At 42.3% G+C, this 72,089-nt stretch overlaps 3 protein-coding genes across 5 annotated transcripts in view; 1 reads left to right on the top strand and 2 right to left on the bottom strand.

Annotated features, from left to right (window-relative positions):
• Positions 1–33,935: 33,935 nt before the first annotated feature.
• igf2b (insulin-like growth factor 2b) lies at positions 33,936–39,964 on the bottom strand. 2 transcript variants are annotated; one of them, XM_070971534.1, is made up of 4 exons: positions 39,767–39,964; positions 38,686–38,836; positions 36,976–37,157; positions 33,936–35,459 (listed from the first exon to the last, which is right to left on the bottom strand). In XM_070971534.1, the coding sequence occupies exons 1-4, from the start codon at positions 39,839–39,841 to the stop codon at positions 35,220–35,222; spliced, it is 648 nt and encodes a 215-aa protein (XP_070827635.1). In that variant the 5' UTR covers positions 39,842–39,964; the 3' UTR covers positions 33,936–35,219. The 2 variants fall into 2 exon arrangements, with proteins under 2 accessions (XP_070827635.1, XP_070827636.1); XM_070971535.1 differs by having other exon boundaries at positions 33,942–35,459; positions 36,976–37,153; positions 38,682–38,836; positions 39,767–39,953.
• A 1,633-nt stretch (positions 39,965–41,597) lies between these two features.
• th (tyrosine hydroxylase) lies at positions 41,598–53,524 on the bottom strand. The gene is made up of 13 exons (XM_070971533.1): positions 53,332–53,524; positions 52,793–52,996; positions 51,753–51,927; positions 51,551–51,639; positions 51,352–51,419; positions 51,204–51,254; positions 45,163–45,308; positions 44,902–45,037; positions 44,140–44,209; positions 43,986–44,042; positions 43,343–43,438; positions 43,080–43,213; positions 41,598–42,421 (listed from the first exon to the last, which is right to left on the bottom strand). The coding sequence occupies exons 1-13, from the start codon at positions 53,413–53,415 to the stop codon at positions 42,262–42,264; spliced, it is 1,470 nt and encodes a 489-aa protein (XP_070827634.1). The 5' UTR covers positions 53,416–53,524; the 3' UTR covers positions 41,598–42,261.
• Positions 53,525–65,708: 12,184 nt separating this feature from the next.
• Positions 65,709–72,089, top strand: part of nap1l4a (nucleosome assembly protein 1-like 4a) — a 12,557-nt gene continuing 6,176 nt past the window's right edge. Inside the window, exons 1-9 of one of the 2 annotated variants that reach the window (XM_070972436.1) lie at positions 65,709–65,782; positions 66,788–66,825; positions 68,474–68,546; positions 69,415–69,559; positions 70,167–70,253; positions 70,709–70,843; positions 70,942–71,013; positions 71,118–71,257; positions 71,500–71,645. In XM_070972436.1, coding sequence (XP_070828537.1) covers positions 66,810–66,825; positions 68,474–68,546; positions 69,415–69,559; positions 70,167–70,253; positions 70,709–70,843; positions 70,942–71,013; positions 71,118–71,257; positions 71,500–71,645 — 814 coding nt within the window. In that variant the 5' untranslated portion in view covers positions 65,709–65,782; positions 66,788–66,809. The remainder of the gene's footprint in view (positions 65,783–66,787; positions 66,826–68,473; positions 68,547–69,414; positions 69,560–70,166; positions 70,254–70,708; positions 70,844–70,941; positions 71,014–71,117; positions 71,258–71,499; positions 71,646–72,089) is intronic. The other variant, XM_070972437.1, reaches the window with a different exon arrangement.

Genomic DNA, 72,089 nt, shown 5'->3' on the forward strand with positions numbered 1-72,089 from the left:
TACAAAAATTGTCGGACACACTGACAGAAAGAGGCTTTCAGATGTTGTTAGGTACTTTGTTTTAAGCTTACTGAGGCCTTAACTATTATGTGACAATGTAAAAATGATTTAATGGTTTCAGTAAAATGAGGATTGCAGTTTGAAAATAGAGAGAGCTTGTTTTCCCTTTGCCTCTGGGAGTGGCATTCTGGGAAATTGAAATTGGCAGTGCAACTGCCATACCAAAATCGAATCTTCAGCTTATTACGACCCATAGGATTGCACAATGCAAAATCTTAGATTTATCTCCAATTACCAAAGAGAAAATTACGAGGAAATTGTTTTTTTCTGCCTAAATGCCTGCTCTCGTCATTGATATGAGTGCAATGACTCGGCTTCCTCTGAGTGCTGTTTGCATGTCTGTCTCTTCTTAAATTAACTGAGGTTCATAACAAAGACCCTGGAGATCAGCCACTGGTACATTGGCACACTGGTAAGGTCAGAAAAATTATTCTTTCCAGAAATCCATCCATCCATTTTCTATGCCTCTTATCCCTTTCGGGGTCGCGGGGGGGCCGGAGCCTATCTCGGCTGTCAACGGGCGGGAGGTGGGGTACACCCTGGACTGGTCGCCAGCCGATCGCAGGGCAATCTTTCCAGAAATCACACCAGTAAAAAATGTTTCTGTTATGATGTGTGTTATTTGTAGTGGGGATGGCTGCTTCCTGTGTCTTGGTTCCATCCTGTTGTCTCTGGTTTATTTCTGGAGGTGTGGTCAGATCCGGTCAGGTCCGGTCAGTTCCGGGTGGGTCACTTGTGTGGTGTTAATCAGACCTCTCAGAGACTGCAGAGGTAGACAGCAGATGCTGGTAGGAGTGAATCACTCTGCACTGAATGTACCACATGTCTGGAATACAATGACCACTCAGTCCAGACACAATACCCACACATAAACACGGCAAATACGCCAACTCACTGGCGACACTGGCATAATATACACTCCTCTGTGTGATCGAACACACACACACACACACACACACACACACACACACACACACACACACACACACACACACACACACACACACACACACACATACATACGCGCAAACAAACAACAGAAGGAAAAACAGAGGGGTTGCCCCATCATCTCATCATGATTATGACATTCACAGATGCCAGACATGTATTGGTTTCTCTGAATCATCTTCCACAATGCCAACTATGTCATTCTTTCTCTCTGTCTTTTTCTATCCCTCCTTCTCTTGTGTTCCTGGAAGCTAATTTGGAATCACAGCCAGACAGCAGTGAATCAGTGAGACACTGAGCCATAAGATAAATTCCAGACCATAGTGGTGTTTTCGTTGGTCAAATGTTGCTTTTGCGTTAGGTGTGGGGGTGTTGGGTGGTTGGTGGTGGTGGTGGGGGCTTCACTCTAATGTCTGACAACACGGAAAAGACCCTTTTACTGTCACCTTGGGGCCTCTAAGTCATTTCCAACCCCACCAGGAACATTTCACACATTAGTTAAAAAGGGCATTTAGTCACTCGCACACTAATGGAGACACACAAACACAATTGCTAACATCTTGCATCTTCTCTCCCTCTCCCTCTCTCGCTCCTATGACACACACAGACTTGCAGGCACACACACAACGACAGCCTAATTATACACAGAAGTTGCTAAGGCCATTTCCAAGAGGCTATTTACACTTGTATTTATTTGTCTTTTTTCAAATGTTCGATTTATGTCTCAGACTTACTGGAAGCGCATGCTGGCAAGTGCCAGCGAAAGCATTTGGGTCCACTTTAAAAATGATATGAGGCCAGACAGACTGAGAGATGAAAGGAGTCACGGGGAAACAAACAAAACACAATGAAATGCCATAATACAGATCAGAATGGGAAGGGAATACAGGGGAAGAGGAGATGAAGAAAAAAGGAGAGGAAGGAACAATTTGCTGTAAACTTCTTTGGTAGTAAATCGCAACCAAATGGCCCAGTGAATGAGTGGTGCAATGGTGAAAGTGCTGAGATATCCTTTGCTGTGATGGCTGCATGGATGGATGAGAGGGAGCTGCGTGAGATAATAAACTGTAAAAAGCTTGCCCATTGCTTTCCAGGAATTACAACATCCAAGAGTCGGCACTGTTAACATGATCCCTGCCAGGGGTGGCTGGCTAAGAAAGGACTGTAATATGATAGGCTTGAATTTAGTTGAATATGTTGAAAGTGAATGAGTGTATGTGTGTGTGTTTGTTTAATCCTGCGTCCAATCCTCTGCTAACTGTGAGTACGGTATGCTGGTGCGCTGTGCACCCGGTATCTACAGCAGAGAGTCAGTTGAGTCCCGTGGTGAAGTCTCTCCCCCTGAGCTTGGCAAGCGTACACACACACACACACACACACACACACACACACACACACACACACACACACACACACACACACACACACACACACACACACACACACACACACACACACACACACACACACACACACACACACACACACACACACACACACACACACACACACACACACACACACACACACACACACACACACACACACACACATTCACAGGGGAGGTTTCAACAGTGGCTAGAGGAGGGCAAAATCCAGCAGCATTTTCTTATTTATGGCCTATAAAATCCCATGTAATTTGGTGGTTAACTTTAATGGGTAATGGGTGAAATCCCTCTTTGTCTTCCTCTTTAATCGTTTCCACATTAAATGGGGCAACTGTCAAAATAAGATGATGTCATCATGTTAGATCACCACTTGTTGCCACAGTCCAACACTTGACTTTAAGTACTTATACAGTGTGTGGCTTCTTGAAAAAAGAAAGTCAGATTTCGCCGTTTCTAATAGCTTTCGATTACAAGTGAGGAGGAAATTGCGAGGAATGTTTGAGTCATTCTGTGAGGGATATTTTTACAGTGCAGGTAGTTTTCAAAGTGTGAGCTGTGAGCTTTAATGATCACGAGCCACGGCTGGATTGAGTGATAGAAAGCGCTCTGGTCGTGCTACTGTAAAATGAAGACTGACATACGCAGCCTACAGTAGCCTGTCTGCTGTGGCATTGTGGCTAACGGTTCATGTTATTTTTCTCCATCAAACGAGGATGAGAGAGATCCTCAGCTCTATAATGGTAACTTTATGTGGCCAGAATTCCACTGCTTGCAAGTCTACAGCAATGGTAATGTGGTGGACGATTTTATTCATAGAGACATTCAGGAAATACTTGTGCACAGCTGAATTTAGTTGTTCCATCTGCAAATGGGCTTTAGTATGCTAATGCTGCAAGCCCCATAAAAACATCTGAGTGCTCTCTCTGCAGTTCACCATCAGCCCATTACGTGGATCAAATGGCACATGCTTAGACACGTCTTCTCTGATGTTTGTGTGGACTGAGCTATGATGTTAAATTTGTCAGATTCTGTCCTTCAGCGTGTGAATGATGCAGCATTGTGGGTTGCATGAAAACATCATTGCAGCTAACAGGTTGGCATCGATATTCTGGATTTGATTTTCAAGTGTAAATTCAAGGAGTTGCTCATAGTGAGTAGCATCTTATTTATTTTTAGACTTAAACATTTTTTTTACAACCTTTGTCTAATTATTGTTATTGCTAATATTATTTTTATTTTTTTTTATTTATTGTTAGCTGTTAAAGCTAAGAGACCATTACAAAAAAGGACAATCAAACAAGTTTAACTAACGTATGTTGACTTTTTATTCGTAAGATCGAATTTTTTCACAAGGCTATTAGATCTTAAAAAACTCATTTATTTATAGTTGATTAGAATCTCTGGTTTGTTCACCTTTGTTTTTGATCTCAGTCTGTGTCGTGGCTAATTTGGTTGAACAGGACTTGTTTAAACCTGCCAGATTGTCCATGTATACGGTGTCCTGTGAACTTGGTCGTACTCAACAGTTTTCAGTTGGGCAAACCCGTATCTCAGCAGTTTTTCTGGTGGCTAAAATCTTATCATCATCATCAACAGAAATGATGGCTCAGACTTCTTGAAGTGAGATGTGAAGGCAATTTCCAGCATTTTCTCACTGAATGAATGCAGCTTAACATTTTGTGGGCTATGGCCTCTGCTCTGACCTAATAAATCTGTCGGACGTATAAGGGCAGAGTAGCTGTGGTAACATATTCACTGAGGTCAGCCAGCTCCATGTAACCTACACTTGACCTTCGTGGCAGCCATGAGGAGGCATGCGTGACCACTCCTGGGTGTGTTTGTGCCTATTGTTCCAGGGCATGTTGGCGTAGCAGGTTTTTTTTTCTTTTTCTTTTTTTTTTTACTGTGTGGGCTCTCTCAAGTCTGCGACCGAGGAGGAGGAAGACTTTTGCCCTCAAAATACTTTAGGAAAACTGGTTCTTATAAGGACTGAATTCATTTCATCTGTTCATCAGAAAGGCAGAGCTTGCTGTGAATCATTATATTGACCTATTACACAGGCATTTCAAACTACAGACGCTTGATGTGGCCTGTGGACCGGAAAACGTCTCCCTACTCACTATTCACTATTGACCACTGACCATTCACCAGTGACAAGACACTATATGGAAATAAATGGCAGTTGATAATGTGGTCACAGTTAGTGTTTGCTTGTCTTTAGGTCAAAGTTCACAGCCTGTGTAAAACAGCTCTTGGTATTTTGCAGGAGAGTTGCGACGGTCAGGGCGATTTCAGCAAGACAATAATTTTGCAAGTGGCAGTGAGTCAGGTCTTTGGCTTAGTTTTCACAAAGTTGAATCAAAAATCTTTTGTAAGCTCTTGAGATTTTTGCTGTAGTGGCTTTTAAGACTAAGTTGCTGTGAGCTGAGCCCGTTTTATCACTCATGACAAGACTTCATAAACCAGTTGCAAACCAAATTCAGCGGTCGGATGTTGCTGTAGTACTGTACTGTAAGAACAACTCGCAGATACTAGTACTCCACATTAGGATTTTCATTTTATGCTACTTAATACTTCTACTTCAACACGAGCTAGTTTTCAAAAAAGTTGAGAGGCTCAGTGAAAACATAGATAAAACAGAATGTGATCATTTGCAAATGCTTTTTGACTCAAATGAAATGAATATATTTAATTTTTCAACTTCATTGATTTGTGTAAATATAAGTTTATTCTGAATTTGATGTCAGCAACATGCTACAAACACGTTGAGTTGGGACAGGAGCAGCTAAAGACTGGGAAAGCTGTGGAATGCTCCAAAAACACCTGTTTGGATCATTCCACAGGTAAACAGGTTGACTGGTAACAGGGCGCCCTTGAAAGGTTCACGGTTGTAGATTTCAGAGAGAAACATTGTACCTTTTCCTTCATTACAATAGTTTGAGAGGTTTCATGAATTACAAGTCAGATTCAGAATATTTTACATATCAAAAATATCAGGGACTTAATGCAGTTCTTCTGCATAACACTACACTGCAACAAATTACCACATTAAGTAACAATAAGCAAATAATAAGCTGTCAAAATATAGTATATTAGTTAGCAATATAACACTCTGGAAGGAGTGTTTCTTTCCAATGAATACTTTATTTTTCATATACTAAGTACATTTTGTGGACAATATTTTTGTGCTTTTACTTAAGTTACATTTAAGTATTTTTAAACTATGGTGTATCTACTTTTATCCTGGTAAAATATCTGAAAACAACTTCCAAATGTGACAAAATGTCATTAAAAACCACACTGTCACACACAATATAAATTTTTTTTCATCTCAGCTTTGGCTTTAGCTGCAGTCGTATAGAATATCTATAAAAGGAAATGTCTTTTTTCCTGGCCTGTCCTTACGTATTATTTGGCTAATTTCATGAGGGGTCTCTTGTGGGAGAGAGGTGTAGCAAAAAAATATTTTGGACAAAATTCAAAACCGTGGACAAAAAATACGCTTGGCATTTGGAAAACTTTGGCAAAGCATTCTGTCATGACCAGCTGAATCATTTATTTGACCTTGACTAGACATAAACTGTACCAAGAGTACAGTTTGTTTTAAGTGTCAGGATTTTTTTTTTTTTTTTTCAATGTAACTGTCGCGCTGAACAGCACGGTCTTGGTTCAGCTCAATGGAATGGCATGGCATTGTGAGTGCAGCGAGACACAATCGCACACTTGTATGTGTAGTTTTACAAATGCACATTAACTCACACTGCAGAGAGAGCAAAAGAGAGAGAGAGAGAGAGAGAGAGAGAGAGAGAGAGAGAGAGAGAGCTCTGTCCCATGGAGGAAACTGCAGATGGCAGCATACCAATGTGGTCTTTGAAATCATGAGGCATTTCTCCAAAAGTCTGCACGCATGTATCAACAGGAATGCCATTAATACATTTCTAATGCTCCACCCTGACACATAAAATGTAGCGTTACAGTTAAAACAGTTATATATGTATATATATGCACTGTACACCCTCAACGTCTACTCCTTTTACTGCTTCTGCTTGTACTCGGGTCACTATGACCCAGACAAAATCCCCACAGGCAGCCAACGAAGACACAGACTGCATGGAAATCCTTTGGCAGTATCGCTGAAACATCAGCTTTGGTGGTAGGAAATTCTGTCGCATTTGATAGTAAGATGGAATCCACTCGTGTGCTTGCAACAATTTCTTAGCGTGTGTCATTAGTGTGTGTTTTTGTTGTCGTGATGGCAAGGGTGATTATCATTGTCTCAACGCCAACCAGCCTCAGGAATGTCCGGGCATCATGCAGGTGATAGCAATTATGTCATCTGAGCCGTTTGAGGTCATATCCTGCGTGACATCATGATATCATGATCCATTTGCTGAACAAATATCCTCTAGTATTATTGGGGGAAAGGATGACTTCATCTTTAAATATTGTTGTAATACACTCTGTAAAAGAATGAGGGCATCGATGGCCTGTGAATACCACAAAACCACAAGTGACCCTTTGGCTTTTTTTTTCTCTTCTTCCCGCTGAGATCTGTTGACAGCTCTTTTTATTTTAGAGAAATTTAACTTAATTTAACTCACAGAAACACAGTCACTGTGATCTGGTTTAAAATTTTACATCTCACTTGCCCTTACACAGTTGTGAAATCACCATGAAATTCAACTGATTTGCTGTTGGAATCAAGAACTCGAATCAACAGAAATGAAAACAGCTTGTTTAATACCTTTTTTATTAAAAGCACAGTGGCAGTCATGTGACATCATGATTAAATTAATCTGTTGATCCACGTGATTTCAGAACATTTCTTTCCCAGGCCATCTCTTAACCTGAAGTCCAAAATCTAGCAAATCAAACAGAGTTATCTGCTCAAGGGCAGCCTGTACTAAGCAAAGTTTTTTGCTCCCTGCCTGGAAGTAGCATTCACTTGAAAGTGGCTGTTTGCAGTGGAAATGTGTTCATGAGCGTGCGCTTGTGCATGTACTGTATGCGAGTGTGTTTTATTATTTCAGGTGTTTTTGCCCGAGAGCGTGAATGTGTGCATTAAAGTGTCTGAAAGTATGTCGGACATAAACGGAGAGAAAGACGCAGGTGAAAGTAAAAGCAGGGGAGGAGAGGAGGGTTGAAGCATTTTGAAGAATGAGCAGCGAAAAAAAAACACAAACTTTTTCTCAAATGTTTTTCAGATTTACCAAACGAAGGTCTTAAGCATCAATACAAGTGATTGACATTGTTTGAGGTTTTTGTGTCACAGTCTTGGTTTTTGATCCAGTCCAACTCTATGGGCCTTTTCACACCTGACAGTCTGAACCAAGGTTTCAATTTTACCTAGTTTTGCTTTCACCTTGGTAAAAAAAAAACCCAACACACACACACACACACACACACACACACACACACATATATATATATATATATATATATATATATATATATATACACATGACATACCTATGCGCTGTCGCCATCATCTACATGAGCTGCATCTCGCCATACTTGCATTTAATTGGTTAATGACATGTTCATAGTCACGTTGTAAGTCATGCAGTTCAATTCCTCTCGTCCTCTCTGAAAAGTGAAAGTGGTCAGATTTTTTTGTTGGGTCTTTTCCAACTGCTCTCCCCATGTTCTACCATGACTCTTCTTTTTTGTTGTTGTTTTTCCTTTTGTCAGTTCCAAATACAGTCTGCCAGAACTTCCGGTAATTGGTCCAAAAGTCCAAAGCATCTGAAAAATGCTGTCACATTAGAAACAAATCAAATCATGGTTCACTTTGATCTGGACCAAGGCCGTTTGGTCTGGGCCACGGTCGGGGGGGAGGTTTCTCACTTGCATTTTTGGTTTGGATCAAACTGAAAAGTCTAAAAGTCCGGATGAAAAAAGGCCAATGTGAAAGGGCCCTGAGACTTTACTGGTGTGCAAGAACTTTGTTACTTGTAAAGAATGAGGAGAAATGTGAACAGTAAGAAAAAAAAATGTTCCTCCATTTAGAAACTATCCATTTTATTCATTCATTCCAACGTACGTCTCATAGTAACCTCTACATGGAACTTGAGCTTGCTGTTGAATCAGTGCTATATGTTAATCTTGCAGAGAATGTAACTGTGTAACAGGTAGTCTAAACCAAGAGCTTTATGCTTTTGTTTGGGACGTATTTGTGGACAAATTTTGACAAATCTTGTAATAGAAAGTCTGGGTTTTTTTGGGAAAAAAAAAAGATGTTCAAAGTATTGATAACTAACTGACCTTACTTACAAGGTTTTGTATTTATTTATTTATTTATTTTTCATCAATGAACTTCTTTTGAATTTATGAATGAAGGCTTTTGAAGATCTAATCAGAGTTCATAGTTCATGCCCACCGGGAGGGAAAGTTGGATGGTGGAGTGTGAGCAGTTGGGGAGGTTTAGCACTGGGATTGAACGCTGGCTGAATGGGTTCATGGGGTTTATGACCACGTCGTCTGCTCTCTCCACCAATCGTTGTCAAGGTGGCGTTTGGCTTCTCCCTCTTGTGGTTGGCTCTTTGTTAATCATCAGCCCCACAGGCAGCATCTCAGTGTTTGAGCTTCCTGTGTGGGACCGTCCTGCCACACGTCCTGTTCCCAGGAACAACAGCCAGGCTTCTGGAGTCAGCAGCAGAGGTTTGGATACAGGTCTGCTCCTGTGTGCCATGAGCTGCAGGGGCAGATCTACTCAGTGTTTTAGCACAGAGCTAAGGAAAGCTGCTGAGCCACAGATGAAAATGAGGATGAAATGGTGCAGCATTTATTGAGTCTAAACTAGTAAGACGTGCTTTGGATGTTTTAATAAATTCCAAATGAGTTTCACAAAGGTGTGGGCTGGTTTAATTATTTATTTGCCCCCAGAGAATCAGAATTATTCAGTGGTAACATGGCTATTTATAGTTCAGTGAGATCAAGACAGGAAAAATTTGCAGCAAAGAAATGACTCTTTCAGCTTTTAAATGGGCATGTGGGCATTATTTTAAGACAGACTTGAAAGATGGAAACCTATCTCTACCAATTCCTACTTTGGTTAAAAGCCAGATGTTCTGTCCACCATCTATGCTTTCAGCCTACACTCCATCAGGCTCAGTATTTTACTGAGTGAAAGTGAAACGTTTAAACTTCATCCGTTAACAGAGCTCTCTCTTATTTTCTTCGTCAACATGCTTCTTCTGAATTTGCAGAATTTTCACACTACCAGGTACCAGTCACATTCTGATAAAGGTTAGGGGGTTAGAGGGCGACAGCAATGTTCCGCTAGCACACCTCGCACACACAGGAAGAACAGAATGAATCAATCAACCTTCCACTTCTGCGAAAAGTCAAGTTGCTGCTGAAGCATTGGTGTTTCATAATGCTGCACGAGTGTCAATGATCTCCCCTTGTGTTTGACACAAGAGGCCTTATCAGCTCAGCCAACAGATCTTATCAAGACTCTGGTTAATCAGTGACCAGCCGCAGCAAGTTGCACCTTAATGGAAGGGTCAACGGCAGGCTCTTCTGTCCCCTTATAACATTGTTCTTGAAGGACCATGAAAATCAGCTGAATTCGGAGAGGGCTGTGAATGGCTCAGGTTTAGAGGAAGTGTTTGTTCCTGAGAAAATCATGTGAGTGTGTGTACAGTATGTGCCTCCATGTGAGCTGAGAACATACTGAGCCAAGTGAGCCTTAACACAAACTGAGCCTCTGATGATGAGAGAAGTGTACTCCATGCTCCAAAGATGTGTGGCTGTGCATGTGCATAAATGAGTTTATGGGCATTAATCGTATTTACAGTAATTTAAAGAAATAGGACACTGAAGGTTGTGCACATAACCATAGGCTTACATGTCAAGCATTTTTTTTGTTTCATTGACAGAACAATTCACAAATTGGGTTATTGCCTAAGGCTGCACGGTGGCGCAGCAGGTAGTGCGCGTGCCTCACAGCAAGAAGGTTGCCAGTTCAATCCCCGGGTCAGGCGGGGCCTTTCTGTGTGAAGTTTGCATGTTCTTCCCATGCATGCGTGGGTTCTCTCCTGGTACTCCAGCTTCCTCCCACAGACCAAAAACAGACCATTGCCTTGCAATCGGCTGGCGACCGGTTCAGGGTGTACCCCGCCTCTCGCCCATTGTAGCTGGGATAGGCTCCCCCGCAACCCCGAAAGGGATAGGCTGTATAGATAATGGATGGATGGTTATTGACTAATTTTTGAATTAGTCTCCTATCTGCTACGATTGTCGAGACTTTCCGTTTTCTCTTGCCGCAAGAACAGTTTACAATGATGACGATGGAAGATTCAGCATTTGAAATTCATAGAAATTATTGAAATAATGGGTCTGCAAATTCACACAAAAGTAAGCACAAGCCAGCTCCTCATTTCTAGGCACTGACCATGGATTTTGTCAGTTGACGTTAGCTAGCATTAGCTGAGCCTTAAAGCTAAAACTCCACGAGTACGATGAAAACTCCTTTAAGATTTCCAGCTGATTTGTTTTAAAAGGTGAAGCCTGTCTTAAATATGCACATTATAGCTACATAGATGGATATATTCTACTATACTAGCACCTTTGCCACTCTAATAAGCTAATTAGCCAGGCATGCTAACATTTGCAGCTTATGTTAGAGCAGATCCATTCCTGACTCTGCTTTTAGGCTTTTGTCTTTGGTTTTGGAAGAGTAATTAAAAAAAAAAAAAAAAAAGACACCACCGTCCAAACTCTTTAGATACAGAGTGCCACTCTTATTACACCCCCATGCAACTTTGGCATGCAGTGAAATCCAAGGCATGATGGGTCTGCTGTACATAGTTAAGGACCATCACCATTTCCAGACTGATCTTGGTGAACAGCCAACTGATGTTTGACTGCTGTTGGTTTGTTTTCTGTTGCTGTCAGCTGCCATTTTCGTGTCTCTCTGATCTGACCCACTTCCACCCCATTCATCCCCAGTTGTTGAGGCCATGGGTCCTTCTAGCAAGCTCATTAAGAATCTTTCTCCACGTCACATCCATCCAGATACCTCATCTAGGTTTGTTTTCACTCCATCGTCACCACCTGCGTCTAGACTCCATCACGGGTGGCCCGTGATGTGAGAGTACTAGTCTACATTCTCTAGAGCAACATATAGAAGCGCCATCACTATTTCAAAAATAGATTATGGTGTGGTTAGGTTTAGGTACAAACACAGCTTGGTTAGGGTTAGGAAAAGGTCACGGTTGGAGTTGAAATCACTACTTTGTTAAGGTCAGGGCATTGTGGTTGTCATGGTTATAACAATAACCACATGGTTACGGTTGGAGTATGGCTGTGGTTGTGGCTCAAAGAAAAACAATGCTGACTGTCGGCCCCAAAGTTGAAATGACAGCAGTGTCCCATGGTAAAGTCCAACAGTTTACTGACCTGTCCACCCCGACCTCCTCCCTCTGTGGACTTTGTGACTCTATAACACCGGAACTCAACTTCCTGCGATGCTCCCAACCGACGAGCATCATAATTCCTCCTGCCTTTACAGGGCTTTGTCACTTCAACGTAAATGTGTCATTTTTGGTCATCCGCTGACACTCCCGTTTGCGTGGGAGGACAGTCTGGTCCCCAAAGACTCCCACGTAGAATATCTCTTCAACTTTTTGCACAATACATCAAATAAATGCACTTAGTCTCTCCTGACTGAAATATTTTATTCACCAGATTGGCCAACATTAGTTATTAAGGTTGTATAATACTAAACAATGATGACTGAGTGTGTACGAGTGTGTGCTGGACATGTGGAGTGAGTTTATTATTAGCAGATTATTAGGGTGGAAGGTCAGGAGCTCACAGCGGGATCTCTCTGGGTTTATGGTCTGTGGCTTGAGATGAGTAAGACACATACGCACATCCGCAGCGAGTCACAGGCACCCTGTTAACATGGCACTCTGTAAAAACTGTGAAAAATTTGTCTAATTAACAGATTCAGTTTTAACATCTTGGTTTTGAGCTGTGTGCAGCATAGTCTGTACCCTGGCAGCTCACATTTGTATTAGTCACATATACACACACACACACAGACACACAGCAAGCTAACCAGCAAGACAACTTATTTACAACACGTCATTTAAATTTCAGATAGCAGGATGTTTCGTAGCTTCAAACACATCCTGTTTTGGTGTTTACTGAGGACGTCTCCTCATGCATTATGTGAGTGGACGCCATTTGAGGCGAGTGCTCTGTTCTTCCCGGCACACTTACTTCTTTGACATCTCAGGAGAGAGCAAGAGAAGGTGAAAACAAAGGAGGAAGGCATGCTCAGGCAATGGAAAAGGACAGAAGACAGCGGGGAAGTTGCCTAGCGGATAGCTTGCTCTGTTTACATTACACTTTTAACTTTTAAAGTTTTAATAGCTTTTAAATTTTTCATGAGATTTGAAGTGAATCGGCACATCTTTGTACCGAAGGCTGCTATGTAGGTATGGCAGCCATGTCTCAGCAAGTCTTTCCTCCTCACTTTGTTGGATGTAAATAAGTGATACATTCTGATGCAGGTGTATTATCTGGTAATTCTGTGTTTCAGACATTTTTTCACAACATCTCAAAGACTTTAAAAAAGGGCCATTTTGTGAACTTTTTTGGGCGTACACAAACACTGTTTTTTCTGATTGCTGCCTGTTTCTTTCTTGAACTTAACCTCTGTTTGGGCAGCCTGTTGATAAAATGTCTGCTCAGGCTGTTCTACTTGCTCTAGGTCTATGGGGTGTAGATGAGTGGTTCAGGACCATGGACAGAGGCTCAAACAAGTGCACAGTCTGTTATTGGATGTTCTGCTGCTGGAGCCTCCCTCCTCCTCTTATCACCATTACTAATGTCACAATAGGTGATTAAATTGCATTAACAGATACCCTGAATCTGATGAAAAATTAAGCTGCACACACAAGACAAACTCTGAAGTTCAAGTTTAAAATCTTAAAGAAATCTTATACTTCCAAATATATGTGGTTATAAAGGATCCTCCGTAAGCTGAGGCCAGTGTTGTGTGTTGACCTTCACAGTTGGTGTGTGTTATGTCGCCAGGAAGAGTAATGTTCACATTTTCGCGGACAGTCAGTCAGAGAGTTTCAAAGTGGAACAGATAAGATATTTGTTCTGACCCCCAGTCTGTCCCTGTCTTTTGTTTGATAAGAACTTCACTTGGTCAAGGTCTGTGCCCCAAATTGTTTTCATTTGCCTTCATTCAGACACTCCAGCTTCCTGATTTTTAGAGAATCACTTCACAGACTCAGATTCTATAAAAACATCTTCATACAAAAGCAGCAATTATGACAGGATTTGATTTGAAGGGACTGCTAAATTTCATTCTCTCACATGATGAATCACTGGATAACGGCTGCTATCTTTAGCTTCATCACTTGCACCAATGCGGCACTGAGTTTACAGCATTTAGGGAAGCGAAAACACTTTCAAATAGCCACTCCATAGTTACTCAATAGTTTCCCTCTCCTGAGGAAATTCTGCAAGAACCTGACTTTGCTGATCTTCACAGTTAAAAAGTGCAGCTGCAAAGTAAAAAAGAGGATATCGTCACTTCGCAAAAAAAAAAAGTCATGCCTCGTGTGTCCAGGAAACTATGATGATTTTCAGCGCTTCCTCAAAAAGGTAATGCTAACTTTTCAAGTATGCTTTACTTAAATGTATGCACATTTCATACACATGCTGATGTACATGAGGAAGGTTCCCTGGTAAGTGATCTGTAAACCTTACAACTTGATATCAGTAGATTGGGCAAGACCTGGAAGGGCTCCAACAGGAGTCGACCAATGTTCACTACATCCACTGTGGTGTGGACTACATCAGTGCAGAGGAAACAGGAACATTGTCACAATAAGCTCAAAGACTTCATTTCTTTTTTTGCGTTTGCTTTTTTGTTTTGCCCTCTCTGTCTTTCTTGACTCTTTTTTTCTCATCTTTCTCTCTCATTTATCCATTTTTTTTATGTCACTGACAGCAATGATATGTATGTATAGATATATAAAATATCCATCTATCTATCAAGATATGCACACACACACACACACACATACACATACACATACACACACACATATATATGGAATGCTTCAGAGTTTCATTTGCCTGCCTGGTATCAGTAAGAGACCTGCAAATCCACTAGAGTGTGTCAGTTTGCCTCACCTAGACGAGAAAAGTACATGTATGTATGAAGGTGCCGTACCAGCAGGGGGCAATAATGATGGGTGCAAAGGATGAACATAGTATAAAGAGCGAAAGTCCACGTAGAGAGGAGGTTGGGGTGGATGGGTGTATCAAACACAAGACCTTCACATGGGAGACTTTGTGTATGAAACTAATAGTTAGCGTTGGTTGTCCAAAGGAAGTAATTATTTTAACCCAAACCACAATCTTTTCCAAGATGTCAAGGTGAGGCAAAACGTGACACTGACACAGTGGACCTGTGGGTCTATGACACGCTTTGGCGTGATACGAACTTGCATTCCCATATTATCCAAGCCACAGAACCTTTATTAAATATTTTTTTACACGGCCGAAAGTGGAGAGATGAGGAAATGAGGGGGTAGAGAGATGGCATAGGTTGCAGTTAATGGTCAATGCTCCCCTGGGCTCCCGGTCAACACGTATAAGAGCAGAAGATGCTGTTACACGGCTCCACTGAGAACTCAAAGGTGACTGTGAACAACATGCTCTGCACCTGTGAAAAAACACAGACACCCCCCATCTCCATCAACTGAAGACTCATCTCATTCCCCTCATCCATCTCTTTCTCTCTATTCTTCCATGTCTGGGCACAGCACAGCTCTCTGTTCATCACTGGGTAGTCAGTGCCAGGCCCACTGCTCATTACAGCCCCACATCTGCACTCAATAACAGGCCACACTCTGCATGAATAACGGCAGTGTTGCAGACATGAGCGAAATGTCAGTGGAAGGCTTCATTACTGGTGGGCAGAGAGGTGTGTGTGTGTGTGTGTGTGTGTGTGTGTGTGTGTGTGTGTGTGTGTGTGTGTGTGTGTGTGTGTGTGTGTGTGTGTGTGTGTGTGTGTGTGTGTGTTTGTGTCTGGTAGGCCTCTCTTCAGGTCCTCGGCGCTCTAGTGCAAAGGCTGGGGGTAACCTAGCTTAACCTCTGACCCTTCTCTTCCCCCTGTGTGACCCTGCCCCTTGGCCCTGCCTGAACCCCCTTTTACCCCCTCTGCCCCCTCGGCTTCTGGCAGAGATGGATGAGAAGGAGGCCGACAAGAGATCACACGCATTCTGCACCCCTCCTCAATGAAAACAAAGCGTGCAGCATTTAAGGAAGGCTGGGAGACCGAAGCTTTAATCTGACAGGCTGACAGGCCACAGTGGCCTCAGACAGACCTGGGGAACAGCTGAAGAGCACAGCGGTACCACACACAGAGGGGAAAGAGGAAGGTGGGGGGTGAGTAACCTCAGATAGAGACGTTCTCCTGCATTCCTCCCGTTGTCCAAGTGAGCTGTAAATATTTGTCAACGACCCGCAACATGCCTTTACCTTTCCCTACTGTTTCCGTCAGAATGAGCCGCATATCAGAGATGCCTGTCTAAGCATTATTACCTGCGGTGTCTCAGGTGGCAGTCCGAGTCCCTTTATTGCAGTGTTTGGTTTCCCAAAAAGCACCTCCGGCTGCTTGTTTGCCCTTCAAGTAAAGAAGTAAAACATGGCCTTTCACTTTTACAACATGAAATTGTGGGAATAATGGAACAGAGGCGGAGGAGGATGTGGAGTGGTGACCCGCCTGTCAGGACGTCTAAACAAAGAGGGAGTGGAGGGTCAATCAGACAGACGCGACCTGATAAGCCTGGTCCAGGCCTCCGTTAGCCACTGTTTACTCTGCAGACATACCACTGACCCACAGTCACTTCCTTCCAAGTTGGTCTCAGAGATGGAGAGGGATGAAAGGGAGAAGGGACATAAAAGGAGAGGATGAAGTTGGACACAGGTTGCAATGAGATAAAACTTAGAATATAAAAAAGCATAAAGAGTCCCAGATTTCACCCAAGACTACTTTGAACATTGCTGTGGATTTCATGTATTGAACTTAAGAAATCTAGAAAGAAAAAAAGGAGATGGAGAGAGAAGTACAAAAAAGGAAACAAAAGGAGAGCGAATCCAGCAGCAGGGGAGTGTTGGTTTCACTGGTGGGATCTGGAAAGGTGATGTAATTTAGAGAGAATGGTTGCGGTTGCCTGTACAGAGAGAGGTTTACTGGCCCCAGGCTGGCCGTCTAGAGGGCACACACATCTCTTTGCAGACACTGGGAAACACAGGGCCATAAAACCGAACAAGCTCATGTGTGGAGCACCTCATAAATTAGGACAAATAGCTATGAAATAATACCCTAAAACATCTATATTAGAGAGAAAACTGTAAACATCTTTTATGTCACTTCGAGTAAGAACCTGGCAGCCGCTTGACTTCATCAGCTCTCTTGATGAATATTTTAGAATTGGAGAGGGGGTGGGGGGTGGGGGGGTCCGGTCCCTCTTCTCCTCTGCACTCCCATGTTTTAGATCATGACTCCACCAATTGAGTCTCCTCAGTCTGTTTTAATTATTACCACAGCGCACATACAGCAGCAAACATTTATCACAAACGAAGACGTCTCACTTAAAAGGTATTTCCTCGTATATATTTTCTTCTCTCATCGTGGGGTGGGGGTCGGGGAGAGGGGGCTTGAGGCTCCTCTCATCCCTGATAACATATTATCTATTGGCTTAAGACGTTGACAGGAAACAAATTCCCAGGGATGACAAAAGCCTGGAATGCGCTACAAGGAGGTTGTCTCCCACACTCCCTCAGAAAACCCCCCTCCACCACACTCCCCCATCCCTTCCCCTCTGAAGGATGTTTTTGTTGGGTAATTGATGCGAAGGTGCTATTGATAAGAAAGAATGAAACATCAAACCACTTCACAGTGAAGTAGACAGGTTGGGAGGGGTGGGGGTGTGCGGTTGAATCAAACGTCTTGAGAACACCACCAAAGGGAGGATTAATCAGTCTTTCTTCCCCATTTCTGCTCTCGGGTTTTCTGTTTTCCTTCCCTCTAACCCCTCCTCCATCAGTGTCTTTTTCATCCCTGCATGTGTGTGCGCATCCACAATTGTGTGCATGCATGCTTGTGTGTGTACACCATCGAGACTTCGGAAAATGAGCAAAATGAGTCTGACATGCAAAATACGTGTTGCAGGCGGTGTATTTCTCTACCGCAAATTAGATTATGTGACAACGGCCCAGATTTGACATCTTGTGTTCATCACATTAATGGTTACCTAATGGTTAAGGTTGATGTGAGGTTGAGGGAGGCAAAGGTTTGGCTAAGGTTAAGAAACTGAAACTATTTGGTGTATGGTTTAGGTTTAGTGTTGTGGTTAGTGTTTAAAAGCCTTTGGTCATGGTCGAATAAGAAAAACTTACCACAGCATTTTTGCATCTACCTTGTGTCTGTTTCTAGTAATGCCTCTGTTACGTCATGTTTTCATGCGTTCTCTCACTTTTGTGCTCATTTAATACAATTTCAGGAGATTTTTTTAATCTGTGTGGTTTGGTGATGTGTGTGAGGCGAAGAAAGGGGGTCAATGACTTGTATAGAAGGTGCAGAACGGCCAAAACCTTCAAACCGGTTCACCTGGACTTTTTAAGGCCCATGCCGGATAGACTTTGGCCTCTTTGTAGCAGACTGATGTCATAGGTCGAATTCCTCTGCAGAAGTAGGCCAGGGCCCTGTATGATAGCAGATTGCTGACTAATCATGGAGAACAAGCCAGGGAGGAGACAATGCTCAAGCTCAAAGGAGCTTTGTATTGGCAGCAACTCACCGAGTGCCTCGATGCCACTGGGGCCTCAGCGACGGACGAGCCCCGTCCTGAGAGGCCGATGCTGTTTGAAGCGGCCTACGAATGGCTTTATCAACAACTGTTTTGCATACAGGGAGTGTTTGTGTGTGTCTTTGCTACTGCTGGAGTGTGCACGCCTGTTTCTTATCACTCCATCATTGTATCTAAGGATCAGTTGGCCGACTAAAGTCCAAGGTAGAGCAAAGCCAGTATAGATTCTGTTTATTGTTCTGCTACTGAGCAGATCTCTCATTGTGGCCTCTTAGAGACTGGAGATGCCTTTCCATTGTGAGAGGGGGAGAAGAGAAAAACAACAACAACAAAAGGGGGTAGGGAGCTGTCTGCTTATTGTGTGTGTGTGTGTGTGTGTGTGTGTGTGTGTGTGTGTGTGTGTGTGTGTGTGTGTGTGTGTGTGTGTGTGTGTGTGTGTGTGTGTGTGTGTGTGTGTGCGTGTGTGTTGCAGACGTGTTGTGTAAGGCTGAAGTTGCCCAGAGGGGGATTTGGGCTCGACTGCTGCTAGGGCTGGGCATGTTCCTCGAATGCCGACCCTGGAATTCCACGGCCCGGGGTCAGGACTTTTATTTGCAATCCCACCTTACACTATTCACCAAAACACACACACACATCATGATCTTCTGCTGACCAGGGGAGGGAAATGGCCTCCGCAGCTGAAGTATTTTAAGTATTTACTCATATGCTAAGGCTGGTTAAAAAAGAATTTGCTGCTAGCAACAACTTCTCCACCAATCATACACACTGATAAAGCTCTATCAGATAAAGACACACAAGTTCTTTCATGCAAATAACAGTGCCAAGGGTCAGTTCGCACCAAAAAAATGTGACAAATGAGGATTTTTCAGAATCTATAGTGCTGCCTAAAGGCTGAAAAGCCTTGGTGATGTCTGCTGCAGACTTCAGACTGAGGCTGGCACTTAACTCAAAAAGCTGTAAATTCTGCTGTGTTTGCGCAGGCAAAATGTTGGGGTTATGACCTGAAAGAAGGTGCATTTGTAGCTTTGGCTGCAGGCTGGACCACTGAACTTGTCCAGTTTCTCACAGCATCATTTATCTTTCCCTCATACACACTCACCTGCAGCTGGTCAACAGTTTGATGTGAATGGGTTCCATGTGAAGTCCACGCTCCTCCTTACAGATATACTGTTAATATGATATTATATCATATTTATTTACTCAGATTTACTCTCTCTAGCTCTCTATATATATCACCTTCAATAAATCTAAAAACTATAATCTTTACTTACAGTATCATTACATCTTGTTGGCATGAAATTTGATTTATTTTCCGTTTACTGTCAGTTCTAAATGAAGAGCAAAGCACCAAAATCAAACATTCTCCCGCAGTCCCTCAGGCTGTTTGACCTGGTGCCCTGCTCAGTGGGACATATTTCATCATTAATGTCTTCAATGATGTTGTTGTACAGTTCCACTGCTACATCTGGTGCTATATATACAGCAAAGGAAACAAGTTTTCAACACATCAACATTTTTTTCGTTGAACATATTTCCAATGCAATTCAGTTCACATGAAATTGAGACCAGACATTGGAATTGACTCAATAAAACAATGCAGATAACGAAATCATAACTTTCCAATCCATCAAAAAAGTTGTGCAATAAAGTGGAATGACAGAGGAAAAAAGTATCAGACACACAAAGAAAAAGCACTGAAACAGATGATTCCACAAATTCATTCTCTTACCTGTAGTAATTAGAATCAGCTGGGTTACTACACGTCGAGGCATTCGTGTTGCTCAAAAGAACTTTCCCAAGACCTACCAACCACACTGTTACCCAACACAGCAAATCTCACTGGTTCCCAACGGATGTTCCTTTAAGCACCATTGGGGCCATTTATCCACAAGTGGAAGGAACATCACTCCATCATCAAATGTCCATGCACGGGAGCTCCTCCCTAGATTTCCAAGCAGGCAGTCAGAGGAGTAGCCCAAGAGCCAAGGACCGCTCAAAAAGAGCTCCAAATGGACCTGGAAGCAGCAGGTACAGTTCCACCGCCAGTAGAAAAGGCTCTGCATGTGAACCTAAAATGCCGTACCAACAGCAAAGTTTGGAGGTGGAAGCATCATGGTGGGGGGCTGTTTCTCTTCTCACCATACGGGCAGAATGCAGATCATTGAAGGAAAGATGGAAGGAGCCATGTGCTGGGAAATTCTTGAGAAGAATGTGTTGCCAACCACCAGGACAACGCAGATGAGACGTCCAAAACACACTGCAAAAGAGACAGTTGGTTCCAGAGAAAGAAAATAAAGGTGTTAGAAAGGCCCAGTCGATCACCTGATTTAAATCCAATATACAGTTTTATATTGTACATGTGCTGTGAATCACTGTCAGATGAGAGGTTGTTGTAAATGTCAGCTGTAAGGTGGCAGCTGTATCGCTGTCTGTGTCGGAATGCTTTTTGGGAACCACTGCAGAAGTGAAACTCACAGTTAAGTGTGCTGGGGGTCAGCAAGCTCACTGCAGCCATATGAGGACAGCTGAGGGTACATTGGGAAATGTACAGCCTCAGATGGAAAACAACTCCAACAACGTCAACATAATGGCTTCTCTAACAACGACCACACATTTAATGATGCTGGGACGACCAGGCTTTGAGGCTGTAAAAAGCGAGTTTACTATATGATCTGGCACAAAGGATCAGTGGTTTTTGAGTGTGTCTCAGCATGTTCTATGGAAATATATGTGTTGTATATGTAACAGGGCTTGCCAAATGTGTCACAGCAGATTAGGATCTTATGTATATGCGCTTAATCCTGTGGGAAAAATCTCGCTCTGTTATGAATTATATTTTATACATAGTTCTGCTCTACATTAGCTGCTCTCCTGAACTGTGTATTGCATACGGACAATGTATTTCAATTACCTCAGTAACCCAGAGAAAAACAGTCACTTAAGGATTACATGAGAAAGCACAGCTAACAGGATGGAAGTGAATGCAAAGCTTTCTGGATCCAAACAGCTGCAGGGTACCTTCTAGAGTTACTTAGGCAGACATGGGTAGCAGCTAATATATATGCATATTGCTTGAATACTGGGAAAAAGGGCCCACACGCAGTATATATAGTATATGGTGTTCTAGCACGCCACTGTACCACAGTGAGAACATTTTGACAGGACATGCTGGCTCTCACTCCTCCTCTGAATAACATATTTTCACCACAAAACATGTGAGGCCCAAAATTGATGTCACTCTCCACAGAGGCAGCAGAGAAATGAGAAATATGATCTATCGGTCGATGGAGCCAAACAAATGTAGGGTAATCCGCTACAGTGTCAGCATCTGTCTCATGTGTTACTGTCAGTGATGTTATACTGACAATGTTGACAACCAAACCTCAAAAGCTGTGCAGGCAACACTTTCCATACCTCCTACTGTTTCCCAGGAATTTGTGTTTAAGCAAAGCAAACACACTCCGGCACGCGCGCACACACACACACACACACACACACACACACACACACACACACACACACTCACATGCGCTGTGGCCTAATGAACATAGCAGAGCAGCAAGCCATTACACATACCTCATTCATTTCCCTGTACTGTTTTTGCTCATCGTGCACGTACAGCTGCAGACACTGACAAAGGCAAACACATGCGCGCCCACATGTGCATCCTCTCCAGCACACTATCTATCAAACACACATAACATCACACATAGTCACAAAATCACACAGGCCCGCTCAAACCTACGCACCGTCCCATTTTTTGTTTGTGACACCGTGTTAGCGGGAAGCCCGGCTGTGAGCTAACCCCACCATGTTTTTCTCGTCTCCTCTGTTATGTTTGGCACCTGTTGTGTGCTCAACATGCGCACACACACACATTGCTCACACACAGTCCCTCACACTACCTCTTTGCCATGTGCTATTAATAAATTGAAGAAATCAAAATTCTTTCCATTCCTGTCTTAAAGACCAACGCCAGGCATAAGTCCTTTATCATTTCTGTCCATTCCGCAGCCCATATGTCATCACACTTGTTCATTATTGGAATTGTTACTATTTATAAGCTCCCTGAGCATCTATAAAGTACCTAAAACATTGAGAAAACATGTTACAATTCTTGACCATGCCATGCTGAAATGGAATTATCACTTTTTCTTGATATTGCTCAAGTAAACTGCATGTAAAGACAAGGGAATGACCAAAATTACAAAAACAAAGTGACCTCTGGGTGTTATGTTCCTCCAAAGTGTTGTTTTCATGGGTGTTTGGGTCTTGTGAGGCTCAGTTTCACACGTCGACTGGTCATAGTAAATGATAAAAAAGTGTTATTGTGCTCTTTAATCTCCCTGTTTTTCTGCTGTTGTCCCCCTCACCCTTCCCCCACTTGACAAAACCCTGCACTGATGACACATGGGAGCCAAGCTGAGCTGGCAGACACATCATCCCTTATTATCAGACTGCTGGAAAGCCCAGGACCCCCAGACCCGAAGCTCATACTGCTGGAACGAGAGCCGGGACAGGTGGAGGGGAACATTTAGGTTAAAAAGGCCGCGTGGCGTCATCCCCGTCCCCTCTGCTGCACAGTTTCCTTCAAGAGTGTCTGCTGGCAAACCTCCGACAACAACTTTGGATCCTGCGCCATATTTTGTTTGGCCGCGGTGATTGTTTTCACAGAAAGAACATCTTTATTGATAAAACTTTGTCTGTTGTCCGGGGCTGTTTTGCTCGCTGTTTTGTTTGGTTTGCCAGTCCGTGGCGAGAACTCTGTCTCCCCCATGACTTGTGAAAGATACATAATAGTGAGAATGATATCTTTGTTTTTGAAGAAAATGTTGTTTGTTTTTATTATTGGACGGAAAAAAATGAAAGCTAGAAAATGCCACAGGATGTTCCCAGTTTCAGTTTTGAAATGATGACTTTTGATGCATTTTAAGGATCTTCCTTTTCCCCTTTTTTTTTTCCATTTTAGCCTTGTCAGGAAATAGAATGTGAAATATGTCATGTTTTCTGCTCCAGCCACCTGAAGAGGTCTGATAAAAGAAATTTTAAATATGTGAGTATGTCAAGACTTAATAATTCAACACGATTGTAAACTCTGTAGTAAATGACTCCATGCTTAATTGTGTCTTTTATTAGCTTACTTTTAGCCTTATATTTGTATTATAATGTATTATCAGTTCTACATCAGTTATGCGATACAATACAACCTCATTGCTTCATGCCTTTTCCAATAAAAATTAAGCAAGAAAATACATTAAATGAAGGCACCTCTCAGGAAATAACCCACCTGCACCCTACTCTCCCTCTCTCTGTCTGTCAGTACAGCCATACCACAGCTGAGCAGCTGTCAGAGCAGTTACAGGTGTTAAAAGAGTCCAGAGCTGATGCACAGGTACAGTTTGTCACACACAGAAACTCACAGGTGGCTCTCAGCGCTGGGACCTGAGCAGCTCTGATTGTTTATCAGACTGAGGGACTGCAGGTGGCCTAACCTACAGGGTGACAACTGACATTATTAATCAGCACACTGCACACTGCTGCAGGAGAGAGATGCCCGAAACTATCAGCAAAACCTTTTATTTTCCCATTTTTAAAAATTAGTTTCAGCATGGAGGTCAAATAAAGACAAACTGTTATTTGCAGTGATGGCCTGGCAGTAATTGCTACTAGGCAGCAGTTGATTCACTGAGCGCACGTGGGACTAACAGAAGGCTTGTAAGCATCAGTTTGTCTGGAAGAACATCTACCCGTTTGACCTGGCCTCAGACAGCGAGCTAACTCTCGCTTTAATGATAATAATAAGGCCAACATGGTATAGCCTCTCTCCCTCCGAGCCCACAATTACTAGCCTGGCACACTGCGTACGCACACAGTCTGTCTGGGGACCAAGCCACTGGATAATTCCTGGTTACCTGTTGCAGCCACTTCTCACAAACACACTTAACATACAAATACTAGAAAGAAAAAAAACTTTGATGGTTAGGAACACACAGGCGCAGACATGGGTTCGGGAACATGCACACACTGCACATATGAATTAGCCAAACATGTGCAGGGAGCCAAATGTGGATTTGCAGCTAATTTTCCTGCCCAAAAATGTCTAGTTAAGGTGAAACCACTGCTGTTACCTCATCTCACTCAAAACCCCAGAGGGTATATGCATTCAGTGAGTAACAGGAAATTACTGATGATGTTCTGTGTTAATTGACAATAAAACAAAGGCAATTTTGGGGTGTTTTTGTAGCTTTGTGTTTCTAGCATTATTGCTCCCTTGTAATACATAATAGAGACCGCTGACTGTGACTGCTAAGGCCCTGGCTCTCCCACATCCAGTGCTGACTGAGCTAGTAGTTTATTCTTGCCATCAGGAATGACTGAATATCAGGCTATCTTTATTTAGTTTGATGATTCTTCTACCCCGTAAGCTCATAAAACCTCTAAAAAGCCAGTTAAAATACCTAGAAAGTGCATCATTGCCTTGATGAAAAGTTGACATTTTGCAGATAACATGGTTTTCAGGGGACACTCAAGACTCAATGGTTTGTTTTGGTATTTGCTTTACATCTGACATGTGTTTCCCTGGGTTGTCTGAACACAAGTATGGACATGCACATCACTGTGAGGAGTCCTTGTCAGTGTCATAACAGCAACTTATCTAATAATCTCATGAGCTTGAGTACTCAGTACGACCAAAGGGCTGTAAATCCACATCATATCTCATTCTCTGTTGCTTTTATGGCTCAGTAATATGGCTGCATCCTCTAATTTAGCATTATCTGACTGAACCTTAATCAGGTCCATCCTCATTGCACACTTGCTCCTATTTATCTCAAACTGTCTCTTTACATGGCTGGTGGTAGTGCATTTTGTACTATTGGACAGAGCAGGTGTAAATATTGAACCATGGACTGGTGTCCAGTGAGGCTTCTGGCCGCGTGCCATTAACCCTCAGGGCAGACTGCATACAGAGGAATGAGCCATAATGCACTCAAGAACCAATATCAGCTGTGCAAAAAGTCCAAATTGTTCCAAAACAGAGCAAGCAAAATAGCAAAATAACGAGAAGCTAATATCACAGCACTAAAGTATCAAAATCATCTATTGATTTCATAATTGTCAAAAGGGCTTGATAAGGCATGTAGATCTACAGAGCTTTATGCAAATGTTCACTATAAAATGTCCTTCCTGGCCTTCGTATCTATACTGCTTATCAACTTTGTTTAGGTGGTGCAATAAAACAGCAGATAAAAGCCTTTCAACGGAAGTTGTTTACGTTTAAATAGTGCAGTTTTATCAGCTCACAGTCATGGACAACCTTGTTTTCTTCCCTCTTTGCCATTTTTACTCACTTTATTTGAAAACCTGGTGTTGCACCATTAAGACAAAAGAAAAATCGCTCTTTTCCGATTAATTCAGCATCAAAATCCTACCTCCCACCACACACACCCACACACACACGCACACACACACACACACACAGACACACACACACACACACACACACACACACACACACCGAGAGAGAGCAAGAGCGAGCTTTCTCATCTTTGTACGTGCTTGGAGGCTTTCAACTTGGTAACACTGGCCAGGATGGTCAAAAGTGCGTCTAGCCCTTTTGGATGATCAGCTAGCCTCTGAACGTGGTCTTTCTTTTGATCCATCCTGTAAAAAGATCAAAACAATGAATGCTGTCCAGTCATAATATCATCTATTCTTTTCCATCATGTCTTGCATCATTGTGCATATGTTCTCCACTGTGGCACAGTTTACTGGTCTCCCATAGGCAGACCATTAATTGCTTGGCGCCTCTCAAGAAAAAAAAACAAAAAACAAAAAAAAAACAGGAAAAAAGCAAACAAAGAAACAGTTTTGTTAATAGCCTGCTGCTGCTGGCTGCTGATTTGGCCCAAGTTGTAATGCCAATTCTTTTGGAGCGCGCACAAACATCATACTGCCATCCATCATTAGCAGGGGCTCCGTGAACACAAATGTGTGTGCATGTGTGGGTGCGTACGTGTGTGCACGGTTTCACATTTGAATGCGTGTACACATATATGCACGCGTGCTTTGATGTATGTTTGTGTATGCATGACTGTTTGTTTATGTTTGTGTACATGTGAGTATATGTGTGGGTTTTCACAGAGAACACTTTGTCATCACTTGTGTGCCAGACTGGTGGCACTGCCATTATATTTAAGTGCGTATACACACACACACACACACACACACACACACACATATACATAGTCTTTCAGTTGTGGCATTTCTGGACAATTTCCCATCCACATTGCTGAAGCATGAGAATGAAATTGACAGTCTTGGGCTGAAGGATGGCACAGCAGACACAAACAACTGCTGCCAGCTTCCATGGCAAGTCTCAACGGACAATGGTTTGGGGCAGCCAAATGGCACAGTTGCAATGTCCTTCTCGAGCAATTTCCTCACAAATATTTGCACTCCTCTGTCGTGTTTTTGTCTGAGTGTGTGTGTGTATGTGTGTGTGTGTCTGCGTGTGTTGGTGCGTGGGCTATGACAATATCTGAAATGTCTGTCATTCCTAGAAAAAGTAGTAGAAGTGAGAAAATCTTTCGCAGTGAAATGACAGGGGAACTGCGTAAATTCATTACCAGATGATCATTTTATTATGAGCCAGGAGGTTTCGCACACTATGCCAGTTTCTGAGTCCTGCAGAAATCGTTACAACACAGGAAACAGAAGTTGCAGAAAAACAAGGAGCAAAAAGATCAAGGAGAGGAAGAGAAAGAGAGCAATAGGAGGAAAGAACTCTGTAACCCTTGGGCCCTGGCGAGGGCCAGAGAAATGAGCTTATCTTGTTTATGTGGGGAAGATAACTAGAATGCTCATCTGGCTGGGGAGAGAGGAACCTCCACCATAGCTGTATGCTGACACTGTTCACTGGAGACGAGAGACTGAAGCCTGCTTATGTGTGTGTGAGCATGACAGCTGGACACACACGCTGGCACTCGCTCAACTGTTGCACAAAAGTCCAACTCAACACTTGTCATTCAAAAGCACATAATAACATCCACAGGGATCTGTGTATGGTTTATAAAACTGGAAAAACATGCAGAACAGAAGTTAGTCGAGGCGGTTTTCTCCCACAGGGTTGTTTTTTCTTCAAACAAAGCGAGCATTATAATTCTTAATCGTTTGAGATTTAACAACTTTAGAAAAATAAAAATTTTATGAATAGACTTTTGCCAGCTGAGTTTACTGTTGTCAGTCTGCAGATCTTGTTTTAGCTGACAGCCTTTCCAGCGCTGCTTGTGTTGTTTATCTGTACCTGAACAGAAATAATATTGCCAGCCACTCCAACAGAGAGTCATCCAACAGAGTTATTTGAAGTGACGGATAGGTATGGATCATGGCCTGCCTTGTAATTAAGAGAGATTGCTATTTTCCCCTCAGAATGGGCTCTCCTATCCTGATCTGTAATTATATGTTGTTCAAACATAGAGGGGAGTGTCCCTGGTTATTGTGCAGCCTGCTTTGCCACCACAACAAGTGCCAGCATCACTGATTGTCTGGCTTTTTGTTTTAAAGTTTCAGTTCTTTTTAGTTCTCCATTAACAACACAGTGAGCGTGTATCCAGCAGATTGGTTTACCTGCCACAGTTCTACACCCTTCACTGTCTTGCCTCTAATGTGTCCAATGGATCATGGCAGGAAAGCAGTCCCTGTGTGTGTGTGTGTGTGTGTGTGTGTGTGTGTGTGTGTGTGTGTGTGTGTGTGTGTGTGTGTGTGTGTGTGTGTGTGTGTGTGTGTGTGTGTAGTCCCAGGTAGTGCCCCGGTGACCTCCACATAGTGACATTGACGTGCAACAATGATGAATGCCCTGATGGAGTGAAGTAAGGACACACCTGGATAATGTTAAAGTAAAAACTCAGAAACTTTAAGCGTTACAAGATGCTGACCTCCTTGTTTAATTAAGTGCAGCATTCTGCTTTTTCAACGTTTACTGCCACCCACTTCACTCTTCCTGCAACACCTTCAATTACATTTAGCCTTTAACAAATCCATGAATATTTCAGAAATGCCATATGCAATAAAGGTCACCTCTGCTGAAAAACGTATAGTGGTAGTGTAGTGTTGGGATTGTTCGATTTTTTTCTTCTGGAAGAATATGTGGATAGGTTTAAATCTCACAACTGAGTGGCCACAGAGTGTAACATTTGACCCCTGTGAATAAGTATAGCCCAGGCGGTCTCTGCACCACACACAGAGTATATTTCAGTGTAAAGCTGTGACCCCCTTGTTTTCCAGTAAGAGGAAATTGTCATGCAATGACCCAGTGACCACACTGGAAACCACTTCCCCCTTTGTTATGATTTTGTATGGCTTAACCACCTCATTTCCCTTGCTCTGGCCCTCCAGAATACAGTCTACCCCACACATATTGTCACATCCACATCGCTCTGCTGTTTCTGCCATCTCTGACCTCTCAATGGTGTGTTGACAAAGACAGCGAAAGCCTCAAAATTGCAAAACTTTACAAACGTCGCATCCAAAGTACTCCATGTTTAGTGTGTGAGTGGGCTGTATGGATCGTTCTCATGCTTTTTAGGAGACGATCAGACATAGACCAAAGATAAACACAGACATTGTGCAGTTGCTTTTGCGTGCTCAGTTTTTTTTTGTTTGTTTGTTTGTTTTGTCTCATCCTCACACCCTTGAATTCAGATCCTGTGTTTCATTAATGGTGATATATGTCCTGTAAATTTTGAAAGAGAATTCAAGCATTTTAATTATGACAACTTCAGCCACGTAAACGACATAAATACTGTAAACACAGATTTGACCAAGAAGAAAATCCATTAGCCCCGACCCTCTGCTCTTCTCTTCTCCTCACACAGTTTTACTTCCCACTAAAACTTCCACTTCATTGTTAATATGTCAGAACTTACGGTTACATAATTAGGAAAGCCTCCTCGCAGCTCCTGGTTGATTAGGAATCAACAATTAGATAGTTTTGTGGGGCGCTGAAGAAACACAATCCCCTCTTTATACTCTGGCTCTGCTGTAGCCTCCTCAGAGACCATGCAAGGATGTAAATTGAATTACATTCTACAGTATGACATTAAGCTCTTCTGGAGAAATTAGCCAAATGGTTATGTTTCAGTGTAATTAATGAGAGGAGTGAGCACTGGATGCCCGAGCCCATACACACCACACACAGGAGTTTTGACTATTCCAGGGGGCCAGTACAGTTTGTCCTGGCCATAGAGGTCCTGTGGTATGACCCCCTTTCCCTCTGATTCTCCCTCTCTCTGTCTCTTTCTCTCAATCTCATTCGCCTCTCTCCATCCCTCTTTTCAGTCCCCAGCAATTAGAGAGGCAAAGTGGGAAAAGAGGAATGTGTGAGTACGCTTTGTGAGGATTGGGAGGACGAGAGAGGGAGTACAAGAGAGAAAGTGAGAGATAAAGAGAGAGGGAGAGATGAGAGAGACACAGAGGAGGGGAGGAGAAGAAAGGAGAGGAGAAGGCCTGTCTTAATTGGCCTGTGTGGCCACGCTGGGCTGTGATGGTCTGGGCTTGCCAAACCCTGTGCCTCAATAGTTGGCCTGGCCTTACATGCATCCCGTGCATCCGGCCAACCACAACTAACTCTAGTGTGCTCTTTGGCAGTTTCCAATGTCAGGCCTGGGAGAGTTGTGCCACCCACATCTACACTCCGCTCCACAGTTCAGGAGGCCTCTCTGATGGGGATGGATGCGTGGGTTTGGGTTTATGGTTTATTTGGCTCCACCAGTTTAGGTTGAGGTGGCATTTATGTGCTCTCTCTATTGTTTACTTATTTAGGATAATGTTATAGTGATTTTATGCCTAGGTTCCAGATTTAGATGCAGATGTAAATTTAAATTTTACAACATGTTAAAAATGCACCTACCCAAATTACATACATACCTTGGGCACAAGAAAAATACTTTCCAGCCCTCGTTCCTCACATTATTCAATCTTGTTTTGGCACAACCAAGTAATTAATACAGTGTAATCCAAGCAATAAATGAGACAGTAATTTCCTTCTGTCTTACTGCATTGACGTCTCTTCTTTTTAGCCTCACCACTCAGGAAAAGATTCTCACCAACATCACCATCAACAACTGGGAAAACAAGTATGTGTCTTGGTGCATTGTGGCCCGGTTTGGCTTGTTTTGGTTGACTTATGTTGTGCCAGACGCTGCCCCGCCAGGCACAGCGGTGACGTGACAAACCCTGAGGACCAGAGAGTCCCTGATCTCATTACCGAGCTCTAGAGAGTCATACTATGTATAAACACCTGCAGGGAACAGGCTCAGTCCCAGAGTGGCTGCTGGAGAACACACACACACACCCACCCACACACACACACCCACCCACACACACACACCCACACATCGATACCCACACACAAGCACCAGGTTTAAAAAAAAGTCAACTAGAATAAAGTGTTTTATGGGGAATGATACTTTAAAAACACCGCGGTGATAATGCATTTATCAAAAAAGGGAACGGGGTAAGAATTCACTCGCTGAAAGAGCTGAAAATATGTGAAGATTTGCATGTGTTCACATGCAAGTTCAGTATGTGCATGACTGTGTGTACGAACATGTGCAGCCTCTAGCCATCCTTCAGAAATGAATTGTTTTTGTCAGCATGCACTTCCAGTGTTTTTCTCTTTTTTTCGCAAGGTAAGGCTTTCTTGAGATAGGCAAAGGTGATTTAATCGAGCAATTAAGATAAAAAAAGAGCACAAGATCCTCTACAATGATAGTCAATGATAATGTCTCCACTTTCCCAGAAGCAACTCATGTGCATCTCATCACTCTAAGGCAGAATTTTGCACCACAGCCAAAGAAAAAGAGATTCCTGCCTCTCCTGTTTGTAAAGCTCGAACTCTTTGATGCCAACCTAAAACAGAACTGAGAGCTACAGTAAACTCTGCTGCACCAAGATAACCCCAGTGCCCAAAATGGTTCCATTCTGGGAACAAAGATACTAAACAGTAAATCTGCCCGGCAACAGACATCCCATGGGTGGATATGTGCATGCATGTCAACAATGAAAGGTCGTGCCATTTTCAGAGTATGCATGTGATAATTTGAGACATGTCGGTTACTAAACTTAGCCACTGAAGTGGAGCTTGCTCCAGTAGTTAGCAAGCCGCTGGAGGATGGAGGGATGGATGTAGGGATGGGTGTGTCAGCGGCAGTGAGAACAGGTCAGGTTTAGTGTAGCATAAAGCAGAGGAAGGACTGAGGAGTTGTGGCCAGCCTGCTTGCCACTCTGAGTGCTGATTTCCACTTTGGCACACTGTGCCCTATCACAGAGCAGGAGACAGACAGAGACAGACGTGGACTCAGGCAGAGATGGAGAGGGGGAGAGAAAAGAGAGGGAAAGGGGGGGTGGGTGAGAGGAACAGAGAGGGTGCTAAAAGCAACTGGAGATTCTTTGCAAAGCCTTAAGATGCAATAAATCATTTACAGGGCACATGAGGTTTAATTGATATAAAAAGATTTCAAAAATGGTCCTCGAGCTCAACACACCGAAAAGCGTAAACACACGTCCAAGACGGGCAAATACACTGAACAAAGCAGTACATCTTTTAGACATTGCATGTTTGATAAAATGTTTTTTTTATTGATATTAAAAATGAAAGTACATGAATTGTGCATTTCGGACGTTCTAGCGTGCAGAGGTTAAATCAATAAAATACACACAGGCTGAGTGAGCTACTGACACAGAAAAAGTTGCCATTGCTCGGCAATATATCTCTTCATATTCAGCGAAAAGAAGTGGTTGTCTTTCACGCCATTCATAAGAACACTAGAGTAGCCTGTTTGAACATTACAATAGTGAATGAATGCAGTCCTAGCAGGAAAATATAGAATAAAATAGAAAATATAATAATAATAATAATAATAATAATAATATTAACAATAATATAATAATAATAATCATAATTGCACTGCCTGCTTTGTTGCACAACTGAAGTAGAATATAATTAGAAACAGGACGCAGCCTTGATAATTGAGATCTCTCTGACAGAAATAAGAAGTATTGGCTTGACTTTTCACCACAGCAGGGCGAGTATCCATTAAGTCTCCATTTCATGGGTGATGCATGACACAATAGAGGAGGAAACTATGATGTGGCACAGAATTACCTTGTTTCTGACATGGGCTTCAGTGGTTTGTCACAGAGAGCTGTATCATTGTGGCCAGGTATGGATAACGACCTCAGCTGCCCATCCAAAACAAGATTATCACTTACACTCAGCAACTACTCCACTTCTCCCTTGGAGAGCATAGATTGTTTTTGTTTTGTTTCCTGAGTGCTTCAGAAATGTTTCAGCGTGATAGCCCTTCATCAAATGCATAATGGATGGATGATTGGAAGATTGTTGAGTGGGGGGGTGAATGGCAGGCTAACTCCGCCCCCTCCCCCCTCGCCATGCAAATACAGATACATACTGTTGATGCATAAGATCACGGGCATTGTCTTCTACAGAGAAAAAAGGACAGACGGAAAGACAGACCAACAGATAGATAGATAGATGAGAACAGTGAGGTGATTTGACGATATGCTCTCTGCTTGATAGACAGTGACCTTGAAGTGACCTTTGATGGTTACTAGCATCATAGCAACATCATTACCTTCAATTAAGGCATTGACACAATGACTTGTGTAGGTCACATGTACACTAAACCCTAAATCTACAACTGACCGGACATGTGCGGCCTCGTGACCCAGACCAACACGCGACAGTGGCACTGGCACATAAGCAAGATGCTCCTTAGAAGACCATAGGACACCATGCACAATTACAAAGACATGATTTAATGAAGGACTGATCATTCCCCTGCCATCAATACTAAAGTGGCTTCAAAACATAGTGGGTTTGAGTACAATCAATGTTGAACAGTTATTTTTCCAATAATAAAGTCACTCATTGACGCTTTCCTTTTCACAGATAACCCTGACAGGCTTCTGGAAATCCATGCAGACCAGCAAATTCAGAGTATGTGCCTATTTCTGTGACATAACATGCCTAAGCAATCCAGGCTATGCTGCTGTTAAAATATTAAAGTAACTATGGCAAACGAAAAAGGAAAAAAAAAAAAGACATTATTTTTGGTACAAAGCATCTACAAAAAAGCCTTACAACTCCAATTGGAAAACAGAGATCATACAAAATAAAACCGTCAGTTGAGCATCAGTGCTACGTATATTATTTGGACCAATTTTTCAAATATATTTTATAACAAAATAAATAATGCCTTTATACAGTGCCCTTATTTGTATTTCAACAAACAAACAAAAAAGCTTGGCGGCTCATTACGCAAGATACAGCTCAGACTAAAGGAAAATAACACAACGTCCCTGGAAACTAATTATATATCTATATTTATATTTATATTTATATATATATATATAGATGTATATATATATATTCAAGTATTTGTTTTCAGGCAAAAGCATGTGAATACTACTGATATACAATAAAAATAAAATGTTAGTTGACATTATTGCTGTTTTTTTCCCTTTGAATTGAAATTTTGTGCCTTTCTTTAGAACTGTAAAATAACATCATAACAATAACCATGGAAACAAACAAAAAAAAGGCCTAACTTGGAAAAACAGGAATGTCACGGTACCAGAAACTGACGGGGTTTTCCTTTTTTTTCATTGAAACATTGATATGAAAAGAAAACAGAAAAAAAGACAAAATAAAATATAATCATCGTTATCCCACTTGCTCTTTGTCCATGCCATGTTACTTCCTGTCAGAGCAGTCTGCAAAGCCATGGCAAACAGGAAGTACTGTCCCAGAACTGTAGTACTGTCCAATCCAGGCGGTCCACAGTGTCCCATATGTGTCCCCACACTGCTCCCTGTGTCTGGCAGCCTCAGAGGGAAAGGAGGAACAGGGACTGGGTCTCAGGTCCCCCTTGCCGCTTACGCCAGCAAGCTAGTGATGAGCAGCCTAGATGAGCCTCGATGCCAGCACAGCCCATATCTTCTCTCAGTGACACATCCCCCTTGACATTGCCACTGCCAGGAGCTCCCCCATATCCTTTATTTTCCTTTTTTTTAAAAAGTCACACTTTCCTTAAAACGGAAAGTTTTAATATTCATTCAAAGAAAAAAAACGTGCTTTTCAACCTCTTCTTTGAGTCCATTCCCAAAGCTAGCACCATGTCATTTTTTTAAGCTACACGTTCATTGTTCATAAAAAAATAGTGCCATTTTTTTCTTTACTTTGACGTAATCCGTGGCAATGTGCAATTTTGCAGACTCTTTTCTGCTTTTTGTTTGTGATCAAAAGGTGCTGGAACAGGAATCTAATTTTACAAAATAATTCCTTACAGTGTGGAAGTCCCTTTATAGGTAGAGGTGCAAACTAATAAGAAAAAGAACTAACACAGATTTTCTTTTTGCCTCAGGAAAAATTATGTGGAATGGATTCTTTCATGCAAGCTGCTCTTCACTTTCAGTCGTCTTCCACAAGGACAAAAAAAAAAAAAAAAACATTCCGCTGGGTGTCCTCTTGACACTTGCAAACCACAGATCTCTTTCATCTTCTTTTCTCCTTTGCCGTTTCTCTTTTGCTTAAGGATCCACCTGAATTGCATTCAGCCGAATTGTTAACTTTTTGTTCATCATTTGTATTTGTGCCTTTTGTGTCAGTGACTGAAAGAGAGAGGGAGCGAAAGAGTTCAGACAGGAAGAATGTGAAGGCATGTTTGTGTGCCGGAGGAGGGCGGGTGGGGTTGAGAGGGGCGTTAGAAAAGGGCCAGGGGGGTCAAGAAGTAGTGGATGAGAGCAGGGGGAGGGATTGGTGGGCTCGGACAGGGCAGGGGAGGTCAAAGAGGACTGCCACAGAAATGACGTCAGAGACAAAGCTATAATCCCCTAGTCTTTTTTTCTCCCTCCAAACTCTTGTCTGTGCAAAGGGCTGGCAGTGGGCTCATTTGTGGTTGACATAGTTGTCCGTGGCAAGCAAGACGGGAGGCAGTTTGCTGGGCAGGCTGATCAGGGGCCTGTGGAAGATTGCCTGCTCCTGGGCTTTGATCTTCTCCGCCTGCCTTCGAAACTTTTTGGCCCTCAGGATGGCGGGGACACCCCTCCGGAGCCGCTGGGCCGCCTTCCTCTGCCACACCTCGTATTTGGAATACTTCACGGTCACATGCTGCTTCCTTGGGACTTCCTATTGTGGCGTGCAGGCGAAAATAGAGGAAAAGGGGAAAAGAGGGAGTCAGTTCATTAGAAGTGATAAGACACTGTACAAGTGCTTATTACAATGGAGGAAAGCCTTGTTTATTTTGTGAAAACATTCAGTCATTGTTGGGCCAGTCAAATGGAAATCAAATGTCATTCTTGAAGCGCCGAGCGCCATAACAGCCTTGCCTTGCCTCCGATTTGCCCTTGTTTTGGTTTCCTTGACTGAGAGGAGCTGTCAACAAGTGCTCAGTTCAGCCTTTTACAATACTGTCAAAGGGAAGGGCGGTCACTCGCCTCATATACATATGAGGGGCACGCCGTCGTTCACACAACGACAGGCTGAACTGACTAACCTCCAGAGACCGAATGAAACAATACACACGCATGTTGACTTTTCTAAACCTCTATTCTTCTGTGCACAGCAAACTCTTGCTCTAAACAGCAGTAGGTGTTGTGCTGAGCAACGGGGATTGAGACAAAGTGGGAGTGGTAGCAGCGGAGCTAGAATTTATGCGTGAGTAGCCAGTGCTCCATATGAATGGCTTGTTTTGGTCCTGCCACTTGAGGAGTGTTTATCCCCCTTCATTCACTCCAGGCCTGCTCAATAGCCTCAGAACAGCTGGCCCTCAGAGCAGGCTGTACCCATCAACTCTCTCTGCCCAGACAAACTAGGGACATGTCCCAACTAATTCCCCTGCAGCCTCTTTTTTTTTTGCATTTCACACAGAAGGTACATTATTTTCCTTCAGACATTTGCAGTATCTATTTAATTCCTTTGTTTACATCACTTGCCGCTGATACTGACAAGTCAACGCAGAAACACTATTAACATCTTTCCAGTCTTGTCTAAAGGAAGGTTGAAGGGATTTTAAGAGATCTGGAAAGCAGCCACAGCTCGGTCTTGTGACCGCAATGAAAAGAACTGCAACACTTTGACGGTTCTCTGCATGTTTGCAACATATTTCAGAGAAGCTCTGCTGGCCAGGTCAGGTGTTTTTGACCGCACGGATCAAAATGCATGCCAGTTTGGGAGAGCTTGCTGTTCCGTGACTAATAATCACACACTTAGAACACACTGTTTTGTTACGGACCAGCAGTCTCCACCATCTCACGACTTTCTCTCTCTCTCCCTCTCTCTCTCACACACACACACACACACACACACACACACACACACACACACACACACACACACACGCACACACACACACACACACACACAGACATTGTCTAAATCTCTGAGTACAACTTTTCCTGAATATTATGTGCTGTAGCTGTCTTGCTGTTTTCCACTATGGTCAGCACTTTGCATGAAAGGTAACTGCTTACCAATGACCATTTAACAAGATAAACCTGTCTTTGCATGGGTTTCAGTCTGTACTCTGTGTCAGGGACATAGGGGCAAGCCCCATAGGTGAATGGAGGTGCAGGAGATGGGAGGACAGATAAAGAATTAGCAGCGTTTCCCATACTGGTGTGTTGTTGTTGACGGTGAGACGTACCTGTTTTAGTGCGGGCATCACGGGTATGACCTGTAGAGAGGTGGCCGACACGTCCCTTTCAGACTTTGCGGGTTTGGCACAGTACTGCTCCAGCAGGTTGAGGTCACAGCTACGGAAACAACACTCCTCTACGATCCCACGATTCTGGGGGCGCCGGTTGTTTCCCCTGCTGGTTGGCCTACCTGAGGAGGAGCACAATGAGCGATGAAGAATGGCCGCGAGGAGAGTGAGGTTCGAGCCAGACAACACAATACTGGCATCAGTAATGAATCCATGTTGTTTGTACAGGATTACTTCAACAATCATAGCAGTCCAAGGAGCAAAGAGGATAAAAGGAAATCTATGACCAACTGCAACAAATCTTTCTGTTTGTAGAGGGTAATCTGATTAGGCCTATCTGGAAGTCCTTTAATGAGTGAATACACACGAAAACACCCTGTGCTGCAGACACCAAAAGAGAGTGATGGACACTGACAGCTAAGCTCTCAGACATACATACATAAAAAGGAAACTCTTATGTGACCTTGTCCTTTGTCAAGTCAGCAGAGATAAAGAGGATGAGGAGAGAGGAGAGAGGAGGGGCAGAGAGGTAGAGAAAACAGGAGAAAAGGGATCATTGCAGAGAGAGAGAGGGTGTGTGAGGGTCAAAACAAAGGTGACGTGAGAGAGAAAGGTACAGAAGAATAAGGTGGAGGGGTGGAGGGTTAGCATATTGCACAGGGGAACACTATCCGCAACCGATAAAGGCCTTGTTTGAAGTCTTGCGCCAACAGAGTGCTGCAGAAATCTCATGAGAGGTTTGATTGCAGGAAGAGGAACATGAGAGAGAAAGAGAGGGTGATCCAGGGGGGAGGAGAAGGCGAAGAGGAGGAGGGAGCACATCTATGCTGGCCTGAATTGGATAATGATTTTTCTGATTGGAAAGACGCTTCTGTGGCAAGCAGTACGCGAATGTCAAAGGTGAAAAGCAGTGAGTGGGACCATCACTAATATCTGATTGAGGAAAAATAAATAAAAACAACAGTTTGCTCTTCAGCCCAGGCTCCATATCTAACGAAGGTGAAGTTCTGTGTGTCGCAAACACTGCAGACTGTGCAAACAGAAGCTTATCCATTTGAGGATTAACAGCCACCACAACACATTCGCATAATGCTTTATAGCTATTTCCATCATCTCTGCAATGGAAGCAATGATCAGAATTGATGTTAATGATCCGTCCTCTTAACCTGACATCAAAAACACTCCCCACCCCACCCCCTTCCGACTCATCAGTGTGATCGCCTGGCCTGGGAACACTGGTGAGGTGACTGGTATGCCTCTTGGGGTGCTATTACTTTACTGGTAAACAAGCGGCCCATTGTGTCGGGCTGGGTCGTGTGTGCCTTCACAGCTCGCCGGCCTTTCATATGCAATGAGAGGTATGGGCTGTAGGCAGCATGCGCAAACTCAGCAGAGAAGCCTGGACGAGGTCCTGAGACACACAGCTGGCTATAATCTCTCTCTCTCTCTTTCTGTCTCTCATTCAGTGTGTGTGTGAGTGAGTGAGAAAGAAAAATACCAAACACGCATACCGCGCAGCCACAGAAAGAGCGATAGTCTCAGCTATCCAAACAGATGTGTGTGCGAATGAACAACAGAGAGACTCGACAGAGGGAAAAACGCGACATTTAGGCAGCCCATTGTGAAAACTTGTAAGGGTTGGGAACCTACTGAAATAGAAGCCTCTGTCTTCGCAGACAAACTGCAGCGCATCCACCAGCTCTCCCCCACACAGCGTCTCTGCCGAGGCTATTTCCACAACGTAGAACGTCAGGGCCAGTGCAAAGAGCAGCGCGCGACTGGACGAAGACATCCTCTTGACCTGCAGACAAAAACACACATTGCACAGTTAAGCATCTGGCGAGCAAATGCGCGCGCGCGCGCGCGCACACACACACACACACACACACACACACACACACACACACACACACACACACACACACACACACACACACATTTCAGAAGTGATGCCATTTTTTTAAAGCACTCTTTACGCATTCGCCTGCGCAAGATGTAACACTTCCAGCGTTAAGTGCAGTTTCTATGCACTGATGAGCTGACCTACTAACTCAGAAAAAGCCCATTGCGTGAGAGAAATGATGCCAAATGTGCACCCACTCCCCCACCGGACTGTTATCAGCCGCTGTCACCGTGTCGCACCTGAGAGAAGTGCTTATTCTGGAGGAAAAAGTAGACGGTATCTCTGGCTTTCGCGCTCTTACACAACTCTCTAGAAGTTGCAAGACCGGCTGCTCGATAGTTAACTATCTGAAAAGACAGACTCAGCATATATTTTCCCCTTGCTCACCCTGTGATGAGCTCACTGACCCTCAGACCTACCGCCCCCTATCTGCCGACAGAAAGACCAGCTGTTTGCTCCGAGTCCAGAGAACGGCGCACCATCCAGACGAGAGAAGAATAAAAATAAATAAATAAACAAACAAATAAATACCTCCCAACTCCTTATCTTCTACTCTGTCAGGTAACCTGTTGCACAATTGCTTCAAATCGCCAGCCGCTCTCCGTGTCATGTATGCATCTTGAACTTTCTCTGTTGCATGCAATTAAAAAAGATGTCCGATTGCTCATATTGCGCACACATAACCACACAAAAAAATGATGCGATCAGTGCATCTGCTCAGCCCGAAGCGGTTCTCTCACTTTAAAGCCAAAGAAAGCTCGCCAGAGGTCTTTCAATACCCGCACAGCTCAACCGGAGAGTGTACAACTATTTGCTCCCTCTGGTTACCTTCATTCTGCTGCTCTGCGTTCTCCGGCAGGTGTGGCAAAGTGAGTGGTGTCCGTGTCTTTGCTGGGTCTCCATGTCAGATGGCAGTAGTCAAAACGTTGGGGGTTATTTGGTTGGAAAGATTGCAGGTGAGTTAGTTTCCCAGTTGGTGCGGCTATAGAGATGATGTGTGAGAGGCTGTCCCAAAGACCAGGCGACAGGCAAAACTTCTCAGGGAGAAGAATTATATACCGAAACACGCCCCTTACACCCACACCCCACCCCCTCGCTCCTCCTCTTCACGGCTGGTAAAAAAAAAAAAAAAAAAGTCCAGAGACGTTTTATGGAAAAGTGCTTAAAGGGAGAAAAGGCAAAAGAGAAAGAGAGGGAGAGAGTGAGAGTCACAAAATATGGAACAATTCCATAGGCATTTTCCACGTTTACGCACTGTAACCTACAATCACAATGTTTACACACGGGACGCAGACTGAACAAGAACAGACGTAATTCCTCAGACTCCAAGAAAAATGTCAATGTCTCCGCCCTGCTGTAATTAAGATTACCATTCACAGTGCAAGAAGTGTGGCCACGGGCTTCGGCTTTCCTCCCACTCAGGTGTAGTGTAGTAGTAGTAGTAGTAGTCACTGGGGTCAAGCGTGCCAAGGAGAGGAGTGGAGGTTGATTGCTGTGGTGCTCCTGCCCTTAAGTGGGGTTGGTACAGGAGGGGGAGGAGGAGGAGGGGGAGGAGGAGGAGGAGGAGGAGGAGGAGGAGGATGCAGCCAGCCGCTGCTGCAGAAACATGAAGCGTCAAAGCCCGTGGTCAGTGCAAATGCTGCGTCATATGATGAAGAGGCAAGAGGAAGTTATGAAGAAAAGAATGGCATCTGGTTGCTTACAAACTAAGATTTAATACTGATCACAAAGCTAATCAATGCGTCCAGGCAGTGACTGTAGCCTCATCCAGATGTTGCAGACGCAGCCTCACAATAGACAAAAGAGGCTCAAGAATGTGATTTTACATATGAGTTAGCTCTTTTTTTCTTTATGAAACTGTATGAGGGTGCCCTTACGTAAGTGTTGTCTCTGCAGAAGTTAAGGCTCTGGACGTGTCTTCAGACTGGGACTGACACCTAGTGGTCCAGGTAGTGAACCTCCGTTTGTTTGTCTCGCAGCTCTCAGCAGGTTGGAGGAGCCAAGGACCTGATTAACAACCTCTTACCTGCCCACCAGCAGCTCTGTCCGGACAAACTCCCAAAAGTTTGTCCTTTCAAAATGAATCTACAATGTTTCATGGTCTTACAAATATTCAAGGACAGCACTTTTCCCAAGTGTCCCAAATAACATATACAAAGAGGAACCAGTTGTTGAAGGTGAGCTTATACCATTAATTTAGTTGTCTGTACTATTCATATAAGCAGTCACGCAACACCATTTTTAGTGCTAATAAATACTGTATTTGATTTACAAGGCTGTATTTCTAAAACTGTTTTCCATCTACTTCTCCAGGAGTACATTTTGACATCCAAACATCTATTAGCTTGTTTTTAACATCTCATAATGTTGCAGAATAGCCCATCGTGATTGAAGGCAGGAGGAGAGCATTAAGATGATTGATTCCTTAAGACTCAGTAATCTGCTGTGATTTTAAGATCAGGCAGGTAGGCCTGCTGGACTGCCCCCTCTTGTGGCCGACAGATGCAACTCTACTGCGCAGCTAAGCATCATTAAATGTTAGTCTGGTCGGACATGAGATGAATTGCTACACACACACACACACACACACACACACACACACACACACACACACACACACACGTATTTTTATCTGATATAAACACGACAGAAAAATGTTCATTTGCGATTCTTTATTATTTGACTAATTAACAGTACATCATGACATGGAAAGTTGTTTGTTTTTTTTAATTTATTATACATTTAGACTGTAAGACAAAAACTACATAAAATCAAACAAATCAGCAAATTTATACTCAGATACTGAATTCACATATCTGGAAAATAAGGCTTTTAACACAGCAGAGATTTTTTCTAAATAAAATAAATATGATTTAAATATACACTTTAATCTTCATTATACCATTATATTTCTTTTATTTTAAAATAATTATACATACCCATTTAGTTATCTTTTAATACATTCATTATCACAGTTCCCTTTGATTTTGGTTTGGATTTCGACATATTTCTCAAACAAAATATTTTTCTTTAAAATCATGAATGACTCAGTCAGTAAAACCTCATCATTTCACAAATGGATCCAAACCCAGCCAGATGTTAAACATCTTTGGAAACTTTGCCTGCACTGTGTATTGAGGTTTTAACTGGTTGCAACCTTTGTCGGCCAACCACCCGGCGTCACACAAGCAACGACTCAGCAGAAAGAGCATCATACTGGAGGTACAGCACATAAAGAAGAACACACTGGTCTTGTCACACATCGCAGAGCGTAGCAGGGGGAAAGCAAACAACAGCAGGGTGGTCACAGACTTGGGGCATCATCATGACAAAACACTCAGGGCATCTGTCAGCATCTTTAGCTCATCCTTCACCCCCTCCAGGCCTCCTTGGATCTTCAGCGGGTTGTCCAGCACCTCCACGCTGCTGGTGAATGGATCGAACCTCACCGAGAAAGGACGCTTGATATTGGCTACATACCGCCTGGTCAAAGATATCAAAAAACACGAAAAAAAAACAAACAACAAGGTCAGACCTAATGAAATTCAAAGGTGAGGTCGTCTTTCAGCTCTTCATGAATGCATGTGTTACAGCTACCCTGTTTCGTAAACCCAAATACTTCACTTGGCCAGAGGAAACTTCCCTTTAATTGACTAGTGAAAGTTCCCCCAGCTGTAGGTTGCCTTGTTGTTTATGCATACATACACTTAGCAGAGACTGGACTATCCTGCTTGTATCAGCCCCACTGTAAAGATAATCATAATGTACTCTATTTCATATTTACTACATTTTACAAACATTCCCATGCTGATATTTTCTCATCCAGTGTGGCAGAGATGTCATGTGCTGTATTATACTGGAGACCAGATACTGTCAAAACACTCACTAAAGCTACTTGTTTTGCAGGGCAACATTTGATCTGTCTGCCAAAAAAAACTCCAGCGTTTTGCCTTGGTAAGAAAGGCTACATTAGTAACAGCTGTCTTCTGGCTGCTATGGTTGACCTACAAAAGTTTGTGGCCTCAGGGGTTGACTGGCTGTTCTCTGACCTTGTCCTCACATAACCCCTCTCTGCTTTTGTTTATTTCTTCTTCTCTCTGTTTCTGGATGATCTGGTGCGTTTGCATGTTTGGTCCAGTACCTGAATTTCTCCTTGGCATCTGAAAAACTCTCAGAAATAAAGTAGACAGGCTGGTACGTCTGGTCTTGATAGGGCTGCAGTGCAGCGGCCTCTGGATCAAACTCCCTTGTCTCTGGTTCGTCAGACAGTGAGTGCTGCATTAAAGTTAAAAGAGAAAATAAGGGAGAATTAGCTGACAGCTCAGCTGGCTGTGATTGTTGCATTTAATTCAAGTAAAGTGTAAAACGTTAAGTAGAGGTCACCAAAAACATGCTGGTACACACCACAAGCTCTCCATAAGAGGAGAGAAGTCCAGCGCCGTAAGCCTTCACCTCACCATTCTGTTTACATAAGCCATACTCGATGGTGAACCAGTATAACTGACAGGAGAAACATAAAGAGAGTGGCTGAGAAAAAGAAGGTGGACAATCAATTCATTATTCATATGTCACATTTTAGATAAGGGACTGCTACAAAAATGATGAGGGAGCGAGGTGGGCTTAAAAAAGGGGGACGGTTGTGTATTTTTCTTTTGGCTGAAGGGAGGAATTTTTATATTGTTTCACCTTTTTCTGGAAAAACAAAATTTTGAATGGTTCAATCAAAATATGACGTCCCTCTTTAAAGGGCCCACCCCTTTTTCACAAACCAAGAAAAATAAAGAGAAGAATATTCATATGTTGTTATATTTTTTCAGAAAACGTGCAATTTTGGGCTACACAAAGATTATTGTCCATTTGCATATTATGCCTGAAATTGGCGTTGGGTGTGTTCTTATTTCTTTTTATGTCACAGTGAGAGTTCAAAGCAAATAGTGATGACCCTTTGGAGGGTCTTGCTCTTTAAGAAGTCAAACATAAGGTTCACCCCCATTCTAACACCTCAGTCATTTTTAGACATTCCCTAAGTAATGTTGGCATTACTTACTGTGGATAGTTTCTCAATATCTTCATCTGAAGCCCCAAGTGATGCCAGACCAATGTTCTGCAGCAAATAATCAGTAAATTGTTACTAAAACATAATAGCATAGCATGGGAAATAACAATCTGCAGATACTGTAGGTGCAAGCCTTTCATCTCACCTGTGAAAACTGGGCAAAAGTGCGGTTGGCCAGCATGGGGACGTGGCCCAACAGCTCATGGACACAGTCACTGAAGACAAAAACAAGGGAAGATTCAACTGGGACCATATTTGATCCAAATTTAAAAGCCCTGCGCAGATACATCTAACTAAACACAGACTTTGTGATCACAATTCAATCCGGTTGCATTACAAAACAATGGTTACTGAGTGAAAAACAATTCTGTGCCCAGTGTGAAACAAGAGAAGTGAAGACAGAATTTCATTTTCTTACAAGACTGCCCAAAAAATAGCTCAAGTTTGTCCCAAAAATCCAGACTTTATTTAGTCCCTGAGGAAGTGAGCTTATTTAAATTGAAAACTGGGAACTGGGACAAAAATGTAACCACTTCTATATGCTGTGGGATCGCTGTCTGAGTGAACTTTTCGTTAGTGCAACAAATGGATTGTCGTTTATTTTTCTAAATCAAAGAGTATTTCTCACTTGATCAACATTTCCGAACTGGTTCTTTCATCCTAATTTTCTTCATATGTTCATTGTATTTATTTTTTACTGTCACGTTGTTTGTGTGTAACATGTTTTTGATCAAAATCACACTCCGATATAGTTTCACAAAGCTGAGTCAGAATGAAAAAAAGACTGTGAAGGAGGGGAGACTGGTGGAGTTTCACTCATCATTCTGAGGATTCAATGGCAATGGTGGAAGTGTGTGGTAGGACTTGGTGTGAGGAGCAAAGCAAGAGGAGTCCAAGTGGTACTCACGGTTCTGGGGAGTGCATAGGAGAGGAGGCGTGTCGGATGTACTGGGTGCACTGGAACACCCGGAATGCCAAACTGGCCAGGAAATCTCTGGCTGAGAGCAGACCTGCCACTGGACGCAGCATGAAACCTGTGCGCTCTGTGTGAGTGCGGTTGTGTGTGTGTTCAGGAAATGGGATATAAAGAGACAGAGAGAGAATCAAGCCCTGGATTGACAGACAGTGTACTCACATAACATTTGCTCCATGGTGGATGTTTCTTTACCTTTGAGGAAGCGTGACACGTCCTCCAACTGGGGGATGTTGTCTGAACTGTATCCACAATGCCTTTCCAGCAGATGGAAGGCCTCAATGTATTCACTGCAGGCATGGGTGGCGTACAAGTCCCTCAGAGTTGAGTAGACTTCTCTCCTAATTAGAAATATAATAACATAATAATTCAGATATTGTTTTTCAATCATAATAAAAAAGTAAGTATCATCAAATTAAAATTTGGAGCTATTCATTTATATCTTGCACTACACTACATTTTGTATTCTGTTTAGTCTGTTTTATTAAACAAACATTTTGTTTTATGATGACATTCATGAAGAGCTCAAAGACAAACTCAGCTTTGTGTTCTTGGGTGATACTTTTTTGTTTTCTGACGTCTTCACATCTTTTAATTGTGCTGTGTGTTGAGGGTTGTGGTCTCTGTGGATTGGGCAATGTTCCAGTGCATCCTGCATGATGCTTGATCTACTTTGGATCCAGGGAGTTTAGAGGCTGGGTATTCCTCAAGCTGTTCCTGAGCAATTTTTGCAGTGCCTCCTTTGCACATAGTTACCATAATATCCATAAAGTAATAGCCACATGAAGGCCAGGACCCAAAGTTTCCCAGCAGAGAACTGCATTGTCACAAGATGGTCAATGTTTTTCACTTCATCTGTCAGTGGTTTTAATGTTTTAGCTGGTCACTGTAAATCTTTTCTTTTGGCTCAAACTGTCCAAGCGAAATCAATTATACAAGCGAAAATCCAATGACTTGTAAAGTTTTCCTGTCAAACCATTTGTTCCCTGATATATTTTGTGCTCAGGCAAGCTCAAGCTGCCACGTCTCTGATAGCGCCCTCCATCTGTAACTAATTCACCAAAATAAAGGGCACATTCAGCTGTCTGAAAAAGGAGACAGTACTGACTCAGTGGGTGGTGAATGGACTCAACAATCTTCTGAAACAGCATGAAGGTCAAAATGCATGTTTGAAAACCAAGTAGCAATTTGTATTCAGTGTAAATTCTGATTTCATGCTTCAGCATTCACATGCACACAGGGCTGTAGTGGGGGACAAATGCATGTAAACACTGTTTACATACCTTTAGAATGACAAAAATAGCATTTACTCACCCTTTTATGATGGTTTACTCACCTGACATAGCCTGATTTTTTTAAACTTTGAGACAAATTCCACTTACTGAACATTTACTGGCATTATATGACAGAACACAACCTCACCTTGCCCCCTCCTCTAAAGTCTTACCTGGCACCCTAAACCCCCCCCCCCCCCCCCCCCCCCCAACTCAAGTGCAATGACAGCCAGGAAACTGAAGGCAAGTTTGAGAGTTTTATTCTCTTGGCAAAAATAAAAACAGGGGTTGTATGATAATCAATTGGTGGAAGTTCCCGCTGGCAGAACCCTCAACTCTGCTATCCACAGTGACAAAAGAGAGCACTCTGGATAGTTCCCTTGCTGCTCCCAGCAGCAGAATCAGCACCCTGGAGAGCGCTGCGGCGCCTTGATGAATATCTTCTGACGATGCAGTGGCTCCAGCGGCGCTTGAATACTTGTATCAGTTGCTTGTCCAAAATGTCCCTCGAGGAAACCCAACTCCTATGGACCATAATCCTCTCTGTCCACAAGACATTGCACTCGTCCCCTCACGAAGTGAGACTCCAACTTGCATTGCACAGTAAAAGCTGGCCGCCCACCAACCAGGCGGGTTGGAGGAGGTGGTGGGAGGACTGGAGAAAACAGGCTTAAGCAGCGAAACATGAAACTTTCATGGATGATGCAAGGTGTAAATGAAAAGAAACAGAGTTTACGCTCCTCTCCGCCTCAAAAGGTCCAACCAATGGAGGCATACGTGTGGATGACGACTGGAAAGAACTGTGTGCATATTCAGATCACAGCAGTTGGAAGCTCCATGTGGAAACCAGATGACAGGCTCGTTAAGGCCCCCAGCAGTGAACAGAATGCTCTCTAGAACCCAGAGACAAGCTGCAGCCCCCTGTCAGACATATTATGCCTGGGAAGTCCATGTAAACAAAACACATGTTCCAAACTAATGAGGCCATCTTCGTGGCAAATGGTAATTTGGACAGTGCAATGAAACAGCTTTAGAAAATCTGTCCACTATGACACACTATTTCACCTCTTTTGAGTGGGCAAGACCAGTGATAGAGCCCATGTGGAAAAGTGCAACCACTGGCATAACTCCATAAAGAGAGGATGGACAAGTACAAGTTTAGCAAGGCGGTGAAAGAGGCTAAACGACTGTACTCTGAGAAGCTCCAACACCAGTTCTCAGCTAAGAACTCAGCGTCTGTGTGGAAAGGGCTCAGACAGATCACCAACTACAAACCTAAAGCCCCCCACTCCATCAACAACCGATGCCTAGCCAACGACCTGAATGACTTCTACTGCCGCTTCGAAAGACAAAGGGATAGTCCAGCGACCATCCCCCACGACACCTCCAAACAGCTCCAGCTACAGTCACCTCCACCAATGCCCACCTTAAAGGCACCCCCCACACACACACCTCAGTGACGACTCTTTCCATCCATGAGAGAGACGTCAACAAACTCTTCAGGAGACAGAACCCCCGGAAAGCAGCTGGACCGGATTCTGTCTCCCCATCCTAATTGAAGCACTGTGCTGGAATTATAAGGGGATTATGGTGAGTGAAACAGGAGAGATCCAAAATTAAGGGGAAAACTTGGAGATTCAATGAGGTGAAAAGGAATTATCTCTTGATGTTTTCCCTCAAAAACTAATTAAAGTGATAGGGTACAAAGATCAACATCACCAGAACCCAGGGGACAGTCATCTAAGGTGGTGTATAACCTGGGAGATGAGGGAAGACATCAGAGAAACTTGATCGATCAGAATCCCTCTACCTATGATAAATCTCTTCTTTTGCATGTCTTGGGCACATGGAGGTGTAGCAAAGCTCCACTTTATAAGCAGCATCCCTTCTACATGCATCTCTGCTTCTCCTGTAAGATGAGCTGCCTTTCCTCCAGTATGTATGGACAAGGAGCTTGAGAGGCCACATGGGGAGCACTGGTTGCCTGAACGGGAAAAATAGCGACACTGGCTGAGCCGGATCTGGCCGCTTGAATGCACACTCCCTTCGGCACTCTTGGAGAAGGTTGTCTATGTAGGTGGCAAGCTTGATTAATTTGTTCAAATCATCCTGTTGCTCTCAAGAAGGCAACTTGTCTTTGATGTTCTCCAATACCCCTTGATAAACAGAAGTTGCAGGACCTCCTAGTTCCTGCCAATCTCTACTGCTAAAAGTATGGAACTCTATGGCCACTGTCCCTTGTTTCTGATTCAAGGCATGGAGGCGTTTACCAGGCTCTTGTGCAAGACTGGATGATCCACAATCCTGCATAGTTTGCTAAAAAAAATGTGGCAAAGGCTTCACACTTAAGAAGCAATTCCACACTGCAGTAACTCATGTCAAAGCACGTGGTGAGCAGGGAGATAATGATGTGGATCTGGATGGACGGGCCTTGAAGTCCTTAACTTCCTGGTATATTTATCCAAAATTGCCATACTAATCTCAGTCCTGCTTGATATCTTAAGCTAGGTCAGCGGTGCAGATGCAGAAGAGGCAGACCCTGGAGGTGTCCGCTCCACCCCGAGCTACTGGAGGTCAGCGCAGCCAGCTGTTAGGTGCTAGCGGTAACTCAGTCTTGAAGCTTTCCCTTAAGAGAGAGCGTCATTACCATCCAGGTTAAGCAAAAATGGGAAGCGGAGTCTGGCCTGGAGATATCTGACGACGACTGGAAGGCCATCTGGGCGGGTCAAGCTAAAACCACTAACTCCAGAGCCTGGCGAGAATTTTGCAGGAAGAATACAATAAAATTTTTTGTCACCCCGAAATTGAAATCAAGACAACAGGGTTCCCAGGGACAGGGTAATTGCTGGAGACAATGTGGTCAGGCAATGGCCGACCATTTTCATATATTCTGGAGTTGTCCTCTTATCCAACCATATTGGCAAGATGTTGCAGGCGAAATTCAATCAATCTTTACTTTAAAAGTTGACTTTTCTTTTATTGTGCTGTACCTGGGTAAAAACCCGGTTGGACTTATGCCTCGGGACACTTACATGTATAAAGTACTTTTGGCTGCAAGCAAAAAGGCCATTACACGGAAGTGGCTGCAGCCAAACCCACCATCAAGGAACGACTGGATCGCTATCGTCAATGAAATACAAAGCATGGAAAAATTGACTTTCTCTCTAAGACTTAAAGCTGACCAATTTACCAAGTACTGGGAAAAATGGACTTCTTACTCCGTAACGTGTAACTCACTGGTTATGTGAAAGATAGCCTTATGTTGCCTTAATGTGGAAACCCATGCCAACCTTATCAACCTGTCTGTTCTATATGGTGTTATTCTGTGTTACTACTTTGTTTGTTCATTGCACCCTGAAAAAAGAATTGAAAACTCAATAAAAAGAAAGTTTAAAAAAAAGAGAGAGAGAGAGAGAGCGTCATTATATCATGACATCAACTTTCTAATGCTCTGCTTGGTGCCAGACTTTGGTGCCAGTTTTACTGAAGCCTATGGGAGATGCATGAAGAAGCACACTAAAACCCATCATATCTACATTGTATGACCTTTGATGAAGAAATGCCTCTACCACATCAAAGAACACATTTCAGAGACTAGTGACTGATTTTTCCAAATGTGCACATTTGTTCATTTGCTGTTGATCTTCAAATAGTATCTTAAGTTCATCATAGGCATATTCCACAGTGCTCATTATGAGTCAAATTAATATATTAATTAATATATTAATCTCAAAAAATGAACTGAAAAAGGAAGTATTAGCAACACTCAGTGACATTGCTAGGGTCTCTTGGGGCTCCAAGCAAGAAATCCCTGGGACCCCCAGCCCACCCGTGCATGCCGCAAAAATTTGGTTTTTGCACACATAAATGCACAGTTTCCGGGACATTTGAGATGAATACTGAAAAAATAGATTAGTGGTTCTCAAAATGAGGTCCAGGTACCAACAGAAGTCCCTGAAAGCCCAGGCCTATCAATAATCATTGTTGTAAATAAGTGGCTGGGCCCCCCTAGTGGCCAGGGGCTCCAAGCAACTGCCTGGCTTGCCTGTCCCCTGCCCTGCCCCTGGCAACACTGACAACACTTGAATAGTCGTCTCAGCTGTGAGAGTTAACGTTAGGTCCTTTGTGAAAAATGACTTGTGGTTTGTGAGTTCCAGGTGAACGAGTGAAAGCAACAGTTCTAGGTGTGCAGCCATGTGAGTGACTGCAGTCAAGAAAGCTGCGGTCTGGATTTTGATGCACACTTATTCATGCTGTGACAGATGCTTGGAATGACCTAAAAGGACGCAGAAAGACTTAAGCAATTTCTCAATACCAAGTACGCCAAATTCGGACTTACGAACTTGGCAGTTCGGATTTAGCAAGTTCGACTTGAGAGTACAGTCTCTCCAGGACGGGAGAACGCAGGACCATCACTCTGCATTTGGGACGGCAGCGTACTTGATGACGTTAGCAGGACGACACATCTCTGAAAACTTTGGAGCAAATTTTAAACTACGCGCTATCGTGATGAATCGACCACAGATTTTAAGTTTTAACATCCACTTTCTCACATAAAATAATCTTAAAACCACATTCCGTACTACATGGACAGACAACTGTGGACAGATGCAATTGTTTTGACAGTGGACATTTGAAATCACATCATTGAAGTACTGATACTACTTATTTAGTTATAATGTATTGTATGCCACATCTGTACACCAAAGACATACCCACAACAACAATATCAACTAATACTACTACTACTACTACTACTAGTAGTAGTAGTAGTAATACAACATAGGGGTTTTTAGAGGGATATAAGATTTGTTTTCAGTGGCTCTGGTCTCTCATCTCATCTTGTATATGGATGACTGAATTTTGTAGTTTATCCACTTTTTTATAATGAAATTAGACATTTCTTTTAGCACTGCAGCAGCCCGGCATGCACATATATTACCAGTATTTTAAAACTCTTACCATGTGCCAATCTCCTCCTCTGTGTATTCCACTTTGGGAATCGACTCCCCACTGAGGACAAACATATGTACAGATGTATCAGGAATAATCCAGTATTAGGCTTTTTTATGGATGTCTGTGCAGTATTCAGACAAAGATTGTATCTCACTGTCTGTATCTGAAGGCGATGTCTCCAATCATTTTCCTCCTCTCTCTGTAAGCAGGGTCTGTGAAGCCCTATTCAAAATCAAATATATCAGACACTGATCACATTCCCTGTATTATGACATACTAGTCCAACAACATAACCAGCCTTGTAATGAGGACTGTCTCTTGTCATACATAGTACTGGAAAAGTCATTACTTACAGGATGATCTTGATCCAAGTCTGGATCAAATTTTGTAACCAGATGATGACATCTGTCCAAATCTGCTATTTTCTTTGGGAACCAGTGAACTAGCAGAGAAAAAGGGAAACAAAAGGCAAAATTCAGTTAAGTTTGTGAGTACATCTGCAAAATATTCATTATGATTCAAATGTATTCTATGAAAGCAGCAAAAGGGTTATACATTTGACTTCTTTGGTGGTTTTAACATCCTCTGCATTCCTCTTGATGGAGCTGATAAGAGTACTGACATCTGAGAGGTGCACCTCACAGCGAACAAAGTACTCCAGGCCCTCCAGGCTGTCTCTGACCTTCCGGCATGGACGGGTCTCCAAATGGTGAATCTTAGCTTCAAATGTCTGGAAAACAGTAAGCACATTGAAATGTAACTGCTACAGCAGCGTGACAAAGGTGGGGTGCAATTATGCAGCATGGTATTTGATATGAAGGGTTGTATTCTGGATGAAGTTCACACAAGCATGAAATGTGTTTCTTGGACTGAAAAGAGGATGGAGCTTAGTCTAATATGGTTTATAGCCACACGACAAGGGGGAAAAAATGCATATGATAGCAAGCTAAACACTCTTTTCTTCTCTAAAATCATTCATTGTGGTTGGACCCTGAGATGCACTTCATCTGTGAATAAATGATGTATGGGATGTAACATGTTTATCTTCCAAAATCTTTTTGTTACCATTTTCTAATAAGGCACCCGTTTTTATGGGGCTGTAATTTGTATCTAAAAAGTTTATAATTGGTTAATAAATATTTTACTAAAGCTTTTCAGATCACTTATAAGTTGTTGATAGGAACATCTTTTTGGCTGTGAGAAATGCCTTTGACTACTAAAAGCACTGCAGATGATCTGAACCAAAATCCACTTAACTTATTAACATTTTTAACTGCAGACTCGGTTTAGCAGAGAGTAAGAAACCAATGAGCGTTTCAATAAATGAATATACATCTATAACAGCATTTTTTTCCAAGTAGATAGAAAAAACATCAGGTGGAATTTCTCACAACCTACCAAAAATGAGGTCTTATTATTCATTTACAACTGTTCTATAAGCCACCAATGGTATATTAACCATTAATTAAGCCACGAGTAAGAGCTTGTAAACTCTTTAGGGTTACTATCCGAGAATGATACTCCCGCTCCCTCTTTTCTTTTGCTGCCCAAATTTTGCTCCGAAATACACTGATTTATAGATGATTGTTACTTACCTCAAAAACTTTGAGTGTCCGCGACAGTACTGGTGTCTTGGAGCTTCGTAGCGTGAAGAAGATGTTGAGCAGCGCCTTTCCGTCGTCCTCCTCAAACACTATCTGCTCACTGGCCTCCGCAGCCTCTGCCGCTGCTGCGGCGGCTTCTCGCTCCTTGCGCGCATCCTCGATCAAGCTTTGACGCCTACCGACGAATCTTGGAGACTGTTTCAAAAGAGCAATGAAAGTGTTGCGAACTGAAGATGTTTTGATTTAAACCACGGTCACAGCACAGACACGACAGACGGAGCAAAGTAACTGCTGGGGATTTCTTATATTTTGGGTATCTGTTTGGGTATTTTATGTTCTCGTGCGCATCAGCCATCGCCGCTGCGTTATGGTCACCCCGCCAAGACCTCTGCGCGCAATCCCACCGTTTTAAGCGGCACTTAGAATACATCTTACACGTATAACTGGGAGCCCAATTTGTGAATGTCAATTATCTTAAATAAAAAAAGATAAAATAAATAGATAAATAAAAAAGCTTTATGTAAACTTACCGTGATGGAGTCAGACCTCTCCAACTCGGATGCTGCCCTGCGGATGCTCTTTGTGGAGGACGTGGAGCTGCTTGAATGAGGCATCTTTAGACGTAGAAGTCTCCTGTATTGTCTTTGCGTGTCAAAGTGTGACTGAAGTGACAGCGTAGTTGAGGTGCTCTTCAGACCTCTGCGGCTGTGCTGTGCGCCCAGAGCTTTTCTCTTTTTTACGAACAGGTTCCTTCTTTTATGGGGTCATTTGTATGCAGTTTCTGACGTCAAACACGCTAATCCCGTTCCAATCAATCAATCCACAGAATCTATCTGACACAGCTCATCTTGGAGCCGTCTACATACAGTATATGTGACCTTTTGTGAAGGCACACATTTAGGGATTTAAGTTGAAACAGCGAGGATTTTCCAAATGTTTGGCACATTTTCAGTGCTCTTCAAAACATGCAACAATTTCACATCGATTTCAAGGTGTTAGTTATGATTCAATCATTTTATTTTTAATTGAAAAGTAAGGGTGCTTGATACTATTGAGCATCTGTCTATAACAATAAAACAATGCAACATTGTTTATTAATTTTCTTTTTCATCTTTATTTGATTAACTTACAGAAATAAGGGGAAGTTGTGTGGTTGCAGCCACCAGCAGCTATCTTTAAACACAATAATCAAAGCTTTGACCTCAGGGCTTTACATAAAGGTTAGGCCAGAGAAAAGTCAACTGTGGAAAATTAAGTCACTTTATCAGCTCAATCGAATCTCCGCAGCTCTTCACAAGTTTGATTTGATTGTGAACCCCCCCACACACACACACCCACACCCCCCAACACACACACACACACACACACACACACACACACACAAGAGAGAGAGAGAACAGAGAGAACAACACGTTGTTTTCCTGCCTTGGCCATTCTGTCCATTTCTTACCTAAGCAACAACCACATCAAGTGAATTTGTACCGCTTTTGGCTGACTAGTTTGGTGCTTAACATTATTGTGAAGTGATGTACGGTGCCCACAGGTGAGCAGAGGTAAAAGGATTATCTGTGGACCTCTGGCCACATGCTGCCACAGCAGTAACCAGGGCCCCAGCATGACTCTTCCCCCAAACCTGAACACACAGGCTGAAAATGCTAAAGAGCACTGATGTCGCCCCAGGCACAGACAGTGGCAGTTCCGTCCTTTATTGGCGGGCGATAAAATAAGCATGAAGACAGAAAGATAAAACAAACAGACAATACCACCTTTATATCTTGTTTAAGCCTATTTTCTGCATGGAAACAGAGAAACTGGTATAGCTTTAGAAGTGAAGCTTTGCTCTGTTTTTTCCTTTGTCTTGACCTTTTTTTTTAAAGTGGTATGACATAAAACTGAGCAACAGGCCGAAGCCTGACATTTATAGAGAGATAGGAACAATTATCAGTGTTATGGTTAGTTCCATTCATGTCTTTCAAATTTATCATTTTTTAAAGCAATCAAAAATCTTACAAATGAGCCCTCTGGTTGATGTAGATGATAAGAAAGTTTCAGATTACTTGCTGTCACAATAATTGACAAATTATTGAGGTTCCCCCAAGAAAGACATGCTTAAATAGCCAGGAAGCATTTGCCATTTAAAAGACATCTGTGACTAAATGATAACATCCATTTGCAACAAAACTAAGTATCTTTCCTGAGTCCAGGAAATGAAAGAATACACAAAAATAACTGTATTCCAAACCACAAGAGGCTTAATGATGGTACAGCAGCACAGGTTTATTGAAGTTCAACCAGATTTTGTGTGCCTGAGGAAGAGCAGCAAAGCTACAGGCTGAATCAGGACCGAGATAAACTGATACCGCTCCTTCTCCTCCCTCCAAATGTCTGCTCTCCTGTGTCAGCCCACTTTATCGAGACCATAGCCTATTACTGGTCATTGAAATCACTCACAGAGAAAGCTTCCCTGATCTTGCCTGCCTTTCTCTTGTATTGCTACCAGTGCCGAAGAAAACAAAGATCAGGTGTACCGTATGCAGTATTTCCAATCCTTAATGGTAAAAGCTGTGGTGGAAGAAGTACTCGGATCTTTTACGTCCGTAAAAGAATCAGTGCAACAGTGAAGACATACTGCATTACAAGTAAAAGTATTGCACTCAAATTCCTTCTTAAGTAAAAGTACCCCAGTATTATCAGCAAAATGTAAGTAATATATCAAAAATTAAAAGCACCCTTACTATCCTTTTTCTCAATTCATGGACAGCTGAAACACGACAAGAAGCCACAACTAAGCTCTTCCTGTGAGGGGTCACAAACTGGAAAAGTTTCATTTTTAGCAATGTGTTGTAAAAATATGTTTTAATCTAAAATATTCAATGAAAAATAATTAGTAATTCATTATTAGGAGTAAGTAGTCTAGTGTTACGGATAAATACAAGTTGATAAAACTTCCAGTATAAAGCTTGATTTTCCACCTCTCACATACAGACTTCATGGAAGGAAAAGCTTGAAATGCAAACTTTGTAGCGGGCCTGCAGAAAATCCATGCGGAAAATTGTGAATGTGAATTACCGTCACAAATGATCGGATTTCAAGGTCTAGCAGATCGTGACATACACCCTCTCCTACTCGACTTGGCTGCAGAGGGGTTGCGTGGTCCTTCCTGGCTCTACGTGATGAGGCTCACTCACTATCGTCACTGGGTCGACCCCCATCATTGCTCATACCAGGTATCGAGGCTACCTTTTGTTAGAAATGTTGCGCTTGAAGAGGCAATATCTCTATGCCACCCATCCCTCTGTGTTTATCCAATTCCACCTTCTTTTCTGGAAGTGTTGGACGTGTCCATGAATGACATCAGAATGATAATTATTACAATTATGTATTGATTCAGCGGCAGCATTGTGGCATTGTGAGTGTCAGCTTTTCCCTGCATAATTGTGGGACTTCAGACGGGCTAATTGCAGCTAACGCGACCAGCTGGGCTATTATTCATCATCCTCCACATTTCTTTCCTCTCTCTCGCTGCTGAACAATGCTGGTCACCTTTGTGGGGGTCATTAGACTCATCCTGTTGATGAGGAGAAGAGGAAACAAAATAAAAGTCCTATTAATTGCAGTAGTGTTGGGTAAACAGTCTCAAAATGAGCATATCAGGTTTTAGTGTAAGGTGTATGTGTATTATACGACTTGTGTGTATGTCTGTTACATATGCATTAAAATGTATTATGGCTTTTCTGTCTGTGCATTGTCTACTCCACACAAAAACCTGCACTCAACTGTCACAAGAGGTTTGTTTTGATGATATTTGATAGCGAAACTTTCATGGAGAAATGAAATTTGGAGGCGAAGAAAAGGGAACTCATGGCAAGCCACAAAACATATTTTGTGGCTTGTCATTTTTAGACTTAAAGGTTATTCACCAAAGCAGTTAATGTGTATCCACGAGTTCTGACAAACATGTTGAAGTCATTCCTATTCCATGGAACTCATGCTAAGCCAATTTTAAGGACATTATGACACTTGCAATGTTTATATGCATGTTTACTTGCAAGCAGTCTTTGCTGCATCTCATGGCACATTGCCACCACCTGTTGATCAGTGGACTCATGTGAAACTGGCAGGAATCTGTTGTGCACGGCTGGCACATGCCCAAAGCTGCAGAAAACTCCAAACAGAACCTTTAAATGCTGTACTATAGTAAATAAAGAGTACAAAGACAATTTTGTGTATTTGAAAATTCAGTGAAGATTTAAAAACGGTAAAGGGTTGATATACAGCATAAGTTGAATATTTCAGGGATCTTTGTCCCACATGAGTCCGTCTCTCTCCTTTTTCTTTTTATCAGAGCATCTGAGCTTCTGTGGCTGGTGATGACTGTGATTTTTCTTGTTTTTTGCATGTGTCAAAATACAGCTGCCAAGTGGAATGACTAATCACACAGAGTGCTCCTCCATTGCCTCTGTCTACATGTGTAATTTGACAGCGGCGGCATAAAGTGTTCCCAGGGTGGGCGAGTTGTTGAGGGACTGATGCTCAATGGTCCATATAGACTGCCGTCATCATGCCGGTGCCATGGCGGCCGATAACTACAGCTGTGGTCGTGACATGACCGCACACATTACCAACATTACTGACCCCATTACTGTGACCCCAACACAGTTCAGACTGTCACCACCAGGACCCAAAGTAGAGTATTCCCATTCAGACTTAAATCAATCTGGTTTTCATTCGTCTAGGCTCGTGTGTGTGTGCCTGTGTTTGTGTGTGTATCCGCACACGCAGAGATACAAACATTCACACAATGTGCAAATGCAATTTAATGCGATCCCATTTTGACTGAAGTCGATTAAAGGTTTCTAAATCGAGGATACTCGCTAAATTGATCCTGTAACCCTGATTGCTGCCATGTGTGGCACAATGGCCCATCTAGAAAAAAAGACTCAAATTGGAAATTGGAAATGGATGGTGAGCTTAAAATTTCCCACCAGCTCATTACAAGCACAGCTAAAGGGAAGTAGTGGATTTAACTTTTAAGACGATTCATTGATGCTTCCCTATATTATCAGAGCTTTGGGCTCTCGTGCTCTTTGTTTCTCGAGCAGCCTGTGCTTTCCTAAATGTCATATCTGATAAGTCTGATTGTGGTCCGGATGCATCCACATGTCTAATGTGTGTGTCATGTCGGATATACCCAGCAGGATAAAAATACACACTGGGATTTATAAGCCATTCAACAATGATTTCCGTCAATCACTATAAGTGGTCTGAGAACTCACTGGTCACAAATAGCACCAATGAGGTTATTTCTGCCCCATGGGGTACAAGGAATGGAAAGACAGCGTTAATGTCAGGGTCTATTCAAATATCAAACTATGTATTTTTATGTTTGCTTTGAGAACAGTGTCATAAGAAGACTCTCTTACGACTCAGCACTTCTCATCTCTGACCTGTCTGAATGTCCAGAAACACAAACCTGCCTGTAGATAAATAGTCTAAGCACCACATTAAACTCTTACCAACCATTTGCCCTGTGCTGGGGTTACAGAAGCAGCATAATGACGTTGTAACATCGCCCATTCCCCCTCCAGCAGTGGCACACAGCTCTGTGGCTGGAGAGACTCCTGATTAGATTTACCTTTCCTTAATGGGCCCCTGTCATCCAGCAGCCTGGAGGGCCATGACAACAACCAAGCAGCTGGAGCATCAGATAAACCCCACCTGTAGTGCGACTACAGCTTGTTCTGCCAGACACACTGTCAACTGTATTCTGCTTCTTTAAACCATTTACATGTGTGCAAAAACTGACAACTGCTCATGATAATCACGTTTACGTGGCTGCTCACGATTCGAATAGGCCAGGTGTTTGACATTGAACATGTGCTGTCAACAGTTTTCACCATCTCTTTCAGCTGAGGGTGACATGCAAGTAAGACTTTACACTTAATAATCCATCTCTACATAATCTTAGTTTCCTTAAATTGTGGAGTTTTCCTCAGTTTGCAGTTTGAAGACTCTATGTTTGGTACTGTTCATCTTATGCAAGTCTATGGAAGCAACCTGAAACCATGTTTTAGCCATGATTCAGAACATTTAGCTAACATTCAGTATACAACGGCACACAATTAGGCCTAAATGTTATGTTTTCATCATAAGAGTACAAAGCCCCCAAAATCCTGAAGATTCTGTTCCAAAACAAACAAGTTGCAGAGCACTTCTAATGCGTCCATAAAATAACCCCAATAATGTTCGGGTTACTATTTGTTTAGAGACATTACGACAAATGATTTTGTGTGAGAAGCCGTCTGTAAACTCATTAATAAACAGTGAAGCATTTGAAGACTTAGAGACTTAGAGACTTACAGAAGAGTGCAGTTATTAGTGCAGATCTCCACCAGGCCTCTCCCCTCCCAAACAAAGAGGAGTTAATTCTGTCTATTGTCCCTCCCGGCTCCCTTACAGTCACGATGTTGGAGAAGATAACAAAAACAGGGATTTGTTCATCTTGTGTCATGCCTAACTTTAGTGGATCATAACATTTTGGGCATGGAATCAATCAGCAGATGCTCCAGTTGAAGATGTGAACAGAGTTTTCTGTGGATGCCAGTTTGTGTGCGTGTGTGAGATAATCATCTTGTGTCTGAAAGATAACAACTTGTGCTCCCATTGTGCAGATTTTTGAGATAAAAAGTGTCATCTTTCAGGACTTCGGGGGGCTTCAGGAGACCCACTGCTGTTGCATACATTTAGCAGAGAAGACACCCGAACTTAAAGCACATGCAACTAAAGCACTCCTATTGTGCTGTCTGGACACAAAACCCAATGAATTATTTGAAAAAATAATTGCAGACTAATAAAAAAGTAATTCCATTAATGATGAAAATGAGTAAAGTAAGTGTGCCCTTGACAGAAAATCCTTCACTGTCAGGATCTGAATAAACCCTGTTTTGTTGTCAACATTTTGATGCTGAAATTATAGGGGAAAAAACAGCCACTAGTCATTTACATTTTCTGTCAACACACAAAATCCATCATTGCGTGTGTGTGTGTGTGTGTGTGTGTGTGTGTGTGTGTGTGTGTGTGTGTGTGTGTGTGTGTGTGTGTGTGCGTGCGTGCGTGATAGTAGGTGTTATGGGTTGTTTTTGTCGGTGGCTAAAAGGTTTATCTGTCGTTGCAGAATCAGATGAATGGAGACAGCAGAGGACAACAAATAGAAAAAAATACAAACAAACAAGACGTCACGATTGACATTGCTTATTGGTGCAGATGAAAGTAAATTGCACTCAAATCGCAGAAAGCGCAAGCAGAGAACTTAGCCTGCCATAAGTTGGATCGATGGTGTTGCTGAATTTGTTATGCACGCCGGGCTTCTGACGCAGTCACCTCAGACGAGATATAGTAGTTCCGTTTGCCATTTTTCATCCCTTACCCCCACCGAAGACCTCCTCCTGTGAGTAATGGCTGCAGCTGTGTCAATGTGGCTGCTTGCTGTGTGTGCGCTTGTTTGTGTGTCTTATTTTGATGGCCTGTTACGTTCAGTGTGTATGTGTGTGTCTGTCTGATTATGGTGTACAGATAGGCCATTACCCATGCGTTAGGAGGAGAGGGGTTTAATGGACAACAGAGGATGCAGGGGCAGGATGGCTCATAAACACCGCCCTGTCCTCCTGGACTTATCAATACTGCCATCTAGGAGTTTGGCCACTTCATTCACAAAACCAATACCCCAGTGGGATGAGATGGGCCAAAGTAGATGCTGCTGCTACGTGTTCAATCAGCAGGAACAAAAAAAAAGACCAGGCTATCATGGCATCCACTTTAAGGAGGACGTCAATTCCTTTCTTCTCCTTTTTTTGTGTGTGTGTGCGCGCATGTGTTTGTCAAAGTGAGACAAGCGAGAAACAAGAACACACACAAAAAAGAACAACAAATTACAACAAAGACATTGACTAGACCACCTCGTCTCAGTCCAGACCACTTTCATTCCAGACCATAACCAATACAGACAACAAAACGTGTGCTTCTCTTTTCAAAGGTAAAAGTATTGATTCGAGAAATGATAAACAGATCATTCTCCAGATCTGTCTGAGTCGTGCATTTCTTCATTTAATATATCAATGCCGAAGAATTGACTGATCAATGTATGAAAGAGGGAAGACAATTACATGCAAAGGTTCTGTCACTCATCGATTGTTACCCACTTATTTCTATTCATTGTCATGGGGGCTCAGAGCCTGTCCAAGCATGGATCCGACAGAAGGCACGGAGACACCGTCATCATCGTGTCACCAGCTGGTTATAAACTCACACATCTCACATCACATCTGTCGATGATTTCGAGTCTCTGGTTAGCTAAGTTGTTTGTTTTACGTTGTGGGTTAGGAACAACCAAGGCAAAGACTGTGGTGATTTATTCTTTTTGTGTTTCATGTGACTAACTTCTATCTTTTGTGCCTCAGGATCATCACTCACCTGTCCGTCTGCCAGCAGCCACCTTGCCTCCAAGCTTCCCCTGATAGCCACGCTTCTCCTCATTCCCTCCGTGCTCACACCCAGCCATGTCCCTCCTCCATCCTTCCTCGCTTCTGCTGCCATTGGATCCCATTCTCCATCATCAGCCACCCCCTCCAGATCCTTGTTTAAAATAAAATAAATCTTTTCTTACCAACACCATCCAGTCTGTGTTCTTTGTTGGGGTCTCATTTTCCAGGACAGACTGAATGATGCAGGAGACGGAAGTACAAAGCATATAATTTTAAGTAAATGTTAAGGAACAGAAAAGTCTAAGCTAAACACAACAGCTTGCACACATGTTGTTTGTGTTTAGTGTGTAGATGATCTACTCTTAGTGACAGATAACCATGCATATGACCTACAGGTTTGGGTCAGAGAGAAGGCACATTTGCCTTTGGGCTACACTTATTATGTCATCATAGTGATGTTTTCCTGGGTTCCTCCAGCCTCCAAAGAGTGATATATGTTGAAAGCATGCATCTGTGATCCATTCTATAGTGCTTCTTGAGCAATTCACAGGGATGATAATTGTATATACAGTCCTTGAAAGTCTGGCTGCTATCAGCCGATCTGACAGAATGCGCACAAATGTGATAAGAGTTTATCTGCCATCAGTGCAAGCACTATACACTATACAGTAAAGTAACTTGAACTTGAACACTAGCACTTTCACACAGTGTCGTGCGTGTACTCACAGGTGAGCACGGTCTTTTGATTGGCAAGTGTAGAGGCATCAGCATAACATGCGAACAGCCAGGTGTGTACCTCTGCCCACTCAGTGAGGCAGGGTACATCAGACCGAGGAAGGTGTAGTCTGCAGAGTTTGGAGCTTCAAACTGACGTGTAAATTATAGCTTTGTGCAAGAGCTGCAGATGTTACTATTGTCTTAACCGTATTACCTCAACAAAAATTCCACAGAGGGTCACAAAACTGTCAAAGTCTTTCAAATGAATTTAAAGTCATTTTTATGGTTTGATTTATTAGCAGCAACTCAAAGATGCACATTACACTGACCTTCACTCCACATTTAGCCACACTTTCCATTTAAAACACGATCACTCTATCGTTCCAAAATTAGCTATTTCTGTACTCTTGTTTCTAGATCCCTGGCTTGTCCGAAATGCTACACAATCACATTTAATTTCTTCTGCGAGTACAGACCCTGCTGGCAAATGTCACACTGTGACAGGCACAAAGCCTGGTAACCACAGTCGTACCCTGAGGGGCTCCGGTGCTGTCACTTCCTCTCAAGTGTGTACACTATGCAGTAGTTGATCGCAAACAGAAAGAAGGGTGCATTTTAGTGGTTTTACGTCAGTAACAAAATGGGCTGTTTCTGTAAAGAGCATATTTGCAAAAAAAGATTTAAAAAAATCATGGTGGATCAGTGGAATACTGTATATGATCACTGCTGATGTAGTCTGAAGACACGTTTGGTGCACTTGTACAGACAGAATAAGTTCAAATAAACACCTTATTTCTAAATGAATATAATATGAAATGATGTGTGGATTTTCTCATTTGAGACACAATCTCTGATGACAAGAGAAAAGCAAATATGTGTGCCTGTCTGTGGCTGCTGACAGAAAATGACTCAAAGCTATTACCACTTCCCATTGTGAAACCTTCTGTCACACATATTTAAAATCTCCCTCAATGTCATCTTTTGGATCCAATAAAAACACTGACGGTTTCTGACAAAACAGGTAAATGATAGCTCTGGTCCCTTACTGCCTCATTCATTCAAAGGGTAACTACCACGAGCCCTTGTTGAGGCCTTTTCTCAATTATGGCTTTTTGTTCAATGGCAATGTGTTGTTTTAGGAAAGCTTTGTTCCTCATGTAAGAATAAAAAAGTAAACAGCATTTTTGCCATTTACAGCAATCATCATCAGCTTCACATTAATACAGTGACGCTCATTCAAAACTAATAGCTGCTGTTAATGCTGTGATCACTTCACAGAAGACATGGGAGAATATTTCACTTTCACCTTACCTTCATTACTCACTCCAATAATCGACCCATGTGACCACCTCTTGTCAATACAGTCAGCTCACTTAATTCAATACACCTCATTTGTTCCTGTGTGTTTTCACTTGAAAACTTTGGCAGACATTAAAAAAACACTGCTTTTGGCTTGTCAAACATGCCTGATCAGAGTGAAAAGATGCATTTGAGCTTGCAAGTGCATGAAAAACACATAAACACATGCACTCACCATAGAACAGACATCACTCGTTGGGTTATTAATTCATTTCTGCAATGTGAGAGCCTCTTTCGGAGCACAGACACCCATACAGTCACTGTCTCCTAGGAACGGATGTATGAAGCCCTCTTGTGGTCTAAACGTGATCTGTCTGATTCTTGAGACTTTGTACAAAAACACAGTGATTCTGAATAAATGTAAATGTAAATAACCTGAACAGGCACTCACAACAGACTAAAATGCTGCATATATTTTTCTCTTTTTTCAAGTCCTCTTAAATGTCACAAGGCTTAAGATGCTGCAAGAATCATTATTGCTTACAACCAAAATCACTTGTCCGATGTGGATCGCAAGTTGTCCTTACACTTATGAATCCATATATAGTATTCAGATGCAGCTTTGAAATAAATATGTGTATGACCACGTATTTCAGGAGATTGCAGTGGTGTGCACAGGGTTTCTACGGAACAGGGTGTAAGCTTAAAACGCAGCACCTCTTCAGGCCTGCACTAGTGCTGGTTCCTGCCTGTTTTAGGTGATGTGTATGCAGAGACGGTATTAGTATTTTGTAATTTGCATTTTGCTGGGCAGAAAAGAAAAAGTAACAAAATGATTTAAGAGCTTGTAGTTGTGTATTCAAAATACTTGAAATACTTACTGCTTTGTTTAACATTTCGTTTTATTCTCAAAAAATACATTTTCATCTCAAGGTTTAGACTAGAAAAACACTGTATGATTCCAAAAAAAGATATTGGGGACACTTTGTAAAACATATATAAAACATACTAATAGGGTTGCCATGGTATACCGGTCTGACAACATTACATGGTATGAAAACGGATGATTATCATATCATGGACAATACTTATGTTTACTTATCTACCGTATGATAATGCTACCCTGTCATTAAAAAATATTTCAAGAATATATCAAGTTTCATGCCTATTAAGACATAATATTTTGTTAAATTATAAGCTTTTGTTCCACAAAGAAAAAAATATAATAATAATAAGAAGAAGAAGAATAGGAATAGGAATAAGAATAAGAATGGTGTAACCTGCAAAACTACTGTGATATTTTTTGGGACGGTTATCGTATGCCATGAAAAGCTCATATCATTGTATCCCTACTTGCTCATCCTTTATGACATACTGTATATTCAGTTGAAAACACTACAAAGACAAGAGATTTAAGATTTTACATACCTCATCAACTTGATTGATTTTTGTAAATATCTGCTTATTCTGAATTTGATGGCAGCAGCATGTTTCAAACAAGTTTGGACAGGAGCAGCTAAAGACTGGGAAAGTCGTGGAACGCTCCAAAAACACCTGTTTGGAACATTCCACAGGTAAACAGGTTCATTGGTAACAGGTGATAGTATCATGGATGGGTATGAAAGGGACATCCTGGAAAAGCTCAGTCATTCACAACTGAAGGTGAAGCGAGGTTCACCACTTTGTGAACACATGACTGTATAAAGGAGATTACGACATGGGCTCAGGAACACTTTGTAATGTGCCTGGTTGCTTGACTGACAGAAATCATCAGGGTGAAGCTGAGACCTGTCAGTGACGTAGCACACCTGAATAGGCTTGGCTCAGGAGTCTACATGAGCAGACCTGCAAGATCATTTCCCTCATTCCCTGTCCTGCCAGCTAACATCATTTGCCCTTTGTAGAGGATTTATTTCACATTCACACACTCACACAGATATTGTCTACTTATTATTCACAGGTACACCTCATTTGTAGGTTTGTTGTTCATAAATTTAGTCAAAACATCTACATCTGTGTGGTTTATATGTGGTCTTTCTACTATGTCAGAAAAGGGCCCTGGTGACAAAAAGCACAATGTGAAAGCTGTAATTAATGAAGCTGCACATGAACCTCACAAAATTGAGATATCTTCAGGAAAAGTGCTTTACTTTTTTGTCCAAATCTGATGTTTAATAGGATTGCCATTTTGGCTTAGACATGAGAATTAGATTGTCTGACTTATTTGTGTAAGTACTGAGATAAATACATATACATGTACTGTACACTGAATGTTACTTCAACTTGTCTTTTTGTTAAGGTAACACTGTAGGTGGCCCCTCAACTGACATTTTCACAGCATAGTACTTGAATGCAGCACTATGCCCTCCTTCATTAGCTGTCCAATGAGAGTCCAGGATGCTGGAGCGCGTGTGTTGCTCGCGCGTGGGGGTTGAAGCGAAGACGCGTGAGCGACGCGACTAGCTAGAATTCCGCTCAGCTAGAGGTAAGACTGCTAAAAGAGCTACTGGGCACAAACATTCCATTAATACGAGCATTTGCTGCCATGTTAGTGTATTGATTTTGAACGTTACGAGTTATCTCATCTAATTTGACAGACCGCTGATGAACGGTCGTCAAGACATTGTGTTTTCTCTCTTGGTGCTTTTATTAACGTGCGAGCTAACGGTAGCTAGCTGATATTAGCTTTCGAATGCGGCTAGCAGTGTGCTAGTAGCATATCTCTTACCTTAACAGCTAGTTTTATCTGCATACTGAAAGGAATAGTATCATTGCTTTAACCAGGCATCAGTCTGATTTATCCCAATTGTCTGATACGAATGTGGGAGAAAAGGTTAATGTAACGTGTTAACCTTCGCACTTGCTCTTAGCTAACGCATTGTTCATAGCACGTTGGCTCTTAGTTTCTTGCTAGCTAGCAACCCCGGTTATCTCCTGTCAATCCTTGGCACCGCCCATACTAGATGGTAATTAATGCTGTATGTGCTTGTTTGTAAACCTATGTAGGCGTGTAGATTCATTCAATATTGTTTTATCCGTGTCCCCCTGTGATTGTCAGAGGCTGCGATAGTCATTTTACTTCTTGTAAATGGAGATATGCTAACTTATGTTGTCATAGCCTTGCCCAGCTGCCGTTAGCATGTCAATGCGTCATCGGCCTGCGCTTGCTCAACACCAGGGTTGCTGTTGGTCAAAGTTAGCTCAGCTGGTTTGTCAGTCGCTCTGTTTTCCTCTGTTGCTGACGTTTATTTCAGTTTGTGAAACCATGGATGTTATATATGAACACTGATGATTTTGTGGCAATAATAGTAGTATACTGTAATAATCAAAAACGTGTCACATGCAGAAGAATGATTAAACCCGCACTCGCTGGTGAATAACAGAGGACAGGGATTTTTCCCAACTCAGTTGCTGGTTCTGTCAGGTACTCAACCACTGTCTGTGACTCATAATGTGTATATGTCAAAAAAAATTGTTCTGTTTCTATCAGAGGAAGGAGCTGCCACTCGGTAATGGACGCCAATAAAGGTGAGTACAAACCTAACGTTATTTTTAAGTGAACTTACTAAATACTATACTAAATCAGGTAGTTAAAACTGTTTTGACCCACAGTTTAATAATAGCTGTTCTATATTCATGTCTGTATAGATGTAGAAAAAAAGATTGGGGTGCATTAAGTGAAACTTTCACATTTTCAAAACAGTTTGAGATTAAAGTTCCCATGAAGTCAAAACAATGTTTCAGTGTTTTTATCACACGTGTTGCACTCTACATCACCTATACAGCAAAACTTATCTAACCCAACACTGCCAAAAAAGTCGTTTAATGGGTGTTATTAATGGTATTTTAGAGACTGTCATTAAGGAATTTAAAATGTTGATGACTCATCCTGCACAAGGGGACATATGCTAATTTTCTGACCCCACCATGGATGTTCAAACAGAAAGATGCTGTTTCTAGGGGCAGGGACCGATAACTTTGTTCACTGATTTGGGTGAAACTGGACCATATTATATGGGGAAAATATTTTCCATTTTTCCCTCTTGTGTGCTCTGGCTGCCTCAACTGTGAACATATACCTTTACTTGTTGCTAAAGTAACTGCTAACTGCTGCTAGCTAACAGCCTCCCAGTGAACACAGCTGGACGGGGACCAAACACAGCCCTGAGGCAAGTTTGACAACAATTAGTATCAAGGTGATGTACAGAGTTTCCCGATGGATAGATAACTTTTTGCTAAAGTAATGTGTGATGGCTGCTAAATGTAGCTGGCTGTGTTCACTGGGAGCTTCCAGCCTGGGCAGAGTCAGCTAATAAATCTGCTGGTGTTAGCTACATGGCCGGGTGGCATAACACACATTCGATGCTATTGGTTACTGTAAATGCTAATCAGTATCCGAGACAAGGCCCTCCTGAGCTGCCTGTTTAGCTAGCTGCTGGCAATACCACATTTTACAACAAGGTGTTACAGGTGACTCAGCTGTTCCTGAGTGGAACATAATGTAACAAGTTTAACATTAAAATAATAAATAAAACTGCAGCCCCATGCAGCATGAAAAGATAACAGAATCAGTTCAAAATCAAAATTTCAAGAACCATATTGGAACTTTGCAAGTGAATGAGTTTTCCTCAAGGCGTTTCTGCAGGGGCATGCTAACGCTATTTCCCTGGTAGGGCGTGAGCCCCATGTATTCAGTTGCAGCTGGGAGCCCTTTGCTGTATGTCATCAGCACACTCTTCCCTGTTCAACAAAAAAAACCTCTTGTTAAGAAATGTAGGGTTCCTGTCCCCTGAAACAATTCTCATTTGTTGTAGAGTTTGTATTAACAAGGTAATGCCAGAATTTTCAAGGATTTCCCGTAATGACAAATGCCAGTTCAGCCGGTTCACATAGAATGGTTTAAGGTGTACACCGGACTGGACCAGCAAAACTGGAAACTGACCCAACCCTAGAGTTTAATCCACATTCTCTGACACAGAAAAGCAGAACACACGGTACTTATTTATGAGTGCTATTGTATTGGGTTATTTTATATTAAGTATATAATGAACCACAATTTAAACAGAATTATGAATAAAAGAGTTGCACAACCCTCATTCTTAGCATTTTAATAAACAGTTTGTGTAATGAAAATGTGAGAGGTATACCTGTTTAATATTATTTGTTGGTTTGGCAGGTAAAGGGGATCAAGGGATGCAAAATCCAGGTGGGCAGATGGACAGACCTGTCAGCTACCACTTCTTGGAAAGGTCAGTGAAGATTGTTTATGCTGTGAAAAAGAAGGTAAAAATGGAGAGATGATCATGGTTACACTATGCTGTTAACATCAGTTGTCTGAACACCTTAGGATGGCAACGTTTCAAAAACCTAAACCTATTAATCAACAATTATTAGCACACAGCCTTTTTATTTTTATGGTCTTTGGACACTGATATTATTTATTGCCTGTGCAGATATATTGGCTTTTCAAAATGCCAAAGTTTCGGTCACAGTTGTCAGTTGCACATTGATATAATTGGCACTTACTAGCCAAAAGATGAAAATTACAGTAACTTCCAGACTTAAATATGATGCTCTACCCAAGGTGATAATTCTGGTGAGGTGCTTGTGATCTGATTGTTAATTTAAATGTTCAATATTTTGACCTTGATATCATGTGGTAGTTTTTATCTTGATGAGAAATACTTAATACTTGCTTAATTACTTAGATTGATTACAAAGTTAAATGTATGCAAAATCAAAACATATTACGTTATCCAATTGAGGTTCAATATAGTGAACTACTCTGTTATGTTTAGCATTGGACATTTCACTCACTGAAGATTCTAACAATAATAATGATAATTAATATTGTTATTATTTATTGCTTTCTCTTAGTCACAGTGACTACCACAAATAACACTCACAAATAAAATTATCTTCATCTTAAAACCATTTTGAGATCCTTCTGTGGTTCCCAGCCTTCTAAGTTGAGGACTCCCCTGTTAGAAACACTTCAGGACTGTGTGAGAATCGGTTCAGGATAGCAGTTTTACTTCTAAAATGTAGACCATAATATTACTTTGGCTATAGATTTTTTGAATTCACGTCAGTTCTCATGTTTTTCTCCTCTCATAGCATGCTTCCCAAAGTAGTGAAGAGGCGAGTGCATGCCCTTAAAAGGCTACAGGTGCAATGTGCCAACATAGAGGCTAAATTCTACGAGGAGGTCCATGAGCTCGAGAGGAAGTATGCTGCCCTCTATCAGCCACTATTCGAGAAGGTACTATTAATAATGTTCTTAAAACAGAACTTTTTTTTTTACTTAACTTGATTTCAACACCTTGCTTGTTTCATGTTAAGGCAAACAGAGCAAAGACTTGGAAAAAAATACAAAAAAAAACAAGGTCTCAACAAATAAGGCTTCTTATTTGTTAAGATGCCAAGTATTTAAGAATCACTTGTGTTCCCTGCACTAATGGGTGGTGAAGTATGTCTCTGGTCAAATATGTGGACAGTGAGGACGCATCCTTGGTGCTAAATTGAAAACTGCCACAACGAGTAGTCAACTGTTGTTTTGTCAGTCAAGGCTATTTCCAGAGCGAGTGACAAGAACTCAGCCATTCTTAGTCTCACTGGAGACTGGCAGCTGTAATCCTGCTGCACCTGTCTGTGCTGCGTGTATACTGTGTATATATATGTCAGTGTGTGTGTCAGTCTGTCTCCAAAATGGTTTTGATTTCAGTATGCTAGCTGAAAATAATTCAGCCTTGTTGATTAAATGCTTGTTCATGTACAGATAATATGCTAATATTGCCAAATTCTTCTCAAAAATAATTAACTTTGTCATAATCTGTGTATGCGCGCGTGTGTGTATATGTGTGTCACAGAGACGAGAAATTGTTACAGGAACAGTGGAACCCACAGACGAAGAGTGTGAGTGGCACAGTGACAGAGAGGAAGAGGAGGAGCTAGCCGTAAGTGCTCCTTTGATTTAGTACTTTGCAAAATTGTACTTCTTCTGGTTTTCCACAACAAAAGAAAATATCTGCCAAATTAATTAAAATAAAAGAACGAAGCTTCTCTCTTCATGGTGGGTGAAGGAATACGTGCAGGACATACAGGAAAAAGTCATTTTCAACATCTGCCTCCTTTTCAGTAAAGCAAACAGTATTGTGTTCAACAGGAAATGACAGGGTTGTGGGAGATCAGCAAGACTAACAAACTGTGAGGATTTTGTGACTCACTGATTGTGTAGCGATCTTGTTTGTATGTGATATTTATTTATTTATTTTTTTTTTTTGCACACAGAAAATCTGTATCTTGTCAAAGATCTTGATCTTAGTGACTCACTTGAAAGCTTAAAGTAGATTGTTTAAGCTGTTTGTTCAAACAGTGAAGTTTGATGAGTGCTCTGCTGCACTTCCCTTAGGAGGAGGTAAAGGAAAAAGCTGCTATTGAGGATGCAAAGAAAGAGGAAGCCACGCCAGAGGAAGATCCAAAAGGTATCCCTGAGTTCTGGCTCACCATATTCAAGAGTGTGGACATGCTCAGTGACATGCTACAGGTACATTGAAATGATTGATCTCTCATTCAGGACCTATACACATTTCACCCCATTTCTGAACTGTCGTGTCACTGATCTGACTGTTCATGTACCATCAGGAACACGATGAGCCCATCCTAAAGCACTTGAAAGATATTCAAGTGAAGTTTTCTGAGCCCGGACAGCCAATGGTCAGTATCATCATGTTGTATCATTGATATCATTAGAAATGAATGAACTTAGTCGAGCTGAAATGCTGAGTGTAATTATCTGTCTCGCTTGAACTTTCTCACAGAGTTTTACATTAGAGTTCCACTTTGAGCCCAATGGTTACTTCAACAATGCCGTCCTCACTAAAGTCTACAAGATGAAGTCAGAGCCTGACGCCTCAGACCCTTTCTCATTCGAGGGGCCAGAAATCATTGACTGTGAAGGGTAAGAGCCAGAGCACAGAAGCATGTTTGTTCAGCTGTGGATTTGACACATATGATGATGAGCTTTAAGGAAAAAATAGAGATAGTGTGGTTTGCAAAACATTTCTGTTCACTCCTTCTATATTAATCTCTCTTGACTTTACATCCCACATATCAACCTCCACTTGGCACTCCCAACTTTTATCTTTTTTGTGTCCTTGCTTTCTGCCGCCTCTCACTTTTTTGCACAACTCCTCTCTCTAGCTGTCAGATAGACTGGCACAAGGGGAAGGATGTGACGGTGAAAACCATTAAGAAGAAGCAGAAGCATAAAGGCCGTGGCACAGTCCGCACTGTTACTAAACAGGTCCCCAACGACTCTTTCTTCAACTTCTTTAACCCTGTCAAAGGTGAGAGCACACACAGAAATAGACATGCAAAGAGGAATGGATTTCTCAGGAGGTCTAAATGTAACAGTCATTGCAATTACTCCTCCTGTCAACAACTTATGTATATGTCTCACATTGCAGTGAATGTTAAAATTCATAGCTATGCTCTGTTAGCTGTGCACACAACCCTCTTGAACAAACCCTGAATCACTGAAAGCTCTGAGAGGGAGAGCCACACACAAATCAAACTGCTTTGGCAGTCAGCATGTTTGTGTTCATCTGCAGCTGGTGTGGCAGCATGTTAGGACGCATATCATGTGGTTTTACCGTTGATTACTGCATGAAGCTGAATTCAACAGCAGGTGGCGCCAGAGTCTTAAAACTGTGTTGGATTTTGCAGTTGCTCTGCTGCGTGTACTTCAAACAGTCCGTTGCTCACTGATGTTGGCTTTGCACATGAAGCTG

The sequence above is a fragment of the Chaetodon trifascialis genome, chromosome 10, assembly GCF_039877785.1.
Source record: "Chaetodon trifascialis isolate fChaTrf1 chromosome 10, fChaTrf1.hap1, whole genome shotgun sequence".
In the NCBI taxonomy this organism is placed as follows: domain Eukaryota; kingdom Metazoa; phylum Chordata; class Actinopteri; order Chaetodontiformes; family Chaetodontidae; genus Chaetodon; species Chaetodon trifascialis.

Bases quoted from the DNA above. Each gene is read 5' to 3' on its own strand.
- igf2b (XM_070971534.1), bottom strand. From the start codon at position 39,841: ATGGAGACCCAGCAAAGACACGGACACCACTCACTTTGCCACACCTGC. The intron at 38,837-39,766 runs GTAACCAGAGGG...TTTTGTCTGCAG, and splicing joins CGCAGAGCAGCAGAATGAAG to GTCAAGAGGATGTCTTCGTC. The intron at 37,158-38,685 runs GTAGGTTCCCAA...GCTCCTCCTCAG, and splicing joins AGACAGAGGCTTCTATTTCA to GTAGGCCAACCAGCAGGGGA.
- th (XM_070971533.1), bottom strand. From the start codon at position 53,415: ATGCCTCATTCAAGCAGCTCCACGTCCTCCACAAAGAGCATCCGCAGG. The intron at 51,420-51,550 runs GTAAGTAATGAC...GATTTTGAATAG, and splicing joins ACTTGGATCAAGATCATCCT to GGCTTCACAGACCCTGCTTA. The intron at 44,043-44,139 runs GTGAGATGAAAG...TATTTGCTGCAG, and splicing joins CTTTTGCCCAGTTTTCACAG to AACATTGGTCTGGCATCACT.